Source organism: Amblyomma americanum, chromosome 2 (assembly GCF_052857255.1).
Source record: "Amblyomma americanum isolate KBUSLIRL-KWMA chromosome 2, ASM5285725v1, whole genome shotgun sequence".
Taxonomy (NCBI): Eukaryota; Metazoa; Arthropoda; class Arachnida; order Ixodida; family Ixodidae; genus Amblyomma; species Amblyomma americanum.
This window is the reverse complement of record NC_135498.1, coordinates 183,039,424-183,111,265: the sequence shown is the minus strand read 5'-3', so window position 1 is coordinate 183,111,265 and position 71,842 is coordinate 183,039,424. Positions and strand designations below refer to the sequence as shown.

Here is a 71,842-nt window from a genome sequence, read left to right as displayed (position 1 = left end):
ATTGGGTGTCATTAACATTATTCTATTCAAAAGGAGGTGAAACAAAAAATAAAAAAATTTCCGAAACCGTCACTGAAATTAGGATAATACAATTCACAATGGAAGAATACAACATCGAATGGCAAAGAACGAAAGTCGGAAGGGAAGCTTTGAAGAGTAGGAAATAAACAAAGCTGGCACTGTATTCCCTTGGCAACAGGGCTCACGTCAACGGCCTGGTTCAAAGGGGATCGTCAGAAATAGTAACGCGTGTTTCAAAAAATATTCACAAAGAAAGATCCTAAAGATCGCAAATAAAGTTTGTACAGGTTGTAAAGGAAGCATGCAGAGCTGCTGTCATCATTAACAAATGTAGACATTTATTACATTAAGAGATTGAGCTACTGCTGTACAACTTGCTAATCCTTCCTGAACTCACCTACGCCCATTGGGCATGGGGTACAACAGCCAAAACAAACATAAGCAATTACTATTATTACAAAATGATGTAATGGGAGCAATAGCTAACGCAACATATGATACCTACAGAACTTTTTAACAGCTGAGGAGTTATCAAGGTCGCTCAGTATTATACTTACCCGCTTACTGTATCGTACTGCACAGCTGTAAAAGCAACAATCATTCCTACCACAGTACCTCCACGTTGAAGAAAGCCGTTCTAGCATATAGCACACGTCATCCAGATGCGTGGTGCATACCACCGCACAACTATGCCCTTCAATCATTAACTTATAATCTTCCAGTTCTGCTCAACAGTTATGCTCATGAGTTTGTTGATATTACCAGGCTGCCCAAAAAATCTGAAAAATATGTTCTTTTCATGCCAATAATGTAACTAGTGAGCGAACATCTTGCAAGCAGTGTGCTGCTTTTCTTTATGTTCGTGTGAACTTGCTAGTGCCTTTTCTTGCAAAACTCATTTGTGCTTTTTTGTGATAATGACTATTCAAATAGCGTCTATGCTGCAGTCATGAGTGGGGCAGTCGTCTCGTTTAGGGGCTGGCAGCAGTAACTTTTTGCAGCTTCTCCATCTTTGTACACTGCACAAAGAAACATAAAATTCGATTTGATTTGATTAGAAATGCACCCCTCTGTCCTCTACCGTCGCTTCTCACGGCCGTCACAATGTGTGCAGTAAAGTTTTTTTTGCTCGTCTTTTTTGTTTTGGGCGGCTAGATATATGTGACTTTCCATTGAGAAGGAAGAGCTGCGCACCGTCTAGCCCAGCTGGATGCAGCTGGTCTGTCAAGGCGTTTTAATAAGTTACACTCAGGAAGGTGACGATCGAATAAAGCCACATAGAGCTATTTCAAGGAAGACCCGCAGCATCAGAAGTAAGCATATTTTGCCATGAATTTGGGGCAGCAGCTGTTGAACAGATGGAAGTAAAATAAAATGCATAGTATTGGTAAAATGCATGGTATTGTTCCTTGATTTACAGCGCCATACCTGTGTTTCGAAATATGTTGCCCTCATTACGTGCTAAGACGTCCACGAACAACAATAATTCTTGACTTCGATGTATACCGTGAAAGACTGCTTCAAATATTTAGCAATACAGTTAGGCCTTCGAGTACAGAAAACTATTTGACGATAGGGAACACTACTTTATTTATTTACTTTGTGGACACCAGAAATTCGCCTATAGGGGTATGACATGAAGAAAAGGGTATTTCGTAGGAAGCTTTTGTGTATTGTAAAAGGCGTCAACTTTGGGTCGACTCCTTGGCACGCAGGTTTCAGCAAAAACAGATAGCCTCATGATGCGCGCTGTTATATATTAATAGTGGATTATCAAGTTAACGAAACCCCTGTAGTATTATAGCCGCAGCTCGGAGGTTCAGTTTGTAAAAAAACAGGTGTTCTGTACTCAACTTTTATTGTAGGTATTTTCCTACGATCCCAGTGTGACGTCCTCCCAAAATAGACCGTTTTGAACATAGGCTTACAAGTTGGCAGAATTACTCTGTATAGTTTGCACACCGAGCTGCAAACGCTTATTAGGCAAGTTTCCTGGACATTTAAAGCGCGTTCAGAATCACCACACTGAAAAATTATTAAGGTGAAAGCTTTACAGGCTCTGTCGGCGGTTTCGTGTCATCACAACGTGTCTGTCGTCATTGTGGGGAACTAGAAAGACAGAACGTCTAAAAAGTTGATATAATCGAAGAAGGACGATGTGAGGATGCGGGGCAAAAATATTTGGTGACGATCGGACGAATAGTTAATTAATTAAAGCCGAAAATGTCAAAAAGTGCCCGTGGCAAGGGAAAAAGTGGCGCGAAATTTGAAACGCCGAAAGTGTAGTACCACGTAACCAGGAAGTGTGGGCGTTGCCAACGCGCAGCGCCAAGTTCGGAAGTTTGGAACGAAGCGTGGTGGGAATTAGAATAATTGCACAAATTCTCAAACAAATAGGATCAATATAGACAAATATGTGCAAATAGAGGAAGATAGGAGCATATAGAGGCGACGAGTGCCGAGGAGGCGTCAGTGCTTTCGCATTACTCCAATACGGGTTACCGTAGTGATCTCGATTTCTTTCTCTTTCACAGTAATATTGTTTCCTCAAGATTGGTTTGTGCAAACGGCGTCGACGTCACAGGATGCCGCAAACCACAACTCCCGCTTTCAGCCATTGGCCAGTAAGGATGTTATTCAATTTGATCAAGACAATCTATCTTCCAGGCATGTGGGCGTTGTTGCATATCTCCTTGTAGTGCGTCACGAACGAACGTCGTAATAACTGATCATAAGAAACGAAAAGGCGGAGTAAGAATATAAATCTCAGTCGACACCTTGACGCTACAGTGAGGAAAGCGATAAGCAGAATACAAAAAGGGGGACAGGAAACAGGTGCCGTGGTGAATTTAATTCTGGAATGACTTCTACGAAGTTGGGTTAATTAATGTGCGCTGGCATCACTCACAACATGGGTGTCTTTTGAAGTCAAGACTTAAATTGAGTCGAAGCCAAAGCAGATGTAAAGCAGCTTTGGTGTCAATTTAACTCCTTAGCAGTGCTGTCCGCTTTTGTCACAATGCCGGTTGGTGCGTGGAGGTGGGTGCTCATCAGGGCACCACCTCAACCTTCCAGGACCTGCACCCAACAGAAGCCCACGAAGCGGCGGAACGAAAAACCGAGCACGAAATCGAATTGAAAGACGCAATGGGAAAGCAAGAAATGAAAAAGGGTCATATACAACCGGTATTGCTACAGCACATTTTCGCACCACATGGCAGGATCACTGGTGGATTTTATTTTCCGGGCCGCCGCGGTGGCTTAATGATTGTGCTCCTTGGGTGCTGACCAGAGAGACGCGGGTTCGTGCCCGGTCTCGGACGTTGCATCTCGATAGAGGCGAAATGTTAGAGGCCCGTGTGGACGTTAAGTGGACGCTATGGAACCCCAGGTGGTCGAAAATATCCGTAGGCCTCCACTACGGTGTATCTCATAACCTGAGTCGCCGTTAAACCCCATAAAATCAAACCAGCCGGTGGATTTTTCGTTGCAGATTGGATGTGAATTGAATTGGATGAGTATTTGCATCCGAAGTGCATAAGAATATGAGAGAGAGAGAAAAAAACAAAAACTTTCCACTGCTTCTAGAGCTGTTGGGAGTCTTCATGGGGGGTATTCCTAGTTTAGAAGTTCTGCGGCGGCAGCTTGAACTCGTCCGCCCAGTGGAAGCTTATTCCCGGGTTCTCAGCAAGACAAAGCTGCTTTCCACTGCTCACTTTCAAGTTCTTTTCCAAAATTCTTGCTGGACGACTGGCTGCTGAGGTAGATGAACCACTAATTAACTACGACAAAGGTGGCCATGCAGGATTCCAGATTTTAAGGTATGCTTCCTTTCTCTATTAGTGCAGAGGCAGCCTCCGTATGTAATAACGGCTGTTTCCTGTCGTCGTGCAACTGTAAAATTAGAGTGCGAACATGTCGCCGTCGGGCAACGTTGCATTAAAGTAATGGGGACGCTTTAAACTAGAAAATACAGCTTAGAAAAGCTCCCTTTAAAGTTTTGTGCGATTTCATACAAATTCCCACTTTCATCACTCCTACGCATTACGAGCAAAACTGCCTTCATTGGCGGAGAAATGTCTGTTCCATTTATCACCCCTTTAAACTTGCTAATAGCACCCGCTCACCGGACTCATTGCCTCTGTCTCCTGTTTTCCTTATGTTTGCCATTTTCAAGTTCATTTAGCAATAAATACTTCGGTCCCACGTGACACTATCAGTGTGCGAACAGGCAAGGATGATTATGACACTTAAGCTCTTCAAAACCTGGACTCCCTAGAGGCCAGACTGTAGCCGCAGGCATTTTATTTATTTATTTCAGCATACTGTAAGCCTAGTTAGGCTCTTACAGGAGTGGGCAAAATAATGGGAAATTTATACAAAACAATAGAATATCCAGTATAACAAACACAAGATACAAAACATGTCCACTGCAGTAGGATAGACCATAGCATATACGCTGATAACAAATATACAGAGCGTTAGTAGACCAGCGACTGCCAAAGGCACATGCGCATTGCCATACACGTTCATTTCGATGCAACTAAAACACTGGAAAAAACAGCGAAACCACGAAGAGATGCAATCTCGTCAACATGATAGTCAAAAGGCACAACTAAGAATAATATTAAACTGAACACTGGCGGTGAATAGCTAGAGACATCGCAGATATTTTTTTTATATTTGTAAATTCTGTTTTTCAAAGAATGGCTCTAAGTTTTCCAAAAAGATATCGTGAGTGACGTCGTGCATGAATTCGTGAGGCAGATTATTCCATTCTTCATTGGGTAACGGGAAAAAGGAGAATTTATATCTGTTGCATCCAGAGATGGGCATCCTCACGAGGGCTCGCCCCCGTGAGGGCATCCTCACCCTCACCTCATGAGGATTTCCCTCGGTGAGGTGAGGGTGAGGGAGGATGGGCGCGTGAAAATTCGTGAGGACGATGGTGAGGGAGGAAAGACATGGTGAGGTGAGGGCGAGGGAGGGCAATATACACTGTCTGGGGGAGAGAGTGGCGGCCCGCACCGTACTCTGGGCTAACTTTTTTTGTCTGTGCAACCCATTATAAGTGCCCGTTTTAAAACGCTCTTTCTTAGGGTGAAGGTTTTCGGGGGAGACGTAGTTTCTGCAGTCTGGAGGTACACGAGGTGAACACTAAACGCAGGGAGCCGCACGCCTTCTCCATCGTCGCGATGCAATACACCGCTGTCAATGCTGTGCCGAATAAAGCGGTCTTTTAACTCAAAAATCTTTTTATCTAGAAACTCTAAAGTCTCAGGTGAAGCACCCTTCATAGTGCGCTAACAAGAGAGAACTGGGCCGGCCGTGCGGGTGGCTGCCGGTCCGGCGGGAACCATGGTGCCGCAGTCAACTTTTTCATTATCAGTCCCGAGTCTGTTAAATGATCAGAGTGTGCAGTAAAACGTGTAAACATTAAGCCTTGTAAGGTTGTGGAATTCCCAAGTTTTAGGTCTTCTTTGCCGGAACGAACTCCAATTTCAGCTAAGTGGCGATTCACATATATGGCTGCAGCGCAAAAAGTGCGTCTACGAAATTCTACTGTGAAAGAAAAGCCAGTTGGCAGCGTTGGTGTGGAATTTTTTCATTCACACTGTGAGTAGTTCATTATAGTCGTAACTTCTTTCTATTTTTCGAAAAGCGGTGCCGCAATGTGGTTGGCAGAGCCAACCAGTATAGTCTTACCATGGAAATAAAGCAGCAGCTCAACAAACTGGGTCTGAATCATCGCTCGCTCCACATTGCATTGCACGCCGTGCCAAAAAAGAAATAAGTTGTACTGCTCCTCAAATAACTGGAACATCTTGGCTTATTTCTGTCCCTGGTTAGGCGTGTGTCCACGTAATGGCGTTACTGATTGTATGAACCATATTTCTCGATGGCATGGTAGGGAATTGACACTCATCGTTTGGGTAAACGTAGACATGCAAGCAAAAAAATCATGGGCATGTTAGCCTGGGGTTAACCACGAATTATCATGCGCAAGCACCATCAGATCTGGTTTTTTATGGTTTATCTTGACTTTCTATGCTTTTGCTTGAGCTCAACTGGCTTACTTTTGTTGATATACAATATTATGCAAGTTTGCATGATATTGCATCATTTTAGGCATGTACTGCAGTAGAGTTGGCCATTGTTTACATTCACAGATCTCTGGGAGGCCTGATTCCGCTCCTGGACAGAGGTGCTACGCGCTACTGCACTGCGATGGCAGGTGCTGCCATCGGTGGGGCTTGTGAGACCCATGTTGACCTTGAGGAATCTCCCGACTAATCATTAAATTGAACTGCCACGGTGGGCAGCTTGCTCCCAATCCAGTGGGCAGCTTGTGATGACGTCATGACGTCGCGTGACCAAGGTGACCCACGTGGTAGAAGCAGGCTTCGGACAGCCAGACAACCGCTTTTAGACGGAGTGGAAGCGCTAGGGCACTACAATGGCAACCACAGGAATTGTTTACTCCAGACTCTGAGGGATAGTGATTAGCATTATTCAACCCAAATGCGGCATTTTAGCGACCCGTTTGATTTTCAAGAGGCCTGTATGATGGTTTATTTTAAGCAGCAGCATCAGGGGCTCACTGCAGCGGAAAATCGGTATAGCACTGGGGCAAGACACTAAAGAAATAATAAAACTTCATAGCTGAGGGAGCGAGATCTGAACCAGCGGTGGCGCTAAAATATCAGTTCCGCTGGCCGCTGCTTCAGACAACTACGCCATCGCCACAGCTTTTTTTAAGCATGGTATTTATTACATTGAAAATATTGTCACGGAGTTCTCACGGAGAGACGCTTCAACAGCTGGAGTCGGCAAGAGGAGACGGTAATGGCGGCCGATCCGCGATAGCACGATCGCAACCTCATCGTCTTCGCGGACAGCTTGCGCCACCTGGCAACACTAGGTGGCAATATATTCTTTATACATTAACTAAATTATTGACAAACGTTTTAGGAAAGTACACGAAACACATCGCAAAAAAATGAGCCGACGCTGAGGAAGCGATCGAATCCCTGCCGCCAGCTAGACAATAACATAACTAGTAAATTTATGCTGCCCGAAATTTGAAATCGTATGCCACCATCAAAAACACTCTTTGACAAACAATTGAGCCACAACGTTCATATGGAGATTCGTACAGTCAGGAAATTGGGGGTGTCTAGGCCCCTGGTTGCAAGCCCTGCCGCTAGCTAGGCAGGAAGTCTATGTTGTACAAAACGCTGTATCGTATGACACCGCCCAGAACGTTCTGCGGCGAACGGTTGGCCCACAAATTTTACACAAATGCCGGGACCAAGTGGCCTGACTTTGATGCCTGCCAAACAGGGATATATATGCATATTGCTCACAGCGCAACAAAGACGGCACGAAAGTTTAGTTCTTAGTTGTACGGGCGTGCGAATGTTCGGGAATTTCGAAAACCGAATCGAATATCCTCGTATTGATTATTCGAAACTAATCGAATATGTGCTCAAATTTTCGAATACTTTTCGAATAATGGCGCGAAGTTCGAACAAGGCCAACGGTACTTTTCTTTCATGAATTTTTCAAAAACAGGGACCATACACGCCGCATTGCCACGCTGCCGCCTTCGGTATGCACGGGATGGAAGATTCAGCTCCACGGTGTGGTCAATTCGCATGGCCTCAGAGATTGTTCTACGCAGCAGGGCCCAGGCAGGTTCAGCAAACCCAGCCTTAATGTCCGACATCGGAGGCCAAGCCTAATACGTAAGCCCTCTTCCATCCCATGCACTCAGATGTTGCGCTAGTTTATTAGCTTCCGTTATCAAGAGCAAAAGCTACTTTTTCTATATGCAAACATATCAATGATAAAGTTAATACACTTACTTTGTTGGACGAACCCCCAGATTCAGATCAGTGTTGCCTCTTTTAAAAGATACAGCTATAACTGCGAAGGCAGCGCGTCGCTGCTCCTCACGATGGCTCATTGAATATTCGCAGAAGTAGCGAATATTCGTCAAAATATTCGTATTCGATTAGGTTCTCTCATTATTCAATTCGTATGCGACTCGGTTTTCAGCCAAACTATCCGGATTAGATTTGGTAGCAACATAACAATATATTCGATTGGGTCGCAATAGCACGGTAGTGCTATTCGCACACCCCTATTGAGTTGTGGTCCTCGGGCATCACGCTGCCGCCTGTTACTAATTGATTCCGTTAAATAACCACCTCGGTTACCATTGCAACCAGTGGGTTACGGTTTGCATTATAACGCATAACGCTGAGACCCGAGGCGCGAGAAGCAGAGCTCAAAGCTCTAAAAGACACAGCAAGGTAAGGCTGAGCACGTCAAGAAGGAGTGTCACTCCGGTTTCAAGATGGTGGGAGATTAGAAGCAGTGAAATTCAGGAGACCCAGTGCTGTGACAATATCATCGGGTAATGGCAATTAAGCGAACTACAAAATTTCCTTGCTCTGAGTCTATTCTGTGCTTAGCACGTATCGTAATTTCGTGGCAAGCGCTACTGCGATGTTTTTTAAATACTCTTGGCGTACATTAGTTTTTGTACCCACACACAAAAACGCTCTGACTCATTTTAGCATCGCATAGAGATGATAATGAACTGTTATAAGGGCAGGGCACATGAATACATTCAGTGCGTGCGAAAACGAGAGACAGAGTGATATTTTGGGACTCCATTCGTAACTGTCTTGGGTTTTTCTCACGTATTAGCTCAAACAACCCACATACACGCACACACACACAGCAATATAAGCATTTAGCTTCTCGTCCAATAGTGCCTTGAGGGCTTGTCTTGTATGTTTATTACTCATTAATATCGCCAGAGGTTGCCGACTACAAAAGTTAACTCGAGTTTTCAAACGAATGTTAGTGAGGGTGAGGGTGAGGGAGGGACGACGATGTGAAGGTGTGGGTGATGGAGGGCCATGGATTCAAAAGTTAGGGTGAGGGAGGAAAAGCGAAAATGAGGGCATTTGCCCACCTCTGGTCGCATCGCACTGGCAGGGGTCTGATGGACTTTTCATAGTTTAATCGCTTTGAACGATGACAAGGCGCCTTAATGTACTGATTTTTATCAATTCTTGTACGATCGTTGTAAAGAAGTAAAAGAAGCTTCATCGAAGCTACGCATCGCCGAGAAGCACGGGTAGGGATACGCGCTTTAGCTCGCAGGGAAGATACGCTGTAATTGCGTGAGTAGCAGGAATAAATAAACCGAAGGGCCTTATTTTGAATTTTTTCTAGTGTTTTTCTCAGGTATGATTGATGAGGGCTCCAAATGACACTGCCGTACTCAAGGATGGGCCTTATGAGGGTATTATAATCTGTTAGCTTTGCATGAGGAGGAGCTGCCGACAGTTTTCTACGGAGAAAGCTGAGCTGTTTGAATACTTTTGCACACGTGTTGGTTATATGAGTGTTCCAGCTCACCTTGTGGGTAAATGTAACGTCTAAATATTTCACCGTATCTACCCTCATTATGTTAGATCTTGATAAATTGTAAGAATATACAAGAGGCATTTTTTTATGGGTAAAAGAGATGCAGGACTTATTGCTCATATTACTTTCCATTCTCCATGTTTCGCACCACCTGGCAATGTTATTTACCGAAGAATTTAATTTTAACTGGTCGTCCGGTGTATGTAACGTAATGTACAGAACGCAGTCGTCAGCGAAGAGCTTTATTGTTATTCCAGGTTCAGCGCATGCATGGATATCGTTGATATATATTAGGAAAAAAATAGGTCCTAAGACGGATCGCTGTGGGACCTCGGAGAAAACGTTCAGTCGTTCGGAGTGTGCATTGTTCGTTTCAACATATTGCGTGCGACCTGTTAGGAAAAATTTTATCCAGGTTATTACTTTTGAGTTCATTCCAATAGTACGGAGCTTGCCGATTAATTTAGAATGTAGGACATTGTCAAATGCTTTCCTAAAGTCGATCAGAATGGCATCTGCTTGAAGCTGGGAATTGATCACTTGTGTAAAATCATTTCTTATTTCTAGTGGCTGAGTGATTGTTATCAGTCCTTTTCTGAAGACGTGTTGTCTGCTGTAAATTATTTTCTTCCAAATACGTTGACACGGATTTGTTGAATATATGCTAGAGAGAGGGACAGCCATGTTGCACATGTGTGAATTTTACCCGTTTTTAGCAAAGATAACAATAAATTGTAAGGACATCTCTTAAACAAGATAGAAATATGCGCTCACCAGTGCTTTAGTACGGAATAAGTTGATCAGAATGTCTTCTCACTTTTCCTCCGCTGACGTTGTAGACAGCCCGAGAGATGCCGTTATATGGGCCAAACTGTGCCCTCTTGGACCTGTTATCATTGTTATGACCGCACTAAGCAATAGGCCATGAAATCTTATCTCGTGACGCAGAAGCTCTTCGTTTTGTTTGTCACGTTTTTCTAGTGACTGCGCTCTTGAACTTCGACCTCACAAAAACACATATCTCCGCTCAGAAACCTTTATCGGGGCGTTTCCTTCTCTTCTGTCAACTTTCAAGAGCTCAAGTGCTGAACAGAGCGCATGCGCCGTCGTCTCTTGTTTTTGTCCCCCTCTAATCAATTTCAGTCCCAGACAATGCCGCCGCAGAAATTCGATAACCAAGCAGCGCACATGGCTCTTGCTGAACAATGGAAACCCAGTGGCACCAATCTTTCCATTTATGACTCCGTCATAAGTGCATAGAAGAAAACACATAAAACGCTGTCGCTAAATGTAATTTTTTTCATACCTGTACATTGTGCCTAGAATTGTATAACTAGACAAATGACATCATGTGGTTTATTTTATTTCGTTCTCTCTGTACAATTTTTATATTTGCTTGATTCTGTAAAATGAAAACGTACATATTGTTACAAAATAACTATGTCGTCACTGTATGCCCTGAAGAAGGCGACTTAAGCCCAATGAAGTGAACTTGCTTCGCTTTTTATTCGAGCCCCCTCCTTACTTTTGACAGAAGTAAACTGAATTTCAATTGTATTTGAATTTATATTTGTCTCTTGAAGGCGCACAGGTGTTTGCGATGGAAAAATTATAATTCATAGCAATTCTCTATAAAGAAACAACTAATTCAATATGAACTAATTGAAATGACGAAAGCTGCAATGACAGAACTTGGATGAGCTAATTCTGTATATGGCACACAGATTAGGTGCCCGGCCTTATAATCGCCTTGATTCACGCCTCACCGCCGTCTACACGCTGAATAGCTTTCTTATCCCCCGCTCAAGATCATGTCTTGCTTAGGTGACGGCAGAGCCTAGGGCCACGTGACTGGCTTCTGGAGAGGCGGAATGACTAAAAAAGAGGACCTGGAGATTCCGCTTGGCAGAATGTTTTGTACAAATACAATGTACAAATCATTCCCGCTCGACGTGGTGCCACGCGGAAGTTAGGAACACTTTTGATCCAATTTCTGTTTTTTATGTTCTCTCATTTTGGTTGCTGTTAAGTGGTGGGTACCTTTGGAAACACCAATAATATTTGATGGCATTGGGGCTTCTTCCGTTTGTCCGAGACCTTTCTTCAGCTTTTCTGCATGCTGGTAGGCATTCATTGCTTTGCTTTCTTACATTCAGACTACCCCAGGGATCAGGAAAACACAGTTAGAGCTGTAGAGGAAGCAATAACACCTTTACGTTTAATTTAGGCCCATTGAAACATTCCAACTTCGCGTTTGCCCGGCATGTAGCCTACTACAAGAATAATTCATTCTGAAATACTCGCGCGCAAAATTGTTTGCCTCTACAAATGATAGCGCCATTAACCCACTATAGCCAGTAAAAATTAGTTTTAACCTAGGACTGCAGGCTGATTGAGTTTCACAGTTATGAGAAAAAAGAAAACTGGCGTCCAGAGTTTCGCGCCGTTTGGAAGACCTTCTCGTTCACCAAAGTTAACTTCGCAATTTTTTTTCTTGGCTTAGAAGGCCCAATTGTGGTCACCTTTGAACTCAGTTGTAATGCACATTTGTTCGGCCATAGCGCGTAAATGTCAAATTAAAGATCAATTTACAAGCAAGCGCGCACTGGGTAAGAAAATGTCGTGTTTTGTAGCGCGGTCGCCTACGTATATCAGCTGTAGTGGACTTGTGCGTAGCGCTAATTTAGTACCGAGCAAACTTAGTGCATGGTGTCGTGTACACACATTAACCATTAACGCGAACAAAACGAATGCTGTTTTCTTGGAAAATAAATAGTCTACGCGTAATATTACCGACGACATATTTATTGGAAGCTCACTTGTCGTTGTCACCTTCCCAGTTAATGCCTTGGCGTCATCTCTGTGGAATGTTTAACCTGAAATAATCATTACGAAAAGCCTAGCGGTAAAGTTTCAGGCGTCGTGAGTGCGCTTCCAGAAGTACACTCTTTTCCCCGCCCCTTCGGGTGGTTACTAGGATATGGACCTCCTTCACCCCGCGACTTCACGAAGATGCGGTGGCGCTGATGTTAGCAGCGGCTTTCGCATGGTAGGCAAAACAGGTTCCGCTTGCCCGTGCCTACCGCAGCTGCCGCAGCTACCGGCGGCTGCTTCAAGCCTGTGCACTGCAGAAGCAGCATGTATTAACCAGCTGCGTCACTGCTGGATCCGCGTAGTAGCATAAAAAATATTAAATTAACCTCGATAGGTTTCTCGCGCATAAATGCCGCATTCGGAAACTGGCTAACAGGCATTGGGCCACGGTAGTAAAGCGCGAAGTGTGGGAGTCAATAGGCACTGCCACACAATGCACTTAATAGCATGCAAGTTACTGCGTTTATTCACCTGAACTTCAGGATAGTAGGCTGATAATTTCTCAAGGAAAAAAAAAGACATATGCAGCTGCACACGTACTTATCACCTTGAGCCGGAGTGCACTGGACGCCGACAGGTTCACTCGCCCCCAAGGAATGCGTTTTTTTGTTAATAGCACACCATGTTTTAATGGCGCGTTTTATGACATTTAATATTTACTTAAAACTGTTTCTTGATATGACGACCTAATTATTTCATTCGAGTAGAAAGGAGTCTGGTAAGTTGTGTCAATCTTGCGCGGTCGCGTTGGTGTGCTTAGAATAGCGTACCTTCAGTGTGCTAAACGCCATATGCTTTTGCATTGCATCATGCATGTGTCATGTTTCATGAGGTAGTACATGACTGCGAAGCTTGTTTGGAAAGAAGCAGCCGCAGGCGTGCTACTAACAGACACATGGCGAGATTGAGAGGGGACGCGGCAATGAAAAGTGTTTTCGTTATTCATGCATGCGATATGTAAGTAAACTTGGTGCAAATATGAAATTCCTACGCTATTTTCAGTAATTCCTTTTATTTATAGCTATACCTGGTGCAGTTCTGGGTAATTATAATTAACACCGTCGTCAAGTACCCCCCAAGGTCTCAAATAATTGAGTAGATAGTGCGCAGTTTTTTTATGCCAGCATGTACATAAAGCCCTGTTCTGTACGATGACGCGATTAGTTCTTTTTCTATATGATCAGTACTTATGCATGCATAGTTACATGAAAACGTTTCTTACAAGAAATAACTAACACAGTACTGCACGTGTAGGGAAAAAAATCGAGAGGATTTATTACGCTCCTCAACGTCTCAGGAATAGTTTGCGACAAATGGAATCATTTCATTTTCATGCGAATTACGAAGGTGAGTGATCCAGTCGCAGAAAATGTGAGAGGTCAGAAAACGAACCTTAAGGTTTATTCCCTCGTTTATGGCATCTTCGCTTTCGCTTTGGTCAAAGAAATGCGGCACTGAAATCAAAGAAATTGCCTCACAATTTTTGACGAGCACACTTCTAAAAAGCGTAATTTATAAATTTGTACTCAATATTTTGCTATAATGTTTCGTCACGAAACTAGACTTCAGGGCTAGGAAAGAAAATAATTCTAGAAATCAAAAATTTTCACCAAATCGACCAGCTTAACAAGAGGACAAGTCGGCCTGGCTGGTGCGTGGTCATGCGGCTAAAAACAGCGCTAAGCGAGACAGGAGATCAGGGACACGACGCTGTCCCCACTTTTCGCACAGCGCGACACGTACGTATGTCACCAGACTATGAGCGCATGTCTGCTCCGACGAAACAAGGCCAGCGCTTCCCCTCACTATTTTCTAGTGCAGAGTGCAAAACTAGCGCAGTGACACTAGTGCATAGTGTCAAAACTTGTTTTACTCAATGCCTAGCGCATAAATAAACGGCAGGAACGCTTTCTACATGTTTACTACTAACCATGTATACAATACAGTGGCAAACTATTTCAGGCCGCACGTGGCCAACGCGAGCTCGTGTACTTCAACAAATTACTAAGTTCGAAGCATCGACCATTGCCATGATTCGCAGAAACTGGAAACGCGCCTACAAGCCTTGAAAACCCGCGCTCAACACCTATCCGCGACGCCACTCCCCGAACTTTTGCCTACCACGAGCTCGCTAGCGACTGCAGCGCCACCTCGTTTGTTTACAAACATGCAGGAGGTCTATAGGTTCCATGCGCCGCAGTTTGTCGCGCCAGTGGCGCCATCTGGTTAACAGCGGCGGCGAAAGGCGGACGCAGCCAACGCAGCTCTCAGAGTTCAGTTTGCAGTGAGCGAGGCGAGCGATGAGGTGTTTCGTCTGATAGCCAAAACGAACTTCGCTAATTATGGGTGCGCGACCTACTGCTGTGTTTACCAATGTCATAACAGCTATAAAAAATTGGCGGTGGTTTAGCTCTGGTTAAACCTGGAGTGACGCGATAGCTACAGCTGGCCGAGTGGGACTTGGTCAGTTGAATTGCAAAGTCGGTCTTTCGCCGCTCTGTTTCGCTGGGCGTTCCTTCTTCATATCCGTCCCACTTGACAGGGCGCATTCGCACTGCCGTGGTAGCTCGGTTTCGCCGACGCGCTGCGTCGCCGGCAGCAGCAGCTTCTCCAAACCACGTGACTAACCATGTGACAGCGTGGCAGCACAGCCACGGCGCCGCCAAGCTGAAGGCTCGAAATGCTGCCGTAATTTAGCTATCGCTACAAAACGCTGCAGCCAAGGTAGCGAATATATTTTGAAGCTTTCCTTAGAGATCGTGCATGCTTGCTCATGCACAGAGGTTATACTGGAGGAGTACATTGTGGAGCTTAATTCACGAGTGTCAAATTGGAAGGGGTTTACACTGACTGAGGTGCTTTGAACATGCCACCACTGGTAGGAGTCAGGAGCTGCTTTATGTCTTTTTGTCGAGGGAATCCATCCGCTCAGTGAGCCACAGAAAATGGTCTCCAGTGAAGTTCTTTGAGCTAGCATATGAAGTTTCAGTCTTTGTTTTTTTGTGCTCATCCCTGGTTCAGCGCGTCAATTTTGTTTCTAGTTTTTTTTTCGTGCGTGTGTGTATGCTGCTGGTGCGACGTCGTACTTCTGAGCATGCTTATATCTTTTCGCATTGTTTCACCTAAGATTTTGTTTATGTATTTGTATCATTGATTGCCTACAGTGGTTTAAAATGTTGTACATTTATTGGTTGCATTCCGGAGATCTAAAATCCTGTTTTGGGTGAATAAAAATTAAAAAGAAAGGTAGACAGTGGATCAAATTTCTGTAAATATATTTCTTTGATTTTATAACATCGCTCAACCTTTAATTTCTTGAGTTAATTTTAACTATACTGCAGTTTACCGTCCCAATGCAAATCAGACTATAAGAGGCGTCATGATGGAAGGTTTCAGATAATTTCGGCCACCTGGGGTTCTTTAACGTGCACTGACGTCACACAATACTTGGGCCTCTAGCATTTCGCCTCCTTCGAAATGCGGCCGCCGCAACCGGCATCGAACCCGAGTCATTTGGGTAAGCTGCTGAGCACCATAACCACTGAGCCACGGCGGCAGCCTTTCTAGAGTAATGTTTAACGAAAGAAAAATACGACCAACCTAATTCATTTATATGGTGCCTTCATGAAATTCCTAAAATTTTTGGAATATACTCAGCAAAAAGCTCATCGTCTTTTTTTATGCTTAGAGCTGTGCTTTTTTGAGGAGAGTACACAAAGAAAACCAGCGCCAATCCTGCAGGATATAAAGAACATTATCATGTGATAAGTGCAGTAAGTTTGCGTTTTTCACAATTCTAATCGACCATTCACATAGTGGATGTAAGCTACACAGCCGAATTCATTATTTGGATGAATCAGACACTTGGTTCTCAAAGTGTAAAGACACTCAATTAATCTCAATAAGTTGAACTGCGCTGCCGGATGTTGCAGTGCCGTCGGGACTGCAACACAATCACGGTTGCTCGGAATCGGTGATCAGCCCAACCTGAAAGCATTTGAAACGAAATCCAGCAGCGGTGGCGTCAAGGCTTTCAATGCGTTGAAATCCGCACAGAAGCAGGCGTTGTCTCGGAATGGCATCGCGGTCAGGGCGCGTCTGCTATGCGGCCAGGCTGACGCGAACACGCTGGGCACGGGGGAAGACACCAGTCTTGAGGGGGGCGCGCGCTCTCCCCTCGAGACAGAACGTGAATGAGCATCCGGTTAACGTGGTGAGTGCCACGAGGCGGCGCCGGCGATGGGGTCGCTGCAAGCGCCACCATACCAGAGCACGGCGACCATAACAACCTCTTTCTCACACCAAAAATAGCATCGCCGAGTCGAGGGAATCACTTCAGGGTCAATATTACTGAACTACCTTGACTGCAAACAAATGCTTAACGTACTATGTATACCACCTGAACCTTTGACGCGCAACCTGAACCCCCTTTTCTAAGCAACTCCATGTTTTTACATTAAATTTTTTTCAGTGTTCTTCTTCAACTATACTTTATGAAAAAAAAAAAACTGATGTCATTTTATCGAGCTTCTATCCAATTTATCGAAAACCAGAAAAAAAAGTGAGCCGACGCTGAGGCAGCGATCGAATATCGATGCGTTAAGATATCTGCTTTAAGTCGCCGGGTCCAACTCTTGCTGCAAGCTAGACTCTTACTTAAGAAGTAAGTTTATGTTTAAAGAAACGCGAAATCGCATTCCAACACCACGAACACACTGCGACAAGCGTTTGAGCCGCAATAAACATATGACGGTTCGGAAAGACGGGGACATGGGGGTACATAGTCGCCGGAACCAACCCCTGCCGCTAGCTAGGTTATAACTTAAATATAAGTTTATTCTGCCCGAAGCGCTCAACCCTATGAAACCATCTGGCATACCTGCAGCACACGGTGGGCCCACGAATTTTGCACGAAGGTAAGCACTAAGTGGCAGAACTTGTACACCTGCGAGACACGAATATGTAAGTAGTTTTCGTTAAGCGACAGATTAATAAAAGTATTATTCTCCCATTGATTGTCGCGACAAATAAATAAAGAGAAACATTCCCCTGTGCACCTTGCTTTCGGTGACTGTTGGCTTTCTTAATACGTTTGTCAAACGAGCCCTTCATTTCATTTGACTTGTCTGCTGATAGCTTAACGAGGGTCTATGTTCTGGAAGTCTTGATGCCATAGGTAGCGTAAGAGGGTTCTCGCACAGTTTCCACCCTCGCCGTTATATGACGTTACAGGTCACACTCACGGTATTACATGACGTGCTATATCTACCGCTATCGACGGGGGTGGCGCTGGTGAACACTCTCAAGGTTCGCTTAGACGCAAAACATAGATACCCACCAAAGCAGCAGATTTGATAGCCGTCACCGCAGCTCAGTTCAAGAGCACCGGACGCGATATTCGGAGGTCGTGGGTTCCGATCCCATCGGCGGCATTATTGTGTCTTCTGCTGGTTTATATGTAATTTTTTTAAGCGATAGGTTAATCTAAGTATTATTGTCCCACTGTAAACACAACACATCAAAAAAATTAAACGTTCCCCTAAGCGCCTTCGTTTCGGAGACGGTTGGCTCCCTTCATAAGTTTGCCCTGAGGATAAAAGTGTTCATTAATATGAGGCTTAAAATATCTGTGCGGTTCGTAGCGACGACCTTTACGCCCACAAACCGTGCATTCCGAGGACCTTCAGACGGCCATTATGACCGAACCCTTTGTCGCATGAGGTTCCGGATGGCATCAAACGATTTATCGTGTCGTGATGCACATATTTGTAGAATTTATTAAGTGATACAACGAGAGAGTATACCGGATATAACGAAGGTGGCTGCAAATCGCAGAAGTAATGCAAAACTCATCAAGTAGAGTGCGCTTCTTGTCTTGGAAGGGAAAAAATAGTGCTGCGCATCTGACAGAGCATGTAAAATATGTAATGAATAAAGCTAGTAGGAATGCATCTGTCATGAAAAATAAAGCACTGTGGAATTACAGTAATCATGAAGTGGTAACAGGAATATGGAAAGGGGTGATTGTTCCTAATCTGACTTTCGGCAGTGGGCACGGCGAAACCCGAGGGATCAATCGCTCACCAAACAATTTGTGCTGCTTCGCCAGGTTTTGCTGCTTGCAAGCGTCACTTCATCGTACAAAGCAAGCTCATCGACAGTGCTCTTCGCGCTTGACGTGGAAGACTACCGCCCCCTTTATCTCGCCTTCTGCCACCTGCCGACCATAAAGTGCGCTACGATGCGCACGTGAAATCAGCTACCGCATCGAGATGCCCTATAAAAGACCGTCCACAACAGTTCTTCGCCAGTGGGCGTGGCGAAACCCGAGGGATCATGTCGCTCACCAAACAATTTGTGCTGCTTCGCCAGGTTTTGCTGCTTGCAAGCGTCACTTCATCGTACAAAGCAAGCTCATCGACAGTGCTCCTCGTGCATGACGTGGAAGACTACCGCCCCCTTTCCCTCGCCTTCTGCCACCTGCCGACCATAAAGTGCGCTACGATGCGCACGTGAAATCAGCTACCGCATCGAGATGCCCTATAAAAGACCGTCCACAACAGTTCTTCGCCAGTGGGCGTGGCGAAACCCGAGGGATCATGTCGCTCACCAAACAATTTGTGCTGCTTCGCCAGGTTTTGCTGCTTGCAAGCGTCACTTCATCGTACAAAGCAAGCTCATCGACAGTGCTCCTCGTGCATGACGTGGAAGACTACCGCCCCCTTTCCCTCGCCTTCTGCCACCTGCCGACCATAAAGTGCGCTACGATGCGCACGTGAAATCAGCTACCGCATCGAGATGCCCTATAAAAGACCGTCCACAACAGTTCTTCGCCAGTGGGCACGGCGAAACCAGAGGGATCATGTCGCTCATCAAACAATTTGTGGTGCTTCCCCAGGTCAGTTTGCTTGTCTCTACTATCCGCAGTAATGATGTTGCATTGTTGGTTCTGCCGTGCTCATTGGCATGCATGTCAATTGCTTATGATTGTTTCTGTATGTGTAAATTGCTTGTTTGTGGTGACATCGAAGAAAGCCCTGGCCCCAAAGTTGAAGAGATGTTTGCTAACCCTCAAATGGGGCAGGCAAGCATATTAACTGAGCTAGCTGGTATTCGAGAGCGTCTTACATCAAATGAACAAGCTATTACCTCTGTTAACACTCGAATGAATTTATTTGACAAGTTCCTGCTAGAAATTGGCGTGAAAACCTCCAAAATCCAAACGTTAGAAGACAAAGTTAAAGCCTTAAATCAGGAGGTTAGCAAACAGTATGAAGAACTGACAGATCTCCAAGACCGCACTCGCCGTTCAAACTTAATTGTCTTCGGTGTCAAAGAGCAAGATCAGGAAGATGATGAGGCGTTGCGTAAAGCTGTCATCAGTGACATATTTTTAGAAAAACTGCAATAGTCCTGCAGGCCTGTCTCATGTATTCACCGTCTTAGAAGAAAGCCAGGAAAAAGGACTGTTATTGGATATTTTCAGGATTATTTAGAAAAAAGAGGCTGTTTTTCGCAACGTACGTAAGCTAAAAGGTAGCGGTATATCTATTCATAATGTCTACAGCAAAGAAACTCTGAGAAAACGTAAACTACTATACGAAACTGTTAAACCAGATGTCGGCAACGGGAAAAGTGCTTTGCTTATCAATGATAAACTGAAAATTGATGGCTGCTTCTATGCGTGGGATGATAATCGAAATCAACGAATTGCCATCAGCCGCGAACACCCCACTTCTCATAACGAATGACGCAACGCCTGCGTCGTTTCTAAAAATCAGAGAGTTTTAAATTTCAATGCTCGAAGTATAGTAAATAAGGCTGAACAGCTTGAATTCCTTCTCCTCAAGTATGACCCACATAGTACAATTGTCACAGAAACATGGCTGCATGATGGTGTTAGCGACGAAATAATGGTATCGTATCACCATCGCATAAGATATTTCACCGGGATCGTGGATCAAGGGGCAGTGGTATTGCTATCATTTTAAAAAGCACGATTACCTCCGAAATGCTTCCTCAGATTGATAACCATGAAAGTCTATTTGTTAAGATGAACTGTTGGGGACACGTATTTGTGGTATGTGCAGTTTATAGGCCACCGCCATCACCTCCTGTGTTCTTGATCTCACTACGTGACTAAATGCTTGCGCTGCAAATCCGGCAAATTACTATGGCGGGTGATTTTAACCTACCTGCAGTGGACTGGCTACATAGACCTGAAATCCAGCTTGTTGATAGCCCGGTTTTCGACATAATGCTTGCAAGCGACTTAAAACAAGTCATACTTTAAAACACGCGCGATAATGGTGACACTGGCTCAATATTGGATCTTGTATTGGTTAGCAAGAATATTAGAGAGTTCGAGGTTTGCGTGGAGGAGGGAATATCGGACCACAAACTTGTGCTGTTCAGTTGCAGCCTTGATAACAGCAAGAAAAAATACATTAAAGGTTGTAAAACTGTTAAAGACTTCAGTCATGCCAATGATCAATCCGTCCGTGATGAACTATGGAAGCTGGTTGACAACTTACCAAAAAACTGACATTACTTCACTATGGCAGGTGTTTGTAACTTGCTGTAAATAGTGCATAGATGCCTTTGTTCTGACAAAATGCAATAAAGCACAGCGAACAAACCCATGGGTTGACAGAAAAATTATGCATTTATATTGTAGGCTAAAACGCGCAAGAAAAGCAGAACAGAAACCCCATAGATATTCGTCAACTGCAAACCCAGCTTTCTGATGCATTAGTGCTAGGCCGCCAGAAATATTTTTCCAGTACCTTGCCGAACTACATAAAATCTAGCCCTGATAAATTTTGGCGGTACCTTGGAAATCAGAGCACACACTTGCAAGAAATAAGGCAGCACGATAATGTGATTGCTGATCCACAGGAAATTTCCAGCATAATTAATGAATACTTTCATTCTGTATTCAACCAGGTAGATAGTGTCACAGAGGCTTCGTCTTCTTGCTACCAAGTGTCAGACTTCATATATTTTGAGGGCGTGTTTTCATTATTGCTAAAAGTTAAACAAAAATCTTCTGAAGGCCCAGATGGCATACCGAATTCCTTCCTTCATCGTTACGCCGAGCCTATTGCACACATTTTAACAGCTATCTTTTCGTTATTTGTTAGCACGGCAACTTTACCTGACGATTGGTGCGTGGCCCGTCTCATAGCAGTCCACAAAAAAAGTGACCGCCAGCTTGTGGAAAACTACCAACCAATTTCACTGACATCTACAAGCTGTAAAACACTAGAAGACATCATCGCTCACTACATAAAAAAATTTCTTGAAGCTAACAACTTACTCTCTCCATTTAAGCATGGATTACGGAGGGGTTTGTCGACATGTGCCCAACTTTTAACAACTGTTAACGAAATCGCTCTAACACTTGATTCTTCTCGGCAGATTGATCTTATCTTCCTTGATTTTAGCAAAGCGTTTGATCCCGTACCTCACGGCAAACCTCTTGAAAAACTTACTAATTTTGGTCTTCCTGCATTCATCATAAACTGGATAAGAGCGTACCTTTCAAACCGCACTGAGTTCTTGGATGTCAATGGCCATTCCTACAAAGTGTTACCGGTTTCGTCCGGAGTGTCTGGGACCAGTTTTTTCTTTATCTATGTTAATGATATAACTAGTGGCGTTCATCCTCATGTTAACACGAGGTTGTTCGCGGATTATTGTCTGCTCTTTAAACAGGTTGCAGGCTGTGACGATCAACTTCAGTTACACAGTAGTTTAGCCACACTTAATGAATGGTGCATGACTTGGTCTATGACCCTAAACTCTGAAAAAACTGTTTTACTTCGCGTCACGAACAAAAACAGGCAATTTCATTTTCATATTGCATCAATAATACTGAAATAAAGGAAGTCACAGAATACAAATACCTAGGCGTAATGTTTAGAAACACTCTTTCGTGGTTCAAACACATTGATAACATTTGCGCATCCGCTTCCCGAAAACTCGGCTTTCTGCGTCGTAAGCTGAAAACAGCCCCTCCTGATTTGAAAATACTAGCCTACAGAACTTACGTATTGCCGAAATTGGAGTATGCAGCCATAGTATGGGATCCCTTTCATCTAAAGCATGAACATAAACTTGAAATGGTTCAGAGGCGAGCAGTGAGGTTCATTTTCGACCAGTTCAGGCCCACTGATTCCCCGTCACAGCTCATGGCTGACTACCATATCCCTAACTTAGAATTGCGAAGAACTATAGCACGACTTAAATTTCTTTTCACGATGTATAACAAGTGGCTATAATTTAATGGATGGCCATACATTCAACGTTACCTGCCACGCGTGTGAAGGCACCGTGACGCTCACAATTTGCTGCCTTTCCATGCCCGCACTAACTTGTATATTCTTTTTTTCCTCGTTCAGATAGTCAGTGGAATGGTAACCCCTCTGAAATTTTTTCCACTGATAATTTTGACCAGGCGCCGCTGCTGTATTTTGCGTCGTGACATTCTGTGACGTTTTTTCTGAAATTTTATCAGGTTATGATTATTCTGAGGGATAGCGTATGCAAGTTCATTTCTGTGAGATTACGTAAAAATCATTCTACATAACTGAAATGCATGTTTGTTCATTTTCGTTCTCTTCCTAAGTTTTTTTCTCTTTCTCATGTTAAACGCAAGAGCTCATTTATAATTGATGATTAATCGAGAGAAAATGCTTCACCACATGCCTACCTGCTTAGTCCCGTTGAGACAGCAGTATTTGTAAATAAATAAATGCGGTAGTGAGCTTGAGGCCAGATGTTCAAACAAGGCTAGAAATCAAACAACGCGGCGTAGAGAGGCTAGCTCTGGGAGCAGATGGCAATACACCAAATCAGATCGTAGAGGGTGATATTGAATGGGCGTCGTTCAAGAGCTGAAAAGCTAGCAGTAAGATAGCATTTGAGGAACCATTGAGAAAAATGAAACAAAAGCAGTGGGATAGGAAAGTTTTCAGGTACCTTTACATCAGGAATGTTGCCACGAAATGGAGAGAGCGAACTGGAAAATTGACAAGCAAATAGCTGGACAGCAGCAGGGGAGCAAATCATCAATTATCGGTTAATAAAAAGGTTAAAGCAACAGAGAGCTCTGTGGGAAACGGGGATACTTACGACATCGGCACTGGGAATGTACAGGACGTTTAAACAGAAAATTACCAAAGAAAATATCTATGAAAATTGTAGGGGACGCTCTTCGTTATTTGAGGCTATGACGGGAGTTTTGCGGACTAAGATATATAGAGTAAGGTACCACGAGATAGACACGTTGTGCGTTGCGTGCGGAGAGGAGGAGGAAAGGGCTGAACACTTGATACTTTTCTGTAAAGGACTTCACTCTACAGTGGAAAGCAGTGGGGCTGATTTATCGAAAGCATTGGGGTTTAATGACAGTGAAGAGGAATTAGATTTTAAGCGGGTAGAAGTAACCAAGCGGAGTTTATCTGACTACGTGGCGAAAATCAAGACGAGTAAAACTTCACGAGTCATGGCTAGGTGGCTTGAACCACCGCCCGATTCAAAGAGTCAGCCTTGTCCATGCATCCCTCCGTTCAGGGCGTTGTTGCTGTGCGCGCGGGAGAGCGCACCCTCTTCGGCTAGGGTCGTCGGCGCGAGCGAACGTGGTGCTCGTGGATTCGGTCTTCATCGGCGGGGTGAGGAAGCGCGGGGAGACCGGCTTCCGGATCTCGTCCCCTCCGGCCTCGGACTATCCCTTGCTCTAGCGAGGGTGAAGATTCGCTCGTAACTTTGCTGGTAAGTCGGACGACCTTGATTAATTAGCGTACCTTGTTGCTAGCCGGCGTTACTGTTGCTGTAGCAATAAATGCCTGTTTGTGTCAACCAATGTGTCGTTCATTTGTTCCCTCAGAGCAAGGCCCGCCATGGTCTGCGTGCGCTCGGTAGCGTACGCGATCACAGGGTTGGATTCGGCTGTTTTGAACACTATAAGCTGCCGATTAATTGGGGGAAAGCTTATTTATCTCCCCAGTTAAAACCCTATAAGCGGCATTAGCATTAGTGTCGTATCTGCCTCAGGGACTATTCCAAGCTTGTACTACAAGTCCTTCATCTAATGTGAGGCATCCTGTTTATTTGGGAGTCTAGTGAAGAAAAAGGTTCGATATAAGTACAGAGCACGTCCGAAACAGGAATGCTGATCGTTCTCTCAAGTGCATCAGCAATAGAGCATATTGCGAAGGCAGACTGCTTGTGTCTGAACAGCCCGCAAATGAAGAGGTAAAGAAGGATTCCTAATAGGCTTAGAATGGCTGACAATCATTGCGAGGATCGATTTTCGAAAAGCGAAGCAAACTGGCTACTTCCTTCACGTGTGCCACTTTTCATCTAGATGCTGAGAAATTTGAAAACCTTCGGCTTCTGCACCTAGGATGAAAACTACAATCATAATTGGTGCACACCACAGCGTTCCTGAAGTATGTGAGGATGTGTATGTTCAGTAAAGCAGGTGGTCCAATGAAAATACGAGCATTGTAGCCGGTCCCTGAAGGCATCAAGCGTAGGCTTGTTTTGTGTCTTCTAAAGAAGGCATCTTGAAAACCACCTTTATAAACTATTTAAAAAGCACCGTCTGTTACAACAGGTTACAATCCACCGCCGCCGTTCATTTCAATGGCGCGGTTGATTGTAAACTTTTGAAACAGACGCTACGTTTCCCTTTTTGATGTACTTCTTTTTTTTTCGGCTTTTATGCGTTGCATATTGCAGTCACTCAGTTCAGCCCTTGGGCGCGGCCGGGCAGCCACCAAACCACGTGACGTGATGTCACGACAGCCGGAGGAAAAGCTGGGCCCCAACTCGCGCGGTCGCGCGCGGCCGCAGCTACCACCTGACTCCCGCTCCTCCCGCTAGGGGCGCTGTGCCGGCGCGTGACGTCACGGATGAAAAGCTGAGCCCCAACTCGCGCGGTCGCGCGTGGCCGCAGCCTCCACCTGACTACCGCTCCTCCCACTAGGGGCGCTGCGCCGGCGCGTGATGTCACGGAGGAAAAGCTGAGCCCCAACTGGCGCGGTCGCGCGCGGCCGCAGCCACCACCTGACTCCCGCTCCTCCCGCTAGGGGCGCTGTGCTATGATTGACGTCACGGCATATGTATAAAAGAGCTGCGCTCCTTCGCCCGCCGTCTTGGCCCTCCTGCCCAACTTCCTGCTCAAGGATCTCCGTCTACCCATCCACGTGGCCATCTACGCGGATGATATCGCCATCTGGTGCCGTGGACCCCGCAGATCCAGGGTCCAAACCATCAGAAACGTGCAGCGGGCCATCGATGCTGTCGCCGTCTTCTTGGAACGTGCAGGCCTCAGCATATCCCCCTCCAAAACACAGGCGATGCTTCTCAACACAAGGGTTGGCGCCCGCCCTGGCCGGACCTTCCTCCACGTTGGTGGCCGTGACCTAGCCTGGAGCCGCCAAGTGAAATACCTGGGCCTGCTCATCGACATTCGGCTCACCTGGAACCCGGCAGTAAGCCACTTCCTGGCCCAGTCCTCCAGGATCCAGGGGGCTATACGTAGCCTCCTAGCCAAGGGCAATGGCATCACCCCCAGGCTGGGACTCCAGCTATACCAAGGCATGGCCGTCCCGCAGTTCACCTACGCACTACCGCTCATCCGGCTCACTGTGAGCCAATACCTGGCCATCGAGCGGAAACAGCGGGCGGCGATACGACTATGCCTTGGACTTCCCCGCTCCTCTCCCGTGGCCGCCACCCTGGCAGAAGCAGGTTCATGGCCTCTGGAGCTGCTATCCAGGCGCACCTCTCTCCGCCACATCGAGCGCCTTCACAACGCGCCCGATGGCCGTCCCCTTGTGGACCGCCTTCTCACGAGGCCCAACTCCAAAATGGGTCAGATGGCCCAGTTCTTCGAAGATCTCGTGGGGGGACAGCCTGAGTGCTTCCCCCTCCCTCCTCGCCCGGACCTTGGACACCTCTACGAGGTCAACCTCTCTCTACCTGGCTCTCGGTCGAGGCGGGACACTCCCGCTGTGGGCTTACGTCAGGAAGTCGCTGCGGTTCTTCATGCTGAACCCCCTGGCACCGTCACTATTTTCACGGATGGCTCCGTCCTCCCAGGACCATGCTCATCTGCGGCTGCAGCCTGCACAGCCCCATCGCTCCACTTGAGCAGACAGGCCAGGCTACCTTTTGCGGCATCGTCCACAACCGCAGAACTTGCCGCCATACACTTGGCCGCTGACATCCTAAACCAACGCCCTGGGATCAAGGAGGCAGCCATCTACACCGACTCCAGGGCAGCCCTCCAGCTCCTCCTGAGGCCATTCAAGGGTCCTCCCATCGCCCGCAGGCTTGCTTGGCGGCTCGACGCACTGTGCTCCAGGGGAACCCGCATCCGTCTCACCTGGGTCCCGGCCCATATCGGTGTCCAGGGCAATGAAGAAGCGGACTCCCTTGCCAAATCTGCCCACTCTCCGGGTACTCCGCTCTCCAGGAACCTGTGCCCCTTAGATCTGGCAAGGAACACAGTGGACCGCCTCCTCCTCCTAGATCACCCTGATCCCAGGGTGGCAAACGGCCATCCCCCCCATCCACTCCCAACTCGAGGCGTGGACTGCAAAGAGCGCAGCCTCCTACTGAGACTCAGGGTAGGCTGCGCCAACACCAGCTCCCGCCTTTTCCGCATCGGCCTCTCTGACTCCCCGGGTTGCTCCTTCTGCACTTACCCGGAAGAGACTGCCCAACAGCTCCTGTGTGAATGCCCTGCCCTTGTCTCCGCAAGGACTATCATGGAGGCTGGCTACCGCTCCCTGGGCCTCCCCTGCACATCAGCGGACCACCTTCTCTTCCCCGGCTGTCATAATCCTGCCAAAGCCCTCCGGCACCTCCTCAACTTCCTGGAGGCCTCCGGCCTCTCTGGCCGCCTATAGGCCACAGGGGACTGCGTATGTCATTCGACATTATCATTGCGGCTGCGCGCCTACCCTTTCCTTTCAATCTTTTTTCCCCTCCCCTCCTCTTTCTACGACACGCCGGCAGTGGGCGTGGAGGCTAGTCCTCCAATAGACAAGCCCATGTCTCCCTCCTTTTCATCCTTCCCAACAATCACTGAAGAAGAAGAAGAAGCCGGGAGAGTCTTATACCCCTGTCACACGGGCATTTCGAGGGCCCTCGAGCCGATAGTCTATCGACTCAAAGGCGATCGAGCGGTGCTACACGGGCAGTTTCAATGGCGATCGAGTCAATAGCCTATCGAGTCAACGGAGCAGCACGGAACTCCATCGAGATATGCAACGCATTCTTGGCTTAACCAAGCTAAGCCTGGTTTTTTTCCTGCAGGCACACATGGATAACATTGAAGTACATCAAGGCTTCGCAGGACATAAAAGATGTGCTAAGGTTCGTGGTTTATGCTTCGCATTTAAGAAAAAGTCCTGTGCTTTAGTTGAGAATGCATATCACTTGTCGAGAAAATGCGATGTCGCTGCCACTCATCATTATATCTCAAACTATGGACGCGTTAGCCCCGATGCATATTCAGCTTGAATATTGAAGCGGGAAGAATTGCGTAGGAAGAGAAGTTTCGTTGGGTGGTCCCACTAACTGGCTCAAAGGTGTACGTGAGAGCAGATGCAGTTATAGCAGCTCATCCTTCGGCTTGTCTCAAAGAGGAAACGGTACGCGGAAGGCTTGGCGTGTTCCTTGCTGCACCACAGGTTTTCCTTATGTTTCTGGCTCCCTTTCATATACTGGCATGTGCTGTCAAACACTCATCGTCATCATCATCATCATCAGCCTGACTACGCCCACTGCTTGGCAAAGGCCTCTCCAATATCTCTCCAATTAACCCTGACCTTTGCCAGCTGCGCTCACCGTAAGCCCGCAAAACTTCTTAACCTCATCCGCCCCCCTAACATTCTGCCGCCCCTTGGTACGCTTGCCTTCTCTTGGAATAAACTCCGTTACCCTTAAGGACCAGCGGTTACCTTGCATTCGCATTACGTGCCCTGCCCAAGCGCATTTCTTTTTCTTGATCTCAACTAGGAGGTCACTAACCGGCGTTAGTTCCCTCACCCACTCTGCCTGCTTCTGTCTCTTAACGTTTCCTTGCTCAAAATCCATAGCACGAGCGGCTTGTCTTATTTAGCAGTCGATTCGTATTCCCCGCTTGCCGCGGCGGTCCTACCGAGGCTTCAAGCCTTTCTTCAAGATTTGGCCTAGCTAGTGTCCTCCACCGCAGTGCTTTTTTCCACGCTGAAATTCACCTGACTTGTTTCTAAGGAGCAGCGTACATCCGTGCGCATTTTTCATGGACGTGAAATTTTTTTTCATCCCTGCTCGTGAGTGCTGTGCCGTCCCTGGCGTTATTCATTGATTTTCTGCTCGCATATTCGCTCGCATATAAATGCTCAGTTCATATTGGAGGTGACTTTAATATCTTATTTAGCGCAGTAAAATGTCGCAGGTGCAGAGGGGCCAGGCTTTTTTTTTAATTTCTGATAATCGATGAAAAATATCAATTCATACGTAGTCCACATATATCCCGCAGCACGCGAAATTTCAGCTTTTAAACATGTTTATTCCGCGGATTTGGGTCGAGGAATTCAACTATTTCTTGCTTCAGCTCATGGCTGCGTAATAATTCAGTGAGCTTCGCGTGTCAGGTTATACGCACTACGTTAAGTGCGCAAGGTTATTTTACAAATTGTCCTCAGTACAAATCAGTAGTATATTCAATACAAGAAAAAACGTTCCTAACGGGAACCCGCCGCCATGGCTCAGTGGCGATAATTAAAGGGATTTGTTTTATCACCTGATGTGAATATAGGGATGATTTTTTCAATTTTCCAGTCTTCTGGAATATCTCCAGTGGTTAGAGACTGACGAAAGATAAGGCAGAGAATAATGCTTGAACGCTTAACAGAGTTTTTGAGTATTTCCGAACTGACATCATCGACAACGCCGGAAGTCGATATCTAGAGGTTCTTAATAAGATTTTCAATGCCGGTGACACTAATTTCTATGGGGCTCATGTATTGGTAATCTATATCACATAATGGTGGAATAGTGAAGTTTTCTTCCTGCGTGAACACTGAAGCAAAATAGTCGTTTAAAATATGCGGGCAAATTTCTTTACTGATTGCCGCACCAGAGTCATCAAAAAAGGAAATCAGAGGCGCAGTATCAGTAGGCGATATTTTTTTCCAGAATTTTTTGGGGTTGTGCGTCATGAGCGATTGAAACGTCATGAAAATGGTATTTAAACTTGGCTTTGCGGATGGCACTACAAAATTCTTTATCGGCGGTTTTGTGTTTCTGCCATAAAGCTGGTGTGCTAAGTCGTTTAGCAGCTTTGAAATGTCGCTATTTCTTGTTTTTCCAGTGCATGCAACATTCGGTTAAACCCTTTTTTAGACGAGGTCACGCGAAATGAATGTAGAGGAATATGAAGGTGCAATAATTCCTGCAAGCGGTGTTTAAACAAGAGCCAGTTGTCATCGATGGAACACTGAGCACACTCCGGAAGGTATGAGTCGCAAAAACGTTGCAAGCCGAGGATTATTGCGCTGAAGTCAGCACGGTTATAGTTAAAAAAACGTTTGTGCGTTAGTGCACGTGTGCATGGGGACATGGAAATCATGAAATGAAGTAGCAAATGGTCGCTAAATCCTTCATAATAGTAAATAGCGCTAAAACTGTTTGGGACTGTCGCGAAACGAGGTCGAGCGTGTTGTTCTCCCGGGTAGGCTTATCCACTAGTTGAACCTATGAGTAATCGAGAGTTAATGATTCTTCGACTCGTTCGAGGCGAAAGTTGAATTTTTCATAGCCTCGATGGCAGCTATATTTTCTGGACAGCTGCTGCGGTGGCTCAGTTTTTATGGTACTCATGTTCTGACCTGAAAGATTAGGGATCGATCCCTGCCGCGGTGGTCTCATTTCGATGAAGGCGAAATGTTAGAGGCCTGTGTACCGTGGGATATCATTGCACTTTAAAGAATCCCAGGTGGTCAAAAGTTTCCTTAGTCCTCCACTATGGCGTTCCTTATAATCTCTGTCGTTTCGGGAGGTTGACCACTAAAAACTCGTATTTTCACCACCGATGTAATTACAGGAGGCGGAGACGGGCAACTGATTATACAGATTCAATTAAAGTTCTCGAAAAAACTACTTAAGATACATGGGTAGACGCAACACAGAAGTAATATGTTCGCTCAAATTCAAGAAACACAGTTTAATTCTTCATGATATTGTAAAAAGCCATAACGGGGACAATTTTTTTACAGCGTATCAGATTATAAAAAAATACCTTGGAATCCCACTGGTAAAGCTCGAGAAATGATTGATTACATGAAAATGATTAGTCTCTTCGATACCACTTCTAAATGTACTAGGTTCTTGGAACTCTGCCGGCGCATCGTCGCATGAGCGCTTCCAAGCACCTAATAAAACCGTTACCTGGATGCCCTGCGCTTTTAGTATTGGCTAGCTCCCTCTTATTCATTAAATGCAGGAGCAGACTTCCCTCAGGAGCATAAGCCAACGTTCAGCATGACTAAGTAAAGGAATACATGCAGGAAAAGTGTCTCTTTAAAACGTTCCTCCTGCTTGCACTATATCCGCAGTATTTAGCACCCTTTGGAAGCTGCTTGCAGGGTCTCGGCTCTGATATCTGTCCACAGGTTCATGAAAGAAGATGATTTTTCTGCCTCACAGATCCTGGATTCCATTCGTCGTAGAAGTTCCGGCGTGAAGTATTCTTTCCAGCCACCAACCGTTGCGGTTCTTACAAACGCGTATCGGTTCTTGTCTCCTTCGTAACCTTCTTTGCAGGTAGGCTTCGTCCGCGAAACCAAGTCTTCCCAGTGAGGACTAGCATTTTCAGAAAGGTTGAGGACAACCACGCTTCGCATGTACTCCGGTTTAGATCGATCCAGCAGTTGTTCGAGCAGCTTGTCGTTCTCTTGTAATGCATTGCCGTATCTCTCCCCCAAGAACCGTGCCAACCTCAATATCCCCTCGAGAGTGTCCTTCTTTAGTTCCTCGTACGTAATGAAGAAGACATTAGGCTCTTCTCGCAGTGCGTACCCAGAGGCCACGTGTTCGAAGTAATCCCCGTAACCAAAGTTTCCGTTCACAAACACGTCCACAAACTCTTCGAAAGTCCCGTCCTGGAAGTCGAAATTACTAAGATTGCTCGCCATCTTGTAGAAGGAAACGCACACATCCCAGGGATTGCGGGCGACGTAGACGTACTTGCCTTCTTTGGTCAACATGTCTTTTGTCAATGGAAGGTGTGTTGTAAAGGTTCTCAAAGGCAGAGTCGATTTCCAGTCTTTAATATCCATGTACTCTAAAAACCGCCATTCCCTTGAAAGTTCTTCATGCGTCGTTACTGGTTCTCCCTCTCTCAGGATGAGCTGCGTAATATACTGCACCCAGTGAGTTCCACTTTTTGGAAAGTTGGACTGCACAACGTCTCCTTTTCTCGCCTGGAACTTGAGGTTTTCCCGCAGGATTTCTGGGTTTATGCTTAAACACCTTGGTACCCCATCTATAATTTGGTACTTGGGCTTCCGACGCTGCATGCTTTAGAGGTGTCTCTGAAAATATAAAGCAAACAGGAGAAATATGTTATTCCAAAGCATGTGGCAGCTGTAGCATATTGAAAGAAAACACGTCTGAGATAATCAAAAACAGGTTTGAGAGAATGTAATACACGCCTTGGTCTCAAACTGCAAAAATCTTATATCGCAATGGCATTCTTGTGAATGCAAAAACTTAGATTGTAGATAATCAGCTAGAATTACATTTATGTACTTGTGCTTAGCCGCAGAAGCAGTGCTGGTTTCTTGAAAGAACACTTTGGTATATTGTTCAGTTGTAACCCTGATCACCTGCTGTTTGTTCTTTTCTTTATTTATTAAATACGTAGTGTGCCCACATTGAGGAATTATTATAGGGTGTAAATATACAATAGAGAGTATACAAAAAACATAGTATACCTTTTCAACAGCAGGCGATACAATAGAGTAAACTTTCACGGGACCCGTAGAATTTATAACCAAAAAAAGATGCATAACAAAGAAATGAACATGGGCGGAAAAAGAACCATGAAGACGAATGAAGCACATTTGGAAATACGCCAGTTGTTTATAAATGCAGTCAGTTAATAAATCAGCTAGAAATACCTCAAAGCGCACTAGGGAACAGAGAACAGTTAATACAGCAATCAATTTTACAGGAGGTTGTGCAAAGCAGTAGGAAACGATATGGAGCGACCGTAAAGGTTAACGGAGGAACTGTTTTTCAGTCAAGTATTGCTCACCGGGAAAAATATTTTCGAACAATTTTTGGCGCAATTATATTTAGACACCTGGAACTGATGAACCGGAATAGATTAGATTTTGGGAAATCTACAGTCTCTTTATTTTTCATACTGAGAGAACACCGGATTGAAGTCACCCTTCAGTCTAGCGGGTTATTATTTTCATAAATTTCGTAATAACACATCAATCACTTGCTTGGCATAGCACATGAATTTTTCCAGCAATACCATTTATATTCGAATACAAGACAAAGTAGAGGACCTAAAATGAAGTCCTGCGGAGCACCAAAAGCTATACAGAGTTGTTGAACTAGTATTATCATAATTTTCTCCGAACCAAACAAGCTGAGTGTCATTATGCGTCGAAAATAGATTATCTTTTCCAGAATGATAGAGAAGTTCAGGTTTTATACTAGCGAAGCAGCACTGTTCAGAGTTAAAACGTATAGCATTTAGGTTAGTAAATGAACTTTTAGGACTTTTAGGATTACACGTTCGGAATGTGCCAGATGAGAGCGGGAACCGGCTTGCTTGCGGAAGCGGTGCTAACTTCTCATCTCTCAAGAAGAGGGCATCTTGACTTCTTTTTCCCATTTTAAGGTGAATACTTTAATAAGCACTTTTCCTCCTCATCCACATCCTTCTTGTCTTCCTCCTCCTCCTCTTCCTCTTTCTTTCAGCACTCATGTGGTGGCATGTTTTAAAGAAATTCTCAGCAACTCGAAGGAAAAGCGAATAACATCTGTTCCTCCAAGCAGGTCGATACTTGCTAGTACTCATGCTGAGTCGAGCCGTAGAAGCGATGTGTGGTCGCGCAGTGCCGTGCGCATGCACATGCTAACTTCTCCAGATAAATCCTTGATTCCGGCACCATTCTCGCCACCAAGTTGGCATGAGAGGCTTAGATCGCACAGGCACAAATGCTATGATTCAGAATTTATGCTTTTTTTAGGTTCCTTAGCGCAGGTGTGTCTGTTACTTGCGGTAACCGTGCTCTGGCAACTCTCTCGAGGAATCAAGCCCTAGTCGTAAGCAGGATTACCTATGGCCCCCCATATCAAGAAATTAGAATCGTTGATAGAAGGGTTATTGGTACCATCACGAGGACAGCCTTTAAAACTGCCCTAAAAATCTCACCAACGACGTCAACGGAAAGTCTTTTGGCACTCGGAGTACACAACCCCTTCGACGAGCTCAGGGAGGCTCTTCTGGAGGGTCAAAAAAACCGCCTAACTACAGCACAAGCTGGTAGAGATATTCTTACGCGACTGGGACAATGGCAGGCACCACAAAATAGTTAGAGCAAGTCCCAAATTCTGAGACTTGCAAGAGAGAAGATCTACGTAAACCTGATACCCAGACACATGCACCGCGAGCGGCACAAAGGTAGGAGGGGAGCCAGAGTCAAACCACTGGCAAAAAAACTACCAAAACACGCGGAGCAGTATACGTGGACACCGATACCTATGCCGAGTTAGGCAAGTTCGCGATTGCTGTGGTCGACAACAAGAAGAGGCCAATAATTAGTGTTTCAATCAATGTCAAGGACCCTGCAGAAGCAGAATCACTCGCCATAGCCATCACTCGCCATCAGAGCTCAAGACCGACAAGGCAAGTCATCGCACGTCGTGACGGACTCGCAACAAGCCTGCATTGACTACCTTGCTGGAAAACCTCACCGAAGGGCGAGCATACTATTAAGTACACTCTCAAACTCGCACAGAACAGGTACAGCTGGTCACGAAGGCCTAGCCGGAAACCAGGTAGAGAATGATCTAGCCCGAGCTCTCACATACCGTGTGGATCACCATCCCTACCGCACTCCTCTTCTAGGACCGTATGGTGGCAGACTAGAACACCTGAACCTAGAAAGACGACATTTCTCACCTCCACACAAACTGTCCTCCTCAAATTCCATTGACTGGAGGAGAGTAAAAACAAACACATATCCAAGTCTCCGCATTTTAAACAAGATCAGACCCACACAATACCCACGTTACTGCCCTTTTTGCGGAGCAAGCCCCACTCTCTACCATACACCTCCGGAGTGCCAGGAAAAACCAGAGAAAAGATTAATAGGGCCACACCCGGCACACGAGCAGTGGGAGGAAGCCCTCAATAGCGACAACCAGAACCAGCAATCCTGAATAATCCAGCTAGTTCGCATGTGAGCTACGCCAGTGGAGTCCTTGACCGCCCGGTTCCTGCGAATTAATCACCTAAATAAAAGTTTTCTCTCTCTCTCTCTCTTTCTCGCGAGGAATCAATGCAGTGGCCCCATGGCAATGCGGTAGCTGTGGGCACTCACGAAGTATATGCAGCGGGACCAAACTACTGAAGCTGTCCCGGAAACCAACCGAACTTCATTATAAGGATAAATAAATGCGATGACATCAGAGTGGTACCGAGAGAGAATACTGATTGCGGGCGGCGTTCAGTTTCGAAGTACCTTATGCTGCCGCTTTGAAAAGAAACGTAGTAGGTCTAGCAAAGTTAGAATAAAGGAGGAACACACACCGCTTTGCTGACTACTGTATTAAGAACCTCGTTGCTGTAGCTAACTCACACCTGTACCGGTGTGCCTAGAGTGCTGTCAGTGGACGTCTTGATGCACGTTTATTTTATGCTTTTTGATGCTGATCCCAAGTATTATCTGTAGCCCTCTATTGCACGGGCTGTTTTACTGATTACTTTCTTTTCGCCCCTTCTTTAATGTCTATCCCCTCTTTGGTGCCACAGCCGGAGAGTGACGCTGCTTGCTGGATATCGACCCCGACGTCATACAAGCCAGCTACCTGAGATCAAGGAACAAAACTTCGAGCTGAGAATGTAATCGTTAATAAATTTTGTAGGCTACGTTCCTCCTTTCTTTTCTTTTGCCCCTTCATCACTTGAAGCGGCTGTCTCTCATGTTAGGGATGATATCCAGGCAGCAGTGTAACCCGCCGGCTTCGTTATCATAGAGGACCTGTTGTGTGTGCAGTTTTTTTAGGTTACGTTAGTTAAAAGAGAAAAGGACGCAAACCACACTAGAAAACATTAAAGGTGGACGTAACCGCTGGCAGAGACGTAACTAATGGAAAGCAAATCAAGGCATGCAAAAGAAGGAAACAAGCTCTATATTTGCAAAGCACTCGGAAGGCGCTAATATTGAGTGCTCTCAAAGCCTAGCGGAGTGCGTGAACAGTGTTGTTCTCAGATATAGAACCTTCCTTCTGCATGCCTAACACCATCGCAGGGGTCATCTGTCACTGGCTAGGAGTGGTCATTGAAAGAAGGTTGTCAAAAAGCTTTGAGTTGTAGAACTATAACGGTTGCAGTCTTACTTGTCCTTTTTGGTTACACTTCTGTAATGACATTTACCGCCATTTTTATTTCTTCAACAGTACCATCGTCCCGTTCTCTTGCAGCTAAAGCGCCTAGATACATCTTTTTAGTGAGGCTGTATCGATCTTGGCTGCGAAGTTTTTATACAATTAGGGAATGGTCATCAGCTTGAGCGTTGAATGTTTTGCTATAGCGTAGTATCCATAACAAAGCAGTTAATTCGTTTATTCATTGATTCTAAAAATTCCAGCCCTTTGCGAGAAAGCCCACTTCTTTTGAAATCAGAATACAAAGCACGAAAATATATATTTTCTTTTCAAGAATATGATGTAGGGACGTTCTATGCAGTAAAGAATAATTGCCAAAATTAAAACAGAAGCCCTTAATTTTGGCTGCTTTTTTTCTGCACCAGTTTCGAAGTCCTCAACGTCTTTTACTATTTTGTAGTAACTTTTGATTTTTTTCCCGGTGGTTGTCGGTGTTAATGAGTGCCAAAGTAGACGAATTTGCCATGCACCACAGCTTTCGCGTTTCCTTTTTTTTTCGCGCCATACTGCGAATTTCAGGCACGACCAATAGATATGAAACGATGGACGCCATCATCAGAGAAATAGTTTAAAGTGAGACATTTCCTCTCTTTCATCACTCGAAATATTGTTCGTAGTTTCAGAAAACCTAACAAGCAGGCAGTTGACCACCGTCTGCTTCCACTACATACACGCCTTTCACATCTCAGGTTGCTCTCAGCTGATTATGACTACGATTTTTGGTCTGAAATTATTCATTGCGTTGTATACGTTGACATTCTAACTCCAGGAACTGCAAAAAAAGTGTTTAACTGAGGTTAAAGGTTTGTATTGGCCACCCAACTAAAGCTGATTCCTGCCAGCATAGAATTAACGTGCATGAAGTAGTGTGTCGGATATCGTTGATGCAGCGCCTCTTTGAGAAACGCGTAGACAGAAACAGAGCCGGATTGGCATCCTGTTGAAAGACGCGTGAAAGAAGACGCGAGATGGAAATGGCGTCTTTTATTTCTGATGTTGTGCTATGTCTGAATGGACGTCACATATCTTATCCTCCTCATCATCAGCATGACTACGCCCTCTGCAAGACATAGCCCTTCTACCATATCTCTCCAATTAACCCCACCCTGAGCCAAAAGCTGCCACCTTACACTCGGAAAATTCTTAATGTTATCATTTCGCCGAACTTTCTGCCGCCCCCTGATACGCTTGTTCTCTCTTAGAATCCAGTCCATTACTTTAACCAACTATGGTCCATGAGAGTTGCAGCAATCGCGGACTGCGCTATTGTTTTTACCACCAAGGCTTCTTTCAGGTGCGCCGCCACCGTGAAAAAGACGGCAGTTTTTGCATTTCGCCTTCACAGACATTTGACCATCACGGCCTACATTAGAATTTGCCTCCTTGGGCTCAGCAGCCGGACGCGATAGCCACGAAGTTACCGCAGCGGGTTCTTTCATTTCACAATGTTCGGCAGGCAACCTAAATATGTGCTTATTCACTAATGTCGTACATTCACTAAAAACTTACACAATAATGTGAAAAGGAGCATTAAAATATGGGTGAGGCCTAAAATGGGATTAATTTTGCATAGAAGGATACACTGAGAACCATGGACTGTTTTGGGCACTGTTGTTTTTAATACTCCATACTGCTTTAGGTTAAAGCGCTGAGCCGGGTTGATTGTAATGAATGACATGCGCTTCAGTGCAAATACGGAGGATCATGATAGTGCTTTGACTCACGCAGGGTGGCGGCATTGCTAGAAACTAGCAATCTCCATGCAGTGTTAGCAGCTCCATTTGAAGCCAGTAAGAAACGGCGTCTAACAAAGAGAAGTTTTGTGTCTTTCTACACATCAAACGATGAAATCTCGTGCCGCATACTTTAAAGAAAGTATAAACACCTAAGTTTTGGGTGCGTGTTTTCTTGTTTATATTTATGCATACGGTGTTATTATACACGGGTTACCACCTGGTATTCTCGTTCGACCGCAAAATAATTTATTAACGCATTTCTTTCGCGTTCTCTTTCGGTTCCAGTTTAAATAGGCGAATGAGAATTGTGACGTCAACGTGTACTGACAGATGACATGAGACATGAAAAAACAGCAACATAATCGCTGCTTCCTAATTATTTGTCATTCCGGATTTTGAGGAAGGCTGGCTTCAGCGGTGCAGTGAATTAAAACGATGATGCAGAGATTTTATGAACGTTTTTCTGCGCCTCACGTGACACAAAAGCACTCTTTGACGTCACAGCCATCTTTCGGTTGTTGAAACCAAAACCGAAACAGCATGACAGAAAAAAACTCAATTATAAATTATTTAATGGTCCTAGGCGAAAATCACACGGTGATTCATGCGTAGTAGTGGCTTTCGCATCGTTGTAGAGACGAAAACATGCCACCAGAATCAGGTGTCTATACAAATTCAAGTGCGTTGTGAATCGCATAGGATACTTTTAAAATGCTTGAAATCACTAACTAGCAGAGACAATAAAGCATTATAGCGCTTCTGTTGGAACGCTATGTTTCGCGGCGCACTATCAGCAAGAAATGAAACACGAACAAGACAACTGAACCACGAACAGCAAAATGCGAAACTCTGAGCCAGGGGAAGCGCAATGCCAGCTACGGTTATTCTAAATTCGAAGGCGCGAAGACTTTTTTTGAGAGGTGTTATTCAACCTCGCTTGTATTATATCTCAAAGAGTTAATATGGTCCTGTTTTTGTATTTCCACCTCAATTTGCTTGTTCACGTTCCATTCCTTGCTGATGGCACCTGGAAACTGAGCTTGGAGCTCCTAAAAAACGGTTTTGGACTCATAATGTGTTAACTTCTAGCACTGTACGGTTGGTTTCAGGCATGCAGGAAAACGATCTCCCGTCTTTTGTTGAGCTCGATGATATGGTGAAAGAGAAGGCCTTAACACGTTACTTAGTCACAAATTCTATTATTAACTGCAATAACCCGTGTGACCGAAGAGAAGCAATGGCAAAAGGTGCGACGTCTTTTACGGCCACAGCGAATCTGAAAAATTTGTGATTGGGCATCAGCCGGCTGCCGACGGTGGCATTGTTGCTCCGCAAGTAGTTTATGATCCTCTCAAAACTGTAGTAAAGTAGCAATAATTTCAAACCCCACCACCAAATCTGAGCAGCGCTGACGTGGTCCCATCATGCATGGATTGAGAAAAAAGCAAAATACACTCTACCCAAGAAACATCCAGTCTGTTTGCGCGTCTTTCAACCGTGAAGAAATCAGCGGTCACCTGTGTGTTTCCGTGGAGCAACTCCTCGGGAGGTTCTCTCGCTTTCTGTCGGAGCTTTGGCGTACTGCCGACGATGTGATGCCCTTATATTGGGTTCAGGTATGCTCACTGGCCGTAATTATTGGCAGATGTGCCGGGCTCTCAATTAGGGTCTGAACGTTTGTCATGTGTCTTCTGATGCTTTCATTATCCGTATCACACCTGACACTTGAACTTTGAACTATGGCAAAAGACCTACCTGCACTGAGAAAACATCTCCGATTGCTTTTTTTCCCATATCAGTACTTGGAATGTGAACTGTACCTGGCGGCAGATTCTGTTTGCTCTGTATTGTCTACCTTTCTGCTGTTATTGCTTTCAGATCTAGATAATTCTGCCGCACAAACAAGGTGAAGAAACGACTGGAAGATTGTCTACTTTCGCAGAACGTTACTGCCAATTCTACGAAAAACGCCTCTTAATTTTTATGCGATATACGCTGATGACCAGGAGCCGCTAATAGGATACATCGTACGCAATACAGCCACAGCCAGAAAAAATGTAAAAGTAACTTGATTGTGTTTGATCCCGGGCCATACTCGTACGCGCAGTAATAAGTGATACGACAAGTTTTCAGCATGAGCTCGAAATTGTTAACTACAAAAAACTAAATATTCGCAGAAATTTTGCATGAAGCTGGAAGAGATTAATCTAAAAAGCCGACACAGATCAATTGGGAACCAATCCAAAACAGCGCTTGATAAAGCCTGCCCAGAATGAACACAGGTGACGTCAATAGCAAGGAGGCTTTGGCAGGTTCTTATCCTGTATTGGCATTGGCCATTAGCACTTTAAACATGACATCATCCTCACATGTAACTCAGGCAACAGGTAGACCCACTTTGTGAACTTTGTGGAGAAAGTTTTGCAGTATTTTATATATTACTTTCGTGCATAAAGCGGGAGAACTTGAGAAAAGGCGTTTCGTAGTATCTGCTAACAAAACCTGCGTTCCCACCCGTACTTGTTCTTAGCAGAAAACTAAATAGAAGAAAACGCAATCGCGAGTTTCTATGTTGCTAACTGAAGAAAACAGAAAAATTGCCGCATTTCAATAGCTTGTAGATAGTTAGGCCAACAGTCACATTTTTTCTTACCTTGTGCTAGAAGTATGATAGCCTTAGATGCTCATGTGGTTCTATCCGTGATAAGTGATGCTTATTTTCTTATGCCTTCCAGACCCACAAGTACATTGAGCAAGAAAGAAAGGCTAATACTAGCCAAAGATTTGCAATATCCCCTTAACAAGTTGAAAACAAAATTTTGGTTTTTATGCAAGATATAAAGTTGAACAACACTAAAAATACTGGTTGTCAGTGAAGGACACAGCTAAATGAAGGGTACGAAGACATACAAAAAAGTCACCACAATACACAAGCGAAATAAGTAATCTTTCAAATGTATCCGCACTTTCTCGTTAAGTAATTAGCGGTTAGGTGGGCAAGTGATTCGTTCAGAGGATCATGGGAATGGGTGGCTGAACGAGCGAAGAAAGATGAATTGAAGGTTATTTTCGGGAAAGGGAGCATAGAACAGAATCTTATGAAGTGCCTTGATATGCGCAAAGGATATTTGAGCGACAAGAAATGCGGCCTTGCCTTATATTTATACTGATATTAGTAACGACTTTTCAGCAGTGTCCAACGATTCACGGAAATGCTTTGTTTTATTTGTGTTTTGCTGGAATTTATGCTGTATATTAGATTAATTAGCCATCCAGCCGCATTGAGAGTGGCCTGTAAGAACAGCTTAAGTTATTTTGACATGGTCACCGAACATAAAACGCGTTACTGTTTGAAACGATCAATAGTTACACAAGCCTCCTTGCGGAGATAATTTCAGTAATTTCGTAGTTCATGTGCTTCTTAGCGTTCTTGATGCTTTGGCACAAATGGCTGAAATGGGCGTAAACCGCGAGAGGCAATGCCTGAGATGAACTCCTGGGCCTATTAGGTGCATCAATTAGGTGGCTCAATGCCCACTCTCCTTACCTGTTATAAAGGTGAATCCACATGTCTTGTCCTTAAGGGTGAGCTTGAAAAACCTGCACTTCGACACTTCGATGAGGTTCTTAATAATCACGTACAGCAGTAATTATGCATTTATGCATTGCACGAAAGTAACTTTGAAGTGGAAGCATGATCACTACTGTCGGCGAGTGTTCGTTTGTTTGTGCACTACAATATGAAAATATCACCGAATAGCGTAATATGCGTTTAAATGGCTCCTGGCACATCGATAACATCAGTTAGGAAACGTTGGCATGCAATAACTCTCCACTGAGGCTGACCAGATTATACGTAAAAAAATTAAGAATAAATGATAAAACAATAGCGTTAAGAAGCCAAAACGCAGGTCGGTTAGTTTACTAATGCGCTGAGCGGTCAAAAGCTTAAGAAAGATTTAAGCATGCAGATAGACTTAAGGTTTTTATTGATAGTAGCTCGAAGGAGATTTATTAATTAAAAGGCATCTGTACCAGAAGAAAAGCACTTTCAAACTATATGATGCTGGCAAAAAAAATTGTCGTGATCAGGGTTACCCTTTACATTAGACAATATATAATGTGTTGGAGTTGTTGATAACAAATGCGTGTTTTAGAAATTGGTATAACGCTTTCAGATAAGACTTCATTATCATATTTAAATATCAGAAGAAGAGCAGCGATCTTGGAACGACTTCTAGTTGTCCGTTTCACAATGACTGGTCGAAAATAAAGCATTCAGTATAGCTGCAAACGCGGAGTTATTTCCTACCTTCGAATCAATGTTCTGCATAACGGAAATAAACGACATTTTACGGTGTGTGTTAACTTTCGCAACACCATGTGTAGTTTTTGAATAATTGCCCTGTAAACCAATAGTCAGGCCTGGTGGCAATGAGGACGGTGTAAAGATTCTCCTGGGCAAAAGGAAATGTAAAGAAAGCCTTGAAGGGTGACTAACAATTTTCGTCTGCAAGAGGACTTTCATGGTGATTGTAGAAGGATACAAGATTTTAGAGGAGACTTGAAAAAATGATCTGCCAAAACTGTTTTTTTTTTATTTTCAGATAGAAAGAAGAATCACACGCAAAGTATTTGTCTTTCGCCACTTTCAATGAAAGAAGTAGATATTTAGAACACATTTTATATTACCCACGGGAACGATGCAAAATCAAGGTTTTTGCTGCATTGTATGACCATGTCTTATCATTTCAATGTGCCCGAAGTAATTAAGTCAATGGGTTGTTTGAGCTGCCATTACCTCTAATGGTTACCGACACGCACCTTTTAGGCAGTATATAAATGTTTAATTTATTTGTGCATTTTATTTGGGAAATTCTGCAGTCTTGGAAGACCTAGCATGTGGGAGCATACAGATACGAATTTTAACATAGCATTGCTTACAGAAGCATACTTGTAACGTGAACTTGGTTTAAGAGAAACAGGGACTAAAAAATGAAAACCACAACGGCTTATCAAGAGCGCTAAAACACATCAACAGAAGAAAGTTATGATAGGATTATACATTCGTAGCAAAGGCTTAGGAAAAAACTTAAAACACGGTAGAAAGTTTAATATGGACCTGCGCTTGGGCAAAATAATCACCATTACCTGCATCACAAAGAAACCTCAAGTGCACATCAACATTAAAACACAGTCGTTAAAGCACAATCAAAATTTTTAGAAGAAAAAACAGTTGAAGGCAGATATTCCACTCGCTTATTGTTTGTGGAAAAAATTAAGTCTTGAAAAAATTTGCGCTCGGCATATAGGAGCAAATTGTACACGTGACGATGCCTGGATGAACTCGATGAAAACTGCATAATATAAGTGTTTGAGGTAAGATTTTGGCGCTTCGTGTAAATGACAAATAACACTTCAGTCGCGCAATTTTTCTTCTGAATTCAAGAGTTGGGATGTTATTATCTGCGACGACCTTGGAAATTGAATGCGTAGCCCCATATTTATGAAATATAAAACAAACTGCGCGTCTTTGAACAATTTCCAGCATACTCGAGTTTTGGTAAATGAATGCTTTGTAGGCTTAAAGTTTTAATTCCGAGGGTGCCTGCTTTCACTTGTGTTGCAGAAAGCCAAGCTCGCGTGTAGCCGAAGCGCAAGCGTTTTTACTATGTGTAGGCCATGAAAAGGTGTTAGTAAGTGCAATTCCCAGGTATTTAAATTCGTTAACTTCCTTTACAGGGTTGCCATTAACTTGGTATGAAAAGAGATAGGGACGTTTTTTCTTTGTGACACGAAGTATCGAGGTTTTTCGGAGCTTAACGTCAAACCCGACATCGGACACCATGCATTAATTTTTGTCAAAGTGGTCAGTAACTGTTTTGGTCATTTTCGCAAGTTATATGCTTCTAAAGAAGGCAATCATATGCAAACAGGCGGACTTTAACATCAGCATGGATTTCAGTAGTTTTGTCATTAACTAATAGTAATAAAAAAATAGGCCCTTAAACGCTTCCCTGGGGAACTACCGATGAAATTGGTAACGTATTGGAAGAAAACCTTTTTATGTCGACAAACTGGGTGCCATTTGAAAGATACGCGTTTATCCAATTTATTATGAATGAAGGAACACCGCAATTTTCAATTTTAGTCGAAAGCTAACTATGAGGGACACCATGAAAGGCCTTCCTAAAGTCGAGGAAAATGAGGTTTGTCTTGCCAGATAATCAAGAATTTTAGCGACATCATGAACTGCTGTTACAAGTTGAGTGCACGTTGATAATCCTTGTCGAAATCCATGCTGGAAAGGAGACAACAAGTTAATACTTTCAAGAAAATTTTTCAGGAAACGTGCAGTGATGTGTACTAATAACTTGCCGTATGTAGAGGTTAAAGATATAGGCCGGTAGGTTTCCATCAAAAAACTGTCATTTTTCTTGTGAACGGCTATAACACGAGCAACACGCCAGTCATCCCGTACAACAGCAGTACATAAAGACAAGCGAAAAATGCCCAGTGATATTGGGCACAGGTTCGGCATAGCGGCGAAGGAAGGAATTTGGAATGTTAGCAGGGCGTTCAGCAGGTTTTTCTTATTACCAGACTTATTACCAGACTTATTACCAGCGTGAAAACACCTTCAAACGTTATAAGGTCTGTCACAGGAATTGATGGTAACGACATGTTGGCTGTGTCATCCCTTTGGTAGTGCACACAATGAAAGTAATTGTTCATATCATCAGCAATTTTGAGGAGAGCTGTAATGAGCTCGCCATTTTTTAAAACTTTTTCTATGTCCGCACTTCTGCTGCCAAGGTAACGCCAGATTCTATCTGGGCTAGTTTTCATGAAATTTGGCAGCGTTGATGAGAAACACTTATTTCGGACGAATAATAACTCAATCGAGAGCTGGGCTTGAAGTTCCTGAATTTCACCAGGATTTTCAATTTTCGCTTTTTCGCAGGCTTCACCATTTTTTCGAGTTATCCAAGAATTTCTTCTCTTAAGTTTTATTTGCCGTCAGCCATAATGTCATTCGGTCAGTGTTTGGCAAATTGTACGCCAATTTCTAAAGCTCGTCCAGATTTGATTGGTGAAATTAGCACGGGCAAAATATTTTACAGTTCTTATCTGCGCTTTTTTTGTAGACAGTCAGCAAGCCAACACGAGAAAAAAAAGCAAGCTTACAATCGAATACGCCACCTTCTATGCAAATTCAAATTCAGAAATTTCAGTGCTGACAAACACCAAGTTCAAAATCGAGCAATTGTCTTCAGTGACACGGGTGTTCTCACGTGCAACCTGCTGTAGGTCGCATGTAGTCGTAACATCAATTAGAGGGCTGTCAAGTAAGTGGAACTCTGGCTTCTTATTCCAGCTAACGGATCGAAGATTAAAATCACCCGCCATAATTATCTTCCGGTGTTTAAGTCCACACATGTAATCGTACACCGATGCAAGGAACTGCGCAGAAGCTGTATGTGGACGATAAACGGCACACACCCGAATGGCATGGCCCCAAAAGCCTACCCTCAAGAACAGGCTTTCACGACCTTCAATTTGCGGCAGTACTCCTGCAGCCAATGTATTCTCCAAAATTATAGCAACTCCATCCCCACTGGTTAGGCGATGACATCAAAAAATTTGATAAGAGGGGGTATTAAGGATTTATCGCTAATATCATCATTTAGCCAGGTTTAGTTATGATGGTTTTATGCGGGTCATATTTTAAAAGAAGTAACTCAACTTCTTCAGATTTATTTTCCAGGCTCCTAGCATTAAAGTTTATTACACTCAGCTGTTTATCAATGAAGCATGCGCCCCGTGAAGGCAATAAGTTTATTTAAAAGGTGACCACTTACCTTTTTGAGATCGAGCGACCAATAAAAGCGAGAATTTGTTGTCAAAGAATTCATGGTGTTTTCATGTCCCAGCAGTAAATATAGGTTTGTTGCAATCTCTGATTTCTTCAAACGTGGAACAGCCCAAGTGCAAGAAATTATAATAGGGCACCTACAGATGTCTGGGGCCACGGAAACCAGAATAGGGGTGGGCAGTTCCCGACGCGCAGTTCTTCGTTTAGTTGAAAATGAACCAACTAGCCCGCAAGATCGTTCTGCTACCACGTATGTGTCTAAAGCCTGCTTTGTGGCAGGCGCCCCACTTGTCGACCTGGTTGTGGCCAGCCTGCCAGGTGTACACGCCTGCAGGTCTTCGCCTAAGTGAAGGCCTTCAAGGCAAATGCATTCAGAGTAAAGGCCTTTAGGTCAAATATCTTTGTGGTAAAAGCCTTTAGGTACAACGCCATTAGCCCGTGAACACTTTAAGTTCCCACCGTTACCAGCCCTAATGCACGATATTCCGTGCTTTGCCATGCGAAACTGTCCGCTTTTTTTTTTCTTAGAGTCCCGCAAGAGGTAGTTAACACTCTTAGGAAAAAAATTGCATTTGTTTTCTTTTTTCCCGTAGAATCATTGAGGTCATCGTTTCGATATTGCAGCGGGAAATAATATATTTACAGTTATTTACACAAGCGAAAGGAACAGCTGCGAGCTGCCTCTAGAACACAGCCAGAACTTTGCTGTCGTCTTCGTCTCCTTCCACTCGTTCAATCGCTCATTGTCGTCGTCGTCTTTGCCTACCAGCTTCGCTGTCGATGTCGCCGATTTTCTTATAGAAGACGTCATTCATCACCATGGCGACCCTCGTCAACTGCTCAGTGACCGCGGTCGTTATTTTCTGTCCGGAGTCAGTAATGACATTCTTTGTTCGTGTCCACGCAGCACCAGCTCTCGACAGCTTACTATCCACAAGCCAACGTGCTTACGGAAAGGTTCAACCGCACGCTCACCGAAATGCTAGCAATGTAGGTCTCGCCAGACCCCCGAGATTGTGACGAAGCCTTGCCTTATGCCTGTGCTACACGGGCACGTTCGAATGACATCTGTGTCGAATGGCATTCGAGACTTGGAATGGCATTCGGACTCGACGGACTTCCGCGGCGCTACACGGCACTTTCCAAACGCATTTGAAATTTCCTCCGCTCGTTTTCAGTGTATGATGACGACGACGGCGGTGGTCACACTAGTGCGACAACGACACTGTCACGGTCAACAGCAGCATATATGATTGTAGTGGGACGAGTTTTTGAGGCCAACGACACCGACGAATCCGAACGGCGGACGGTCAGCCTTCATGACCTCGGCAGGACGGCGGCTGAGCGAAAACACGCTGATGAGGCTACGGTGTGAATATATTCGCCCTTCTACCTTATACATATTGTTAACAAGCGGAACTAACGGGTATATTTCACATGTGCACACTCGAACCCTCACCAGCTATAAGCGCTTGCCAAATTAATTTTAATCGATGGCGACTCCCGTCCCTTCCACGGCGACTAGGCCTAGTGAGTCCGCAGGGTTACGTCTGTGAATTCTGCGGTTGTGAAAAGCGAATTCACAAGTTTCAGCGAATCCAAATAATCAACAAGTGTAGTTTAGAAATCAGTGCCCAGAAATCAACTATTGCTCACATCGTAGGGCCCGCATACGATGAACGGAAAGCGCCGGTGTGACCCGGACCGCCGAGCACTGCTTTACGGACAGCAGCAGTCGTCGCCGTTGCTATTTTGTGGATAAGAAGTTTTGCCGTTTCGATTACAGCGAATGGTTACCAATCATACTTCTGAATAAAGCAGTTTAACATAAACTACTGATCGTGTAGGAGGAAGTCGGGACAATTAGCGACAAGCGCCGGTCGTAGGCGATGTCAGCAGCCCGGCTGTCAAGTGTTTCTCAGGCGAGCGATCGTATCGGCGCTTCCTCCCACCGATTGTCGCACTGCGGTAACAAGCACGGGTGCAACCTATACAAAAGTGATTAGCTTATTTAATAGAATTAAAGCGCAGAATGCGTTTTATGTCATGAAAACGAGCGCTAGCTATTCGTAGGCAGCGATGTAAACAACAGTATGAGTGCAGCCGTCGTCATCGGCGCACTGCTGGAGAAATTTCACGCTCATGCGGTAAATGTTCATTCGTGTACTATTACCTTCAAGCACTTACGTAGACAGAACACGAGCTATTTGCTAAACAAAGAGCAGGAAAAAGCAAGCAGCGGGTATCAAGATGAGCAGCCACAGAGCCGAACGCAGTCGCGCGGCTGTGGGCGGGGCGAAGCGATGGCGGCGGCAACGCCTATTGGGCGGTTCGGGCTGTGTTCGCGTTTCGAAGGCATTCTACAATCCGGAATGTCTCCGCGGAGCTCCGTCGACTCGAATGGCGTCCGAACCGAATGCCGTCGAAAAATTTCGTCTAGCAGCGTAAGTTCAGCAGTCGAGCCGAGTGACATTCAGTTGGAAGGCATTCGAGGCGCCCGTGTAGCACGGGTATTATGTGACGTTTGCGTATAACTCTTCACGGCTTGACACAAATGGCTATTCCCCTTTCTACCTTTTGTTTGGTAGGCACCTCACTTTGCCTTTGGACACACTCATGCGCCTTCTTCAGTCTCCACCACTGCTTACGCGCGAGACGCCACCACCCAGGCAACGCTGGCGCACCCAATAGGCCGTATTCGGCTCTATGCCTCTCAAGCTTCCCAGAAGTCTGCCTACGACCGCTGTCACCGGGCAGTCGAATATAACCAAGAAGCACTCGTCCTTCTTGGACGCCGTCTCACAGCATCGGTCTCTCCGAGAAGCTTCCTTCCCACTACCATGGCCCTTACCGTGTGGTGCGCAGGTGTCACCGACGTGAACTACGAAATTGCTCCCCTTCCATCGTCGCCATCGTCCTCTGGCCCCAACACCGACATCGTCCACGCCTGCCGCCTTAAACCCTATCGCGACGCCCATACGTCGCCACTCTAACGCTGAGACGGAGTTTCAACAGCGGGGAGTCCTAAAGAGGGCAGACAATGACGACAATGAGCGATTAAACGAGTGGAAGGAAACGAAGACGACGACAATGTTCTGCCTGTATTCTCGGTGCCGCTCACAGCTGTTCCTTTCGCTTGCGTAAATAACTGTAAATATATTCTTTCCCGCAACAATATCTTTTAGTGACTTATGAAAGGTTTTCTCCAATAAAACTTCAGACGCGAGTGGCAGCCAGAAAAAGAAAAAGAAAGAAAATAGGTCAATTATTTCCGGAAAGCCTGAATTCCACACATGCGCTCTCGAAGCGAGGTCTGCGTAGCGTGTAAATATTCTAGCCCTCGTTGCTTCTGTCCTGAGAGATGGCATTTCCCTCAGGTTGGCCGTGTTCTGCCCTGCTAGAGCTATTGCATTGGCGCCGATGTGATCGCTGTTGCTCCTTTCGAGGATCATTGCTGGCTGTGGAGGTCAGCCTGGCAGACATGACGACAAGATGGTCTGGGACAATCACGTCTGTTCGCGGTGCACAGTTGAGCGGCGACCACTTAGCTGAGTCTTGTGGCGAGCAGACGATATCTTATGATCGGGCACCGACGTCCAGCCTGAATTGATTTTCACGCGGACTATCGCGTGAGGTGACGGTTCAGTCAGGCTAGACGTCGGCGCGGCGTCAATTCCCGGCGAAGTAACGATGGCGGCGGCGTCATCAGAAATGTCCCTTTCCTGCGTTGCAGGAAGGACCGATACGACCCCGCCTCGCTGACAAGCTATTTCGTTTGGGCCCAAAAGTTAGCGCTGGACGACGCCACCGGTAAGCAAGGACTCCCCTCTTTTCTGAGAACGCCGGCGGCGGCAAGTGGTGGGAGCCGTGTTTTTCCTACGCGCCACAGCGACCTCAAGACAAGGACCTTCCTAGAAGAGGGCGCACTTCCTTCAAGTCGACCATGGTCAGCAACCAGATCAAGTCTACACGGGTATAGCGTTGCTCAGTGGGCGGGTCCCGTAGACTGCGCGAGCGTCTCGCTTAGTCGAAAGTCCTTAATGAACTACATTTCCTCGCCTACGGATTTGGGGATACCGGACTCTATTTAAGCAGCCGGACGGGATATGTGCAGTGCATACGTATTTCTAGTCTTTCTCATGCGCTTGATCGAAACTCCCGTAATATGCAAAATAAGCTCCTTTTCAACTCCTCTCCTCTAAGCCCGTCTCTCCTCGTCACCGCCCAGCAGCAGCCTTTAGAGCCAGGACCCTGGTACTGCATGCGGCCCTGCTGAGGTGACCCAAGTGAACTATAACCAACCCACATAATAGCCTTCATTGATTACGAGAAAGCATTCGACTCACTAGAAACCTCACCAGTCATACAGGCATTGTGAAATCAGGGTGTAGAGAAGCCCCAAGTCAAAACACTGGAATATATACATACAGCAACCGCGCATGCTACCATATTCCTCCATAAAGTACGCAATAAAATTCCAATAAATAAGAGCGTAAGGTAAGGAGACACGATCTCACCAATGCTATTCGCCGCCTGTTTAAACGAGGTATTCCGAGGCCTGAATTGGAAACAGTTGAGAATAAGAGTTAATGGAGAATACCTAAAAAAATCAGCGATTCGCTGATGACATTGCCTTGCTGAGTCACTCAGGAGGTGAACTGCAAATCATGATCAATGAGTTAGATAGGAAAAGTAGAACGGTGGGTTTAAAATTAACGTCCAGAAAACCAAAGTAACATTCAACAGTCTAGCAAGGAAAAAGCAGTTCACAATTGGCAGCGAGGTGCTGCAAGTCGTAAAACAATTCGTCTGCTTTAGGCAGGTAGTGACAGCTGGTCGAGATCATGAAAGGGAAATAGATAGAAGGGATAAGAAGGGGGTGCAGCGCACATAGCAGGTTTTCTCAGATCATGAATGGCAGTTTGCAAATATCCCTCAAGGGAAAAGTGCACAACATATGTACCTTACCGGTGCTCACCTACGGGGTAGAAACATGGAGGCTAACGAAAAGGGTTCAGGTTATGTTAAGAGCAACGCAGCGAGCCATTGAAAGAAAAATGAGAGGTGTCACTTTAAAAGACTGAAAGCGGGCAGAGTGGGCGAGGGAACAAACGCGATTTAATGACATTCTAGACGAAATCAAGAGATAGAAATGGGCTTGGGCTGATTTTGTAATGCGAAGGCAAGATAACCGCTGGATTTTGAGAGCAACGGAGTGGATTCCAAGAGAAGGCAAGCGTAGCAGGAGGCGGCAGAAGATTAGGTGGGCGGATAAGATTAAGGAGTTTGCAGGCATAGTGTGGCCGCAGCTGGCAAAGAACAGGGTGAATTGGAGAGGCATAGGAAAGGCACTTGCCCTGCAGTGGGTGTAGTCAGGCTTATGGTGATGATGATGAAGCTAAAACCCATTATTCGCATATGTGCCCCTTATGACATTTTTTTCACAGCGTTAGTAGCGCAATTATGAGAGGTGCTGGACGCGAAAACAAATTTGTACACTTCGCACGTGTAATCTTCTGTAGTCGGAGACGAATTAAGTATGCTTTGAGGGCCTGCTTACATTCATATCCGCAGGGTTGTCTTCTTTCACGCTTAGAATATAGTTTGTGGTATATAGCTTTTTGTAAGCTGTACAGATGACGGATTACCACAAAAACTACAATCGCTTGTCGAATGATTTCTCTTAATTATTACAAGAACAGATGCGTCCACAGAGAAGAGGCAACAACAGGCGCGGCATTTTTTCGTACAGCGCGTAAGCTAAGTTGCCCGAAGGTGGCACCATGGCGCAGGGCATGAAAAGAAAAAAAACTGTGAAAAGAAAAAAACTGCACACAAAACAGCACTCACCTGTGTTTTTCTGAGGGAAAAGTTATCGGAATATTTTCTCCCGCTTTCGGAGCTTGCGAAACAGCCGAAGTGATGGCGCTATATAGGGTCAGACTCTACACACTCGCACTTCTTATCGCCACTTAGGGGACCTTTGCTTATGACTTGCGTCATAGGCTTGTCGCGTTATCTTTGGCACTTGTTTTATTTTCATGAAATTGTCCCACTGACTCCATATTTGAACTTAGAGCCTAGACCGAAGGCATGTCTCTGTTGGGAAAAGTCAATGAGGACTGTCTATCTCTTATCAACACGTGGAAGCTCATGTGCTCCTGGTGGTAGCTGCACAATGTCCACCATTGTTCACATTTATCGCTTCGTTGTTTTCAGTTCTCGATAATGCTGCCGGTCTAACAAGCTCACAAAAGCAGCACCTGTGATGTTTACTTTCGAGTGACGTCTTGCGAATTTGAAAATAATCAATGGAATCTCTCTAGGCAATGGGCAATGAATATTACATACCGTTAATAGGAGACATCGTAACCAATATACCAACGTCCAAAAAACGAGATCAAACTGATTATGATAGGCCTTGGGCGGTGTATTCATAGGCCCTATTCTGCGCATTTCTCTATTACCTGATTAACCGTGTGAATATAATCTATTGTGGAATATTTCCACAGTCCCAATCAATCCAGTGGCACCATGCCGCGGCCGAACTGGTTTAGATGGGACTTGCTATGCCTTGGGCTCTCGAGGGGCTAGGGGTTTTCGTCTTCCTCGCACGAGCTCCCTGCTGTCTTGGACGCGTAGCAGGTCTAATTAAACCTGGCCTTGAGTGCTTTAACCGTTTATCGGTGGCATTTGGTGGAGGTGCGGGGTGACGATCCATGTACGCTGACCTCGAGGACACTCTTGACGTCAGTTCTCAACGCGTGGCTACAACACCAGTCCACAAAGGCGAGCCGCCGCCTGCGAGGCCTACAACCAGAGTTCGGCCAACTCGCAAGACCAGCCAGGGCCATGACGTCCGCTACGGCTAGCCAGACAAGTCAGCATTCCGGGAATGCCCCGCCGTTCGTCTTACACACGCCTCGGTCGCCCCCACCATTTCACGGATAGAGTTTTGAGGACGTCGAAGACTGGTTGGCCAGCTTTGACCGTGTGGCGGGCTTCAACGAGTGGGACGGCGGGTGCAAATTGCGGAACGTGTACTTCGCACTACAGGACTCGGCCAAGACGTGGTATGAGAACCACGAAGCTTCCTTCACTAACTGGGAGATCTTTCGCCGAGAGCTCTTAGCCACGTTCAACACCAACGAACGAAAGGAGAAGGCTGAAATCGCCTTGCAATCGAGGTCGCAGCAGCCGAACGAGAGCGTCGCCATGTTCATCGAGGACATGACGCGACTCTTCAATCGCGCCGACCCTTCTATGCCCGAGGACAAGAAGGTACGCCACCTAATGCGCGGCGTCAAAGAGCAATTGTTTTCCGGACTGGTACGTGACCCGCCAAGAACGGTGGCCGACTTTGCCAAGGAGGCAACAATCATGGAGCGTTCTCTGCAAGAACGGGGCGCGCACTACGGCCGTCAGGCTAGTGTAGCAGCCGCTCACCACTGTAAGCCCACGTCGTTACCCACTGAGGAGCTTCGAGAGCTTGTGAGGAGCCTGGTGCGCGAAGAACTCGAGAAACTTCGCTTCGAAACTCCACAGGCCAGCGTCGCTGCCGTACCAAACGTAGTCCGAGATGAAGTCCGGCGAGCTGTTCAGTCGCCACCAGCTCCGCAGCCGGCGCCCTATGTGATGACATACAGTCAAGCACTACAAAGTCGTCCTGGGCCAGTGAGTCAAGCATTTTCTCCCTTCACTCCTGTGCCTTCACTACGGTACCCAACTGCAGCTGTACCCGTCGTACCGCAGGAGCCCCTATCCACCATGAGCAAAGCGCGCGTTTGGCGTACGCCAAACAATAGCAAGCTCTGCTACCACTGTGCGAAGCCCGGCCACATACTCCGCCACTGCCCCTACCGCAGAATAAGCTTAAGGGGGTTTTCATCTCACGCACCTCGACCACGCTAAGGAGAACGGCCGCGGGACATCGAGCATTATCTGTCCGATAACGTGCAGCCAACGACTTCGCGGCGACGCCAGTCCCGTTCGCCATCCCCAAAGCGGTTTTCTTCGCCAAGCCGCCCGTCTTCTTCTAGCTAATTCAGAGGCGCGTCCCCACATCGGGAAAACTGAAGACAGCGTACCTCGGGGTGTAGGGCCGCCGCTTTTGGATCAAGTCAAGAGCCTTTACCCGACGATTCGCGGCTATGATCCGACCGACGACGACCTCACCCGACAACCTCAACGACAACATCGTGCTGCGACCGACTGGTGTCTGCCGATATCTCAGTAATCGCTGATAATCGCGATGTGACCGCACTTGTGGATATCGGTGCTGACTTTTCTGTAATGAGCAGTCCGTTAGCTACGGCCTTCCGAAAGGTGCTGACCGCTTGGTCTGGACCCCAGATCCGCACCGCCGGCGGCCATGTGGTTACTCCAATTGGCGTCTGCACGTCACGAATCCAGATCCGTGTTGCTACTTTCCCTGGTTGCTTTGCCGTGCTACCGGAGTGCTCCAAAGACCTGATACTTGGTTTGGATTTCCTTCGGGAGTACGGTGCTGTCATCAACCTTCAGGAGCTGGTCGTGTCATTTTCCACTCAACCACCTGTTGACGGCGATGCCGAGCCACGCGGCACTACGTTACACGTCTTTGACGACCACGTATTAATCCCGTAAAGAGCTAGCATGTTTTTTACCGTAGACTGCGACAACATCACTGGTACTCGTGGCATCGCTGAAACCATCGTGTCGCTGCTCCTTGGTCGGCAAGTCTGTGTTGCTTGCGGAATTGTCGAGCTGAACAGTGGCCGAACCGAGCGCTTGGTAACCAATTTTGGCTGTGAACCTCAGTGTTTGCCTGGCAGAACAGTTATTGCGTATTTCGAAGAACTCGGCGAATTCACTGGACAGCACGCTTTGTCCGAAGCCTCGGTATCAGTGGAGGCACCGACCACTCCCATAAAAACTGACGTGAACCCGAACCTCCCGCCTAATCAGAAACGCTGCCTCGAAAGCGTTATCCAGTCTTTCTGTGACTGTTTCGCCGCGACGTTTAAGGTTAGGCAGGCACCGCTCACAAAGCACCGAATTATAGTCGACGCCAACCCGCGGCCGTTATGTGAGCCGCCTTACCGGATCTCTTCAAAGGAGCGTGATGCCATTCGCCGCCAAGTCCAAGAAATGCTCCAGGACGACGTGATACAGCCGTCGACGAGCCCGTGGGCGTCGCCTGTTGTTCTAGTAGGAAAGAAAGATGGAACCCTACGGTTCTGCGTTGATTACCGACGTTTACACAAAGTCACAAAAAAAGATGTTTATCCTCTGCCGCACATTGATGACTCCCTGGATCGGCTGCGCCACGCCAAGTACTTCTCATCGCTAGATTTACGCAGCGGCTATTGGCAAATTGAGGTGGACGAACGCGACCGGGAAAAGACCGCCTTTAATACACCGGACGGTCTGTGCGAATTCCGGGTGCTCCCTTTCGGCCTGTGCTTGGCCCCTGCAACCTTCCAGCGGATGATGGATACCGTTCTTGCCGATCTGAAATGGCAGTCTTGTCTCGTGTACTTGGATGACGTTGTCATCTTCTCTGATACGTTTGAAGAGCACCTGAGACGCGTGCGCGCTGTGTTCAAAGCAATTCGGTCGGCCGGACTTTCCCTGAAGCCCGACAAGTGCCACTTCGCTTTCGAAGAGTTGAAGTTTTTGGGCCACATCGTGAGTTCTAAAGGGGTTAGCCCCGACCCCGATAAGACAGCCGCCGTGGCTGCTTTTCCTGTGCCCACCGATAAGCGAAGCGTGCGCCGCTTTCTGGGTCTCTGCGCCTATTATCGGCGTTTTGTGCAGAACTTCTCCCGGATCGCTGAGCCCCTCACCCGCCTCACGAAAGATTCCGAACCGTTCTTCTGGGGTCTGGAACAACAGAAGGCTTTTGAAGACCTCCGAACTCGTCTCCAAGGTACGCCCAACCTTGGACACTTCGATGAGCCAGCCGCCACTGAACTGCACACAGACGCCAGAAACATCGGCCTCGATGCGGTCCTTGTGCAGTGGCAGGATGGTCTCGAACGCGTAATCGCATAGGCGAGCCGCGCCTTGTCACGATCTGAAGCAAACTATTCCACCACCGAAAAAGAATGCCTGGCCGTTGTGCGGGCAGTGACCAAATTTCGCCCGTACTTATATGGCCGCCCTTTCAGGGTTGTCAGTGACCACCACTCACTGTGTTGGCTGGCGAACCTCAAAGATCCCTCGGGATGGCTTGCACGCTGGAGCCTTCGCCTTTAAGAGTTCGATGTCACCATCGTTAATAAGTCCGGTAGGAAGCACAGTGATGCCGACTGTCTGCCTCGTGCTCCTATCGAGGACAACCGAGCTGATCCCGACGACGATTAATTTTTCTTGGCGCCATCTCCATGTCCGTCCTCACTCAACACCAATGGGACGACAGTGAACTACGGCCTCTCATTGAGTATCTTGAAGGAAGCGCTGCGTCACCCCCGCGAATCTTCTCACGTGGACTGTCGTCATTCTGTTTGCGCGATGGCGTTCTGTATAAGAAAAACTACAACCCGACGAAGCTGCCTATCTGCTCATCGTACCTGCGGCCTTGCGCGACGAAGTTCTGCAGGCGTGCCATGATGACCCATCTTCTGGTCACATGGGTTTTCTCGAACTTTGGCGAGGATACGCCAAAAGGACTACTGGCCCAGGGTTGCTTCAATTGTCCAGCGTTACGTCAGAACTTGCCGCGAGTGCCAACGTCACAAGACGCCGCCGCATAAGCCAGCAGGACTACTGCAGCCTATTAATCCGCCACAAGTCCCCTTCCACCAAGTCGGCATGGACTTACTGGGCCCATTTCCGGAGTTTTCGCTGGCTAACCGCTACATTGTGGTCGCCACCGACTACCTCAGCCGGTTCTGTGAAACTAAAACTCACCCTCGTGGTAACGCTGACGAAATTGCGAACTTTTTCGTTAAAAATATTGTGCTTCGTCACGGTGCACCCGCCGTCGTTTTAACTTACAGAGGGACAGCCTTCACCTCGGCCCTTACGCAGGAGGTTACGTGCCTTAGCGGCCCCAGTCACCGCAATACAGCCGCTTACCACCCTCAAACGAACGACCTCATCGAACGGCTCAACAAGACGATCGCCGACATGATTTCCATGTATGTTGACCCAGACCACCGGAACTGGGACGCCATACTCCCTTACGTCACATTTGTCTATAACAATGCTCTACATGAAACGACACGCTCCACTCCATTTCGTTTAGTGCTTGGTCGCGAAGCCACAACCATGCTGGACGGCATGTTGCTCCCGACTAGTAGTACCTCATCTGTTATGGGTGCTGCCCCATTCGTTCGTCACGCCGAGGCCGCCCGCCAACTCGCCCGACAGCGCATCCGGCACCAGCAAGCCCTCGACGCTCACCGCTATAACCTCCGCCAGCAAGCTGTTAGTTACCAGCCCGGCGAACAAGCCTGGGTTTGGAGCCCAATACGCATGCGTAGGCGCTTCGAAAAGCTTCTACGCCGATACTTTGGCCCCTACGAGGTACTCCGCCAAGTCAGTGAGGTGAACTATGAAGTTCTTCCCCAGGGTACAATTCGCTCCTCTAGACGGCCGACCCCCGAAGTCGTCCATGTCGCACGGAGGAAGCCGTACCACGCCCGCTAGCACTTCAGGCCTGTCCACACCAGCCGCCGGACCCTTGTCTTCGTGCTTCTCATTGTTGCGGCACCGAGTCGTTGCCCTTCAGAGAGGGGGAGTAATCCCTCAGTCCCAATCAATCCAGTGGCGCCATACCGTGGCCGAACTGTTTTAGATGGGACTTGCCATGCTATGCGCTCACGAGGGGCTAGAGGTTTTCGTCGTCTTCCTCGCTCGAGCTCCCTGCTGCCGTGGACGCCTAGCACGTCTAATTAAACCTGGTTTTGAGTGCTTCGACCGTTTATCGGTGTCAATATTGTAAACATGGCTTGTCGGCACTAACATCCGGAGGCAGCCTTGTCTTTGTTAAGAAACGAATTTCGAAGTCGTTATCATCAGAAAAAGAAAGCGGCACTTGAAATTTATGTATAAAACTTGGAATATTAGTAATCGATTGAGAAGGCCGTTGGTCTGGGGACTGTGTTGTCTAGCGACAAGCGTGCAGCTCTTCTTTGCTTCGAGTTTGACCATACAAATAGTAAATTGAGAGGTTATTGGTGTAACCCTAGTCAATTGTCATATTGTCGATAGATATCTTGTTGCATTTATTTGTAGATTAGCTGCCTATAGAAGAGTTTGCCTTCTTTGACAAGTAGCTACCAAGTAATCTTGTATTGGAAAGTCGTTGCCCTTTATGCATGTACGTGCTGCCAAAACCATTTTGCTCGTCTGTGAACGACTTTACTTGGTGATTGGTGGCCAATCTTAGCTCAGAATATATTTTCCCAACATATTCACCCCCGCTCCAATATCTCCGTTTGTTAAGGTAATACCGAGGTTTCTAGTAAGGAATTCAATTACGTCCATCTGGTGCAGCCCAATATTCCTGCTGGTCACCCTCACTGCGTTCCACATGAACCAAGGAGTGATAATGATTATTTGCTTGAGCTTGACATGCGCATAACCCTTTTTGGCGAATAAGTTTACCATCTTAATAAGGCTTATAATCTCGCGAATTACATTAAAAAACGCCGCCGTGGTGGCTGAGTGGTTATGGCGCTCGCTGCTGGCCCGAAAGACGCGGGTTCGATCCCGGCCGCGGCGGACGAATTTCGATGGAGGCGATATTCTCGAGGCCCGTGTACTGTGCGATGTCAGTGCACGTTAAAGAACCCCAGGTGGTCGAAATTTCAGGAGCCCTTCACTACGACGTCCCTCATAGCCTGAATCGCTTTGGGACGTTAATCCCACATAAACCATAAAAAAACATTAGAATACATCGAATAACGATTTTTCTGAAACCAATGAAGCATGTTTCATGCTTTAGGTCCTTTGCGCATGGAAAACGTTTCGCAAAAAGGCGTAATGTTCTTAAATATGGCACCAATTTCAAACCTCGTGACGATATCGAATACTTATGTCAGCCGAACTGAAACGATTAATCGGTGGTCAGCACATACATTTCTGTAGAACTACAGCTTTTCCTGTGCATCCAAAACTTTATACTGTGTAGCATTAACCTGATCCTTCCTAATAGCATCTGGTGCCTTTCCTGGTTCCAGCAGATATGTTGGTGGACTTTATATAGAGCTGGATAATGGAGAGGCTGTATGTTATGTATGATGATGGGCAGTGAAGCATGTTGGAAATAATGAATCTGAAGAAAACAAAATGGCTGGCAGTTTAGGATTGCTAAGCACGAAATATTGTGTGAAAGCAAAGTTTTTTTACAGGTGTACACCACGCCCCAGGCCTGGAAGCGTGACTGAGGTGTCCATGTCCCCAGGGTGCTAGTTAAGCGTGTCTTGAACTTCGTCGTCAATGCCGATTTTCCCAATGTACGCCGGCGGCCTACGCTCCAGTGCCGCGTTTTTGCAGCAATGTTGGCAACACCAACATGTATTGCTCTAGTGACGTGTTTCTTCCACGACATTGTCCACGTGAACACGAGAAGCGCACATTTCTCTGTCACTACCGCAAAGGCTTAATGCGCGGATATTAGTTTCGTAGTTTAGTATTAGTTTGATAGTAGTATTCGTTCTTCTGTGCATTCATCGAACAGACGGGCTTCACGTCCCGTCTCTTCTCGCCACCTGGTGCCGCGCAGTGACCGATTGCTCCGCATGAGCTACCTTAGTGAACCAGCAGCTGGACGCCCCACTCCAGCTGCGCGCGATTTCTCTTCTTTTATGGACTCAACACGCGCGTAGTCTGTAAATATGTATTGTTTTGTAAATAGTGTATTTGTGTAAACTACTCTCATTATAGTCTTTCTTACTGTCCCCTCACCTCTTTTATTTCATTTCTCCATTCTGCCAGCACGCCTTTAATTCCGCTGCCCCAGCTCAGGTGCCCTTGTAGTGATGGCAGATGCCGGGCTAGCAAAAATCGTTTGCTTCCTTTTGATTTTTATTTTTGAATAAACACTACTACTATATTACTAGAAGCATTAGTTGAAGAAGGTGACGATGCGCAATGCAGAGCGCGAGAGTGTGTTTCAGTTTAAACCAAGGCGTATTCGCCGGCGGCGACAGTCTAATGCTCTATCGCTGTGGCCAGTGAAGTCGACCTTTTCGTGACTTGCGTGTTCCGATCACTGTTGAGGATATATGTTTATTTTATTCTTATCTATGTATTTTCCTTGGCACTAACCAACAAACGCCGAAAATTGTTGCTGGGGGTTTATCGACCAGACTAGTGCTTAGGCACTGAAAGGAACGCCAAAAATGAAGGACTTCATGCAGATGCTCATAACGGCTAGTTCTTACTTCAAGATTTTACTTAAAGGGGGACATCTGTATAGAGAGAAGTAAAGGCAGGAAAAGCCCCAATGCACCATTTCGGAAATCGCAGCGCCGCGAAAAAACCTAGCGGGCGCGCGACGCATTATGGGAAAAGTGAGCAAGCGCCGACCGACCGGCCATCTTTCCTGTCTCCTACGTTTGCATAGCTGTGGTGTGTGTGTGCGCGTGCTTCGTTTGGGTTGAGATTTCGTGTATGTTTTGGTGGTGGGTGGTTGCAGGTGCGCTATATTAAGTGTTACGTGCCTGTTGATCACTTAGTGACCGCAGCCACTACTGCACGCGATGTCGTCGAAGTGCCGAGGCGCCGGTCAGACTTGTGTGCCTGGTTACGACAACAACACGCTGAGAGACAAGAACGTTTCATTTCATTCGCTCCCTGCAAATGAAAAAGAAAAAAGGAATAGGTGAGAAGAATCAACCGCCAGGGAAGTGCTGGTCGCTTCTCTTTGTGGCAACTTTCTAAGCACCACCGTATATGCGGAGCCCACTTCAACGCAAGTGGACGCCATGGTTATATGGACCGGCTGCCAACAATATTCCCCCATAAAGTCATCAATCAACTATCTCCTTCCTCTAATACCGGTAAGTATATATATTCAGACGGGTATTACATATTATCATAACTTCCAAATACTTTCCAGTCGCGAAACGCAAAAAGACGAGCTCTAAAACTGCTTCTGCCAGCCCGGTGCTCCTTCTGAACGAGTTGGAGATCGGCTGCGTAGTTGACGTGCCCCAATGCGATCAACGTAAGCAATGCTTTAAGTGTGCCATCTTTTTTCTGATGCTTCGAATTTGTGCGTACGCATTTTCATGAAAGCGTTTTGTACGCAGAGAGCGACGCAGTTTCCAAGGAGCCCACCCAGCTGACCTTCGCTGCACCGGCTTCGCCTCGCACGGAAACGGAAGGTTAGTGGTAGTAAAAAATTGTCGCTTTCTGCATTTCATTATGAAAACTTATTTTTCGCTTTTAACGGACCTCTATCGCGCCCACTGATACCGGGGTCCACGGGGGATGTGGCAAACGGTATATTATAGCGAGCGGCTTCTTCATCCAGTGAGAACTGACATAACTTTTTCCCGCGAAGCCAGTTTTCCGTGAGCTTTTGCAGCTAGCCATGCGATGTCTGCATGTTAGGTTGCATGTTAGGAGTGGCAGAACCTCATGTGTTTTGTGACATAAATGTCATCAGTGATTTCTGCCGCGCATATGGTCCTACTTCAGCGAGTTTTATGATAAACGCGGTACCTCTTCCACCAGTGCACGCATTGTGAAGCTTACCCATTTCATTTCTTTTTCCTCGACATTATTCTCTTCACCCCAGCTTGGAGAAATGTCACAAAGGTCAGGCTATCCAAATGTAGTGTAAATTTGGCGGGCCTGCTTGGTGCATGAAACCTAGTATTTATGTATTTTGGTTCACTACGGATACGGTCATGCAGAATGATCGGCGATGCCGCAACAGTACGCTGTAGCCCAAGCTTCAACGTTGTCGAACTGCATGCTCAGGAGGAGAAACAAACAGCTCATGAGGTTTAGAAGTATAACTGGATAGTATTGATCTGGGCTTGCTGGTTGGTAAGCTGCTTGGATAGGTGGATCAGTGGAGTGAAAGAGATTTGGGCTGTACGGCTTCGTCATCCCGGTTCTTTGTTGTCTGTATATCAATGTAAGCCGAGAGAAAAGGTTCAGAACACCCATTGTGGGCTGAAGTGACTATTTCAAAACCTGAAATCTGCATTAAAGCAGGGCCTAACTGTTCGCAAATCATTAAGCAGCTCATTTTTTTTAGGAGCCGACCACTCATACTCCATGGGGCCTCCAGACGCAGCATCTGCTGACACACTAAGAAAAGTCGCCCACCTTCTCGAACACTGCGAAAAACTCGAGCATGAAAATAGCTTGCTCCGCAAAGACAAATCTGACCTCCAGAAAGAGGTCGAGGATCTGAAGTCTCAGTTGCACGGTGTGAAAGTTGAGGCACTCAAAGAGAAACTAAAAATAAAAGATCGTGTCTCCAAAGTTCACGATCTTGTTTCAGATGAAAAACGGCTCGTGTTTTATACGGGCTTCAACTCCTTAAAAAAATTTGATGCGTTCGTTCAACATGTTGAATGCATGTACCAGACACTGAAAACTGGTGCTGGCAGGCCACCAGCACTGACAATGAAAGAACAGCTTATTGCAGTGCTTTGAAGGCTCAGAGTTTGCTTCCTAGAGCAGGATTTGGCATATCGCCTGAAAGTGTCTGTGGCGACCGTGAGTGCTATGTACTCATTTTGGGTTAATTGTTTGTATGAAATGCTAATCCAGGTACCAATGTGGCCATCACGTAACGCAGTGAACCTGTTCATGCCAGACAATTTTAAAGAATTGTACCCATCTACACGCATTGTACTGGACTGCACAGAAATTTTTATCGAAAACCCGTCTGGCTACAAAACACAAAGCGACACTTTCAGCTCGTATAAAGCACATAACGCCGCAAAAGGGCTCATTGGCATCACTCCAAACGGCTTCGTTTCTTTCGTGTCTAATCTTGCTCCTGGAAGACTTTCTGATCGAGAAATCACAAGACACAGTGGCCTGTATGAGTTGCTCGAGGAAAGGGACCGTGTAATAGCGGATAGAGTATTCCTCATTGAAGATGACCTCCGTCAGCTTGGAGTCAAATTAAACATGTCATCCATGTTGAATGGCCGCACGGAGTTGTCACTGAAAGATGAGTTAGCAACACGGCAGATAGCCAGTTTGCGAATCCATGTTGAGCGTGTCATCAGGGAAGTTAAAAACTTCAGGATACTCCGTGCTGTCTTTCCTAATGTTATGGCAGAGAAGCTGAACAAGATGTGGAAAACTTGTTGTTATCTCAATAATTTCAAACATGAGCCCATTCTAAACAGATGAGCGATGTTGGCGTTTTTAATGTTTTGTATGTTGTGCATGGTCTACTGTAACGCAGGGGTGCTCAAACGTTTTAGCTTTCTCAGTTGAGGAAAGACCAACTTTATTTGGCTAAAATGCAGTCGGCTTCTAACATGTTTCATTTATGTTTTGGCCAGCTTCGGTCACGGAGCCTGTATTGGAAAGATTTGCTTTATGGGGGTTTAACGTCCCAAAGCGACTGAGGCTATGAGGCACCCCGTAGTGAAGGGCTCAGGAGATTTCGACCACCTGGGGTTCTTTAACGTGCACTGACATTGCACAGTACATGGGCCTCTAGAAATTTGCCTCCATCGAAATTCGACCGCTGCGGCTGAGACTTCAAAAGGTGTTGGCCGACATAATTAAAAGGGGGTACGCAAAGTGCACAGCACCTGAACAAATACTTGAATTCAGTTATGACTGGCTGTATAGTAAGATAGCAGTAAGCAGCTACAGCATTAGTCCCAAAATACTTGGTTAAGGCGGATGAAGACATGCATGAACATAGGTGCTTGGGGAATCTAGGAAGTGCTCTAAGATACCAGCGAGTTCCACAAAAAGCAGTTTGAGAATCCCTACTGCAATGCAAGGCATTGCACTTGCGTTAAAGTACACTACTTCATGCACAGCAGACTAGAGCAGCATTTCTTTCTCTGCTGAAGTCTGAAGTCACTGTACAGGCTACATAGGGCTGCAATGTCTTGTTTCTGCATCAGTGTTGTGAAAATAATTTGAGCATAAAATGTGGCAGTACTATATCTGAGTCATGACTTGAAACCAAATCACCAGTCTCATTGCTGGACTACACAGACAGATGGAGAGTTGTGTTTGTAGCCTTTGTCTTTTCTACCACAGATTGTCTTTCATAACTTTTTGGAATGAAGTCTGTAAAGTGAATTTCACTTCGTCATTTTTACATGTGTTAGTGACGTGCTCCTGTTTTTCAAAAAATTGTGATATGTATATGTATTGTATATTTATTGTATATTTGTATATGTGTGTACTGTATATGTAAAAAATTTTTATATGTGTGCCAATGAAATTTCATGCCAATGAAATTTGAGAGCTTTATTGCCAACTCTTATGTAATGTCCTGCATGGAACCATTGAGAACGAACTTATATGAAACAATGCTATCGCACTTAATATCAGCTGCAATACTCTTGATGCGGCAGGTTTAAGCTTGGTCGTCAAAGCAGTGCGAGCCCAGTGCTGCTCGGAACATGAGCATAAACCCCTCAGAGCAGAGTTCAAAGTATGCAGAATGTGCACTCTGGGCGCTCTCTATGAGTAAACATTGATTTACTGTAAAGCATAGGTCTTCGTTGGTTCACTCCACGTATGTCACAAGTCGTATTGAGTGAAAGAGTACCTACCCTAGGAGAACACACTTGTCACTTTGCAAAGATTTTGCTTGCAACTTTCAATGTGGTTTTCTTACAGAGACCAATGTGAGGTCACTATCATCATCAAGTGTAGTAATTGTTGAAGTATGTAGCTGCCCAGGTTCCTGGGAGTAAGAGTGCATTATGTATGTGTTCAATGACAGGACAGCAAGATGTGTGGTGCTTGACACGTACATTTTACACACCATTAGTTGTTAGTTGCACATACATTTAAATAGGTGGTGGCAACACATGCACATAGTCATCATGGTATTACACAGAAAAACACTTTCTTTATTTCTTCATGAAGACTAATGCCATACAAGATATTTAAAAACCAAATATATGTAAGTGTGAACACATGCCAAAGCATGTTATGAGTCCAAGAATCTTTGTCCTGCAGAGCAATGTAACTGACATAAGTCATTGAAATTCACACACACGCACAGTGCTCTTGGTAGTTCTTGTAACATTCCAGAAGACAAGGCAGCATTATGGAAATCCAAAGCGAGCTGTCAAAAGTGATCCTCTGAAAAGTGCAGTCTGTGCCATTATTAACGACAAAATCACACCAGGAGAGTCCAGTCAAAGCCATTTGCTCCTAGACCTGGTAAAAGTACTTGTGCGTTGGTTTAAGAACTCCATTCTTCAGGTAGGGTGCCGTATTCACAGCATTTTCTAATTCATCACCCCGTTCCTTGGCAGCTGAGAGGGTCTCAACTTCAAGGAGACCAAAATCTCCTCCCTCCTCTACAACATGGTCAGGCGTTGCACCAAGAACAGGGACACCAGGGTTGACACACAACCCACAACAGTAACTCCTAACTGGCACTGTTCTCTTCCCTATGTAACGCTGCACGGCTGCATCTTCATTCCTTAAACCATCAGCCATGTATTTCGTCTGCATCTAGCTTGACCTGAACAGCCTCTTGCAAAACTTCTGGTCAGCTGGCTTCTGCCGCGACACCACATCTCCGAAGTGTGAAGCAGTCAGGCACTTGGACCTCTCGAAGTTCCATGTTGTAGAGCCGCTTGGCATCCTAGTCGCTTGCTCATACTCCACCCACATACTCCACCCACAGGGATTGCACCGGTAACCTGATTGGCATCTGGCTAAAAGCCTCCTCGTGAGGTGTTCTTTTCACTGGTATGGGCAGAAAGTGGTTTTCCTCTATCGTCTTGCATAGCATGGCGTTTGGAATATTTTTCTGTGTCTGATGCATTTTCTTAATATAGTAATCTGTCACTCTCAGAGAAACTGTGGTTTCTTGAGTCGTATGCCTGCCAGCTTTCATTGGCATATGTTTCACAAAACGTAGAACTGAGAACTCGCGTGTGTGCACGTTGGCCTTCTTAGCCCCAGTACCCGATGCTCTGGGTTTGTCTGTACACGACTGCGTGTCTCGCACGTAGGCTGCCCCAGAGCGCTTCAGGTCTAGTGCAAACCATAGTAATGCAACTACATGTTTACAAACACCTGCAGCTCCAGCCCGGCAGTTGCAGGTTCCTTCAACCAGAGTTCCATTTCACGTGAGTACAGCAGCAGTGTTACATGATTTTTCCAAAGAGAACGATGCCTCCACGGTTGCTTTAACAAAAGTGGACCTGTCAGCCTTGCAAATAAGAACATTGTGAACCTTCTTTGATTTAAACATCCTGTATCCGCTTACATTATGTTTCTGAGCACCATGTGCATTCTGATGTGCCAAGATTTCTTGCTCTGAGAACCCATCCGGCACGTCTTTTAACTGCTTTGGCGACGGTCCTTTAGGTAACCTTTCTTGAAGAGGAATTGCATTATGAAAGCTTCGTAGTGGTACCTGCATCATGGGTATAAGCAAGTGTAGAAATGTTTTCCTTGGCACTCCACATATAAACAGAGCATGCAAGCATACACAACTTATCATGGGATCACCAATGCGATCTTCAAATAAAATAGTATTCATACATTGTGTTTTGTTCAATTGTGGCAAGCATGCTTGAAAAGCAACGCTGAACCCGTTTCGTTTACTACGCGCGGCTGTGAAGAATGTTGCACATGGACGGGCTCTGTAAACCACTAGCTAAATTGAAACTCTGAGGCCGCCCTAGTGCAAAGTACTGGCGCGTCCATGTTTTTCAGGTTGGTCAAAACATCCGCCCCAGTTTTTTTTCGACCGCGTTCGCGTTCGTTGTAGCCACCGAGGCACGTTCATATTTTGGCTGCGTCTATCTGCCCTCCATGGTAGTATGAAATGGAGACCGCGTCCGAGATGGTATGAGCTGCTAAACTCGTTGAATATGGCCCAAACAGCAACTGCTATCTGTATCGAGATACTATGCTCAGCTACACAGAATGTAACAGTGCTAGTACAAGAGCTTGGTTCTGCTTCGTACTTGCTGCGCGCTATTCAAACAACACTACAGACAAGAAAATGTGCTGCACAAGCTAAGCGCCAACTCAACTACTACTTCTTGCAAGATGTACGTTATTAACGTGTGCTCTGTCCGCTTCTTTCGACCATATAATTGTTTCAGAGTCGTCCGTAGAATAAATGAAGATTAAATAGCACGCTGTAACCAAAAGACTGAATGGGCAGTGCTCGATAACCACGTATTTTGCTAAAATATAGCGCATACATTCTCGCAAGAGGGTGTCGCACTGTTGCAACAAACATGAATGTACTGTGCGCTACGTACTACGCCTGCCGCCGGGACAGCCGCACAAACTTGGAAGGTTCGCGACGGGCAACCAGCAAATAAATGCACTGTTAGCGCGTGCTCACCAGCAAAACACGCCTGCTTGCCGTAGCATCGCGCTCGTGCCTTCTGCAGCATAAATATATAAAACGCTGACAACGGTGTTGCTATGCAACGCAAGCTGCGAGCGCGCGACACTGGCGCATGTGTGCGCTTCTCGTGCGCTCACGTGCGAAAATAATCGCTTCGCGCTCGTAGCGTCGGCTGCATTACCACAGAAAAGTTGTACGGCAATGTAAAGATCACTTGTGCTGCGCAAATATGCAACTAAAGTATTACTAGCACTCCAAAAACGTTTTTTTTTACCTGCTGTTGCGCGGCGTCCATAGCGTACCACTGCTCCGGCGGATCCTGCTCGGCAACCTCGCTCACAATTCTCAGCCTGTTTTGCGGCGGTCGCGTAGGGGGCGCGCGCAACTTTCTGAAATGGTCGATTGATCGTTCCATTCATGCTCACAGTGAAGAAGATACAGACCATCAGAGCATTTCTTTAGCACATGAATTCGCAACGCACCTCGCAGCACAACACGCCGCGTATTTTCCTTATAAAAAAAAAAACAAGAGAAGAAAATATTGTAAAAATAAAAGCTGAACAAGAAATCTAATTCCTCTATCGGTTGTCTTAATATTGATGTGACTTCGAACATCTTTTTTTGTGATAAGAAGGGCCTCCATTAACAACCTTGTCCATTGATCACTATTTCCGCAAAAGGTATATTCCTGTACATGACTGTGATAACTGATGTAGACTCACACCTTCAGCAACTAATCCAATCAACACAAATCTACCTCTTAGAATTGGGGGTTGTGATAAGTGATAGTTAGTACAAAGCTGGTAAGCAGCAAACAAATGGTCGTACAAATTGCGTTTGACAACATTGAAATTTACGTGATGATACTATAAGAGCAGATAACAAATGGTCGGGAGCGGATGACACACAGCGATCACTATAAAATTTCACGCGGGTTGGGTACTCATCGCCACTGAAAACGTGATTAAAAACAGAAATGTTTATATGTTCTGACGCTTTTTGTGCCTATATTCAAGCGAATGACTGCGCATATGTCACTGATGAAGCCGCCTTGGAAGCCAAACTTACCTACAGGATGGCTTTATTCATTATGACCATTTTTACACTTTTAGTGCTAGAGTTAGCACTTGAACGGACGTCGTGAATACTTCGTTGCGTTCGTTTTCTAGACGTGCTCCGCAAGCTAGGCTACAGGTCAGCGTACTGACTTTGGAAATGTCTCTCTCGTCTTTCAAGTAAGAGAATATATTGACTGTATTCAGTGATCGGCATGCTGGAAGTCTCTTCTCGTGTTAATCACTGCTTGAACATTTTGGAATAACGTACCAGAACTAATATGTACGCAAATTAATTTTTTGTACATTCTATCAGTGAATGCAATCGCCTTTCAGATCAGCAAGTGTGCTGTATGAATGAAGATGTGTTTTTTTTTTCATCACTGCAACCCTCCTGCTGCAGCGCCTTCGGGCTAAGCGGGGTAAAAATTGAATAAAGAAAGAATAAAGAATAAAGATAAATTCTTTTCATTCAGTGGAATTTGTTCATTAAAATTTTTGGGTGAAACAAAATATAAATATGCTTCAATACGAAGTGCGTAGTTTTTCCGATTCATGTAGGCCCCTCATCTGATTGGGCAAGGAAACGTCAGTAGTTTTTTGATGCTGATGTTTAAGAAAATTCACTGCAGCTAGACCTGCAGACATCTAATCGGAAACACAGCGCCAATGGCTGCAATTTGAGGGAATTGGAACGCCACAGGAAGCAAAAGATTTTTGAAACATACAGCTAACACAGTCACAAAGCCAGTGCACTTCGTAATAAAAAAAAACTAATTAAGTTTATGGTAACGCTTATTGTAAAAAGCAACCTCGATAACAGTTTGTGCATAGCATTCGTGGCAAGCGGCAGTGTTTACGGAGCCGAGGCACTAGTTTCTTAATTTTTTTCGCGATCCCCGTTGTAAAAACGGCGACGTGCTCGACTGCGCTAACGATACCATTTTTTCTCCCATTCCACTTTCAGCATCACAGCGGTGTTGACGTTATTTACTACTTGACGACTGACGCACTCGCTACAGATGAAGATAAATGCTGTGTAATTTTTACGCAGTTTTGCTTGTTAGCTCGGTTCGCGTTCCTTTTGAAACTTACGAGAAACGTTCCTTCAGTCTTGTGTGCAATTCCGTTCGTATATTGTCTCCACTTAATTATTCTTACTTAGGCTGTGTAAACGCTATAAGGCTCGAAAATATACTATGAACACGTTAAAATCTGTCCGTCATGGCTGTGTAGAAGACGGCCCTAGAGCATAACGTACCATTCCGCACAGTTTTATATGACTCATAGTTTTAGCATAATACGCTTATTTTCGTACTGACAACGTGTGTCTGCGTGTAGGCTAGTTTCGCGGCGCTGTTATTCACATCCGAGCTTTCGTTCACGTTTTCAAGAGCAATACTGCCTTGGTGAATGTGAAATTGCCGTTGGCGACGCTTGTTGGCTGGATAGCTTTGACACTGTACAAACTTGTTGGTGTCCCTCGTTTGCAGGATATTCTGGTTACCCTCCTGTTACCACTGAACTCCTAGGCACTGGCAGACCCAAAGCAAGGACGGCACTAATATTGGTGGAGTAGCTATTTTAGTTATCTTAATCTACTCTTACTGCTCACTTTTCGCATTTCGCTGCACCGTCTGCTGGGGCAGCAGGCACCCCGAAAGGTAGCTCGTTAAACCAAGCTTTCTTCTTTACAAACAAGGAATGACGAGATGCACTAAAGAATTTTGTGAATCGTCTCACTGGCAGACAAGTCGACAACTTATGTACTAAACAAGAAACAAACATTAAAAGAAAACAAGCAAGCAAACAAACAAAAACAACAAGAAACAAAATTGCACGCCATCAGAACTCAATAGAAATTTATTTCTAGCGTGGCTTGAGATCATCCTGTGAGTCCTAAGATGAGATATGGTTTGGTTTGTATAAGTAATTTTTGCAGCGTTTGATCAACAGCAGCTTTAGTAGAAGCAATAAAAATAACATAACCCATCTACACAATTTAGCTATTTTAACAACACATATACGCGCTTATGACACATGACGCACTGAGCACTGGGTAGAAACTTTCAGCACGACAAATTAGAGAATGCAAAGACTATGCTGTATCAGTCCTAAACTGTTGAACACTTTTACGAAAATAAATGCTAGCATAGAATTTCTGACAGTACTGGAAGTAAAGACTTTGTATAGTGTTTTATATTTGTATTATGTTTCTGTAGAACTGTGGTATTTGCTGTGTTTTTATACGGTGGTGAGATTACTGCTGCGTTTTTGCAGACACTTCCTAATTTTTATTGTATATAGCGATGTCCGCAAGTTATTTTGCTGTCTGCCACTGCAGCCCTTGTTGCAAGGGGTTTACAGCTGTGCCAAGCAGCTTAAATGTAGCTTTTTCTCTCATCGCTGATGTCCTCATGAGTGCATGAAAGAAATTAAGTGAAAATGAAAACAAATCTTTGCCCAAGGTTTTTATTTCTGTGTTTGGTGTCGTTTCCGTGTGGAGCCAACACGTTGTTACGAAGAAAAAAAATCATATCATTGCAAGCATGCACCGTCTTAGTTGTAGTCAGAGTGCTAATTTGAAGCTGAAACTTCGAGGCGAAGAACTTGCACTCTCATTACACGGAGCTCAGACGTGATCAGATATTTTTCTGCCTGTGCCAGGGCACACGTGCTTTGCCAGCATCGCTTCGCTCTTCAATAAAAGCGTACACATTGCTGTCGGTAGCGAACATGGAATTTGCGGCAGTCACGTTCTTTCATCTGCAGTTTTAGTCAAGGCTTCGTTTAGTTTATGCGGTTTAATGTCGCAGAGTGACGCTGGCTACGAGGGACGCCGTATTGAAAGGCTGCAGATAATTTCCACCACTTGGAGTTCTTTAACGTGCACTCACGTCGCACAGTACGCAGGCCTATAGCATTTCACCTCCATTGAAATGCGACTGCCGCAGCCAGGATCGGCCTGTGCCTTTCGGGCCAGCAGCCGAGTATCATAACCACACAGCAACCGAGACGGCAATTATTGGTCAAGGCTTTGCAGAGTGACGTCAGTTTTTTGTCATAATGACTCGGTAAAATTCCAACATTTTTCAGAAACCGTTCGGTTGGGTTTCCGTTGGGGTAAAGCTGCGAAATTAACCATGCAACAAACGGCTGCCTAGTACCGTAAAAGAGTAATTTCAGCGTTTTTTTAATAATATGATGCTCTTTGAGCAAATTCATGTCTCGCATTGTTATCTGCCAATTAGGCACTTTTTTTCAATAGATAGATAAAGAGGAGGGAAACGCAGGGATGTTAACCAGAAAGGGGTTCCGGTTTGCTACCTTGCACTGGGGAAGAGGAATTAGGGAACTAAAATGAGGAAGAGAGAAGGGGAAAAAGACATAACACACACACACACGCACAACGCTGTCAAAATTTGTCACTCAATCCAGTCGCTCTCAAGTAGGCAAAGAGTGCCTTGTATGCTTTGACGGCAGTCGATTGCTGTGACCACGGACCGAGGATCTTTTTCTCTGTTATAGGGCGAGGGTCGAGGCGGTCCAGGGCACAACACAGTGCATGTCTGGCTCTCGCAAATGCAGGGCATTCACAGAGAAGATGAGCGATGGTCTCCTCACAGCCACAGCTTTCACAGGC

The 71,842-nt window shown here is 45.6% G+C and overlaps 3 protein-coding genes across 6 annotated transcripts in view; 1 reads left to right on the top strand and 2 right to left on the bottom strand.

The window, feature by feature from the left end:
- The window catches only part of LOC144122058 (3-beta-hydroxysteroid sulfotransferase-like), a 16,350-nt gene extending 5,962 nt beyond the window's left edge, over window positions 1-10,388 (bottom strand). The window contains exons 1-2 of one of the 2 annotated variants that reach the window (XM_077655574.1): window positions 10,243-10,380; window positions 931-1,040 (exon numbers count right to left, since the gene is read on the bottom strand). The gene's annotated coding sequence lies outside the window, so the exon portion shown is untranslated. Of the gene's footprint in view, window positions 1-930; window positions 1,041-10,242 lie in introns of both variants that reach the window. The other variant, XM_077655573.1, reaches the window with a different exon arrangement.
- Window positions 10,389-19,204: 8,816 nt separating this feature from the next.
- On the top strand, window positions 19,205-30,900 carry LOC144120292 (uncharacterized). Its single transcript, XM_077652684.1, has 3 exons — window positions 19,205-19,240; window positions 25,482-26,814; window positions 30,851-30,900. The coding sequence occupies exons 1-3, from the start codon at window positions 19,205-19,207 to the stop codon at window positions 30,898-30,900; spliced, it is 1,419 nt and encodes a 472-aa protein (XP_077508810.1).
- LOC144122057 (3-beta-hydroxysteroid sulfotransferase-like) lies at window positions 29,878-51,613 on the bottom strand. 3 transcript variants are annotated; one of them, XM_077655572.1, is made up of 2 exons: window positions 51,502-51,613; window positions 29,878-31,940 (listed from the first exon to the last, which is right to left on the bottom strand). In XM_077655572.1, the coding sequence occupies exon 2, from the start codon at window positions 31,923-31,925 to the stop codon at window positions 30,966-30,968; it is 960 nt and encodes a 319-aa protein (XP_077511698.1). In that variant the 5' UTR covers window positions 31,926-31,940; window positions 51,502-51,613; the 3' UTR covers window positions 29,878-30,965. The 3 variants fall into 3 exon arrangements, with proteins under 3 accessions (XP_077511698.1, XP_077511696.1, XP_077511697.1); XM_077655570.1 differs by lacking the exon at window positions 51,502-51,613 and adding an exon at window positions 39,293-39,445; XM_077655571.1 differs by lacking the exon at window positions 51,502-51,613 and adding an exon at window positions 39,236-39,383.
- Between the last annotated feature and the right edge of the window lie 20,229 nt (window positions 51,614-71,842).

What these genes read in the sequence shown, in the direction of transcription:
- LOC144122057 (XM_077655572.1), bottom strand. Translation starts at nt 31,925, where the DNA reads ATGCAGCGTCGGAAGCCCAAGTACCAAATTATAGATGGGGTACCAAGG.
- LOC144120292 (XM_077652684.1), top strand. Translation starts at nt 19,205, where the DNA reads ATGTCGCTCATCAAACAATTTGTGGTGCTTCCCCAG. An exon ending in AATTTGTGGTGCTTCCCCAG is followed by an intron (nt 19,241 to 25,481) that starts GTCAGTTTGCTT and finishes TATGTATAAAAG; the next exon opens with AGCTGCGCTCCTTCGCCCGC. An exon ending in CAAATCTGCCCACTCTCCGG is followed by an intron (nt 26,815 to 30,850) that starts GTACTCCGCTCT and finishes CATTAAATGCAG; the next exon opens with GAGCAGACTTCCCTCAGGAG.